The sequence below is a fragment of the Brassica napus genome, chromosome C6, assembly GCF_020379485.1.
Source record: "Brassica napus cultivar Da-Ae chromosome C6, Da-Ae, whole genome shotgun sequence".
Taxonomy (NCBI): domain Eukaryota; kingdom Viridiplantae; phylum Streptophyta; class Magnoliopsida; order Brassicales; family Brassicaceae; genus Brassica; species Brassica napus.
This window is the reverse complement of record NC_063449.1, coordinates 32829936-32899948: the sequence shown is the minus strand read 5'-3', so window position 1 is coordinate 32899948 and position 70013 is coordinate 32829936. Positions and strand designations below refer to the sequence as shown.

General features: G+C 36.6%; 9 protein-coding genes, 1 long non-coding RNA gene, 1 other non-coding gene and 1 pseudogene across 11 annotated transcripts; 5 read left to right on the top strand and 7 right to left on the bottom strand.

The window, feature by feature from the left end:
* Positions 1–706: 706 nt before the first annotated feature.
* LOC125589457 lies at positions 707–813 on the bottom strand. Its single transcript, XR_007325645.1, has one exon. It is a non-coding gene; the product is annotated as a small nucleolar RNA R71 (small nucleolar RNA).
* A 20776-nt stretch (positions 814–21589) lies between these two features.
* LOC106356957 (calcium-binding protein CML38) lies at positions 21590–22324 on the bottom strand. The gene has a single exon (XM_013796663.3). It carries the CDS (start codon positions 22240–22242, stop codon positions 21703–21705), a length of 540 nt encoding a protein of 179 aa, XP_013652117.1. The 5' UTR covers positions 22243–22324; the 3' UTR covers positions 21590–21702.
* Positions 22325–29036: 6712 nt separating this feature from the next.
* Positions 29037–31342, bottom strand: LOC106353513 (uncharacterized protein At1g76660-like). The gene is made up of 3 exons (XM_013793280.3): positions 31035–31342; positions 29630–30599; positions 29037–29540 (listed from the first exon to the last, which is right to left on the bottom strand). Exons 1-3 carry the CDS (start codon positions 31071–31073, stop codon positions 29368–29370), a joined length of 1182 nt encoding a protein of 393 aa, XP_013648734.2. The 5' UTR covers positions 31074–31342; the 3' UTR covers positions 29037–29367.
* Positions 31343–32306: 964 nt separating this feature from the next.
* LOC106355702 lies at positions 32307–34993 on the top strand (annotated as a pseudogene).
* A 1745-nt stretch (positions 34994–36738) lies between these two features.
* LOC106353514 (5-formyltetrahydrofolate cyclo-ligase-like protein COG0212) lies at positions 36739–38677 on the bottom strand. The gene is made up of 5 exons (XM_013793281.3): positions 38192–38677; positions 38022–38112; positions 37416–37642; positions 37265–37340; positions 36739–37174 (listed from the first exon to the last, which is right to left on the bottom strand). Exons 1-5 carry the CDS (start codon positions 38576–38578, stop codon positions 36897–36899), a joined length of 1059 nt encoding a protein of 352 aa, XP_013648735.1. The 5' UTR covers positions 38579–38677; the 3' UTR covers positions 36739–36896.
* A 3207-nt stretch (positions 38678–41884) lies between these two features.
* LOC106355703 (egg cell-secreted protein 1.1) lies at positions 41885–44657 on the top strand. The gene has a single exon (XM_048760904.1). The coding sequence runs from the start codon at positions 43858–43860 to the stop codon at positions 44269–44271; it is 414 nt and encodes a 137-aa protein (XP_048616861.1). The 5' UTR covers positions 41885–43857; the 3' UTR covers positions 44272–44657.
* Positions 44658–44926: 269 nt separating this feature from the next.
* LOC106353515 (indole glucosinolate O-methyltransferase 5) lies at positions 44927–46822 on the bottom strand. The gene is made up of 3 exons (XM_013793283.3): positions 46262–46822; positions 45396–45768; positions 44927–45309 (listed from the first exon to the last, which is right to left on the bottom strand). The coding sequence occupies exons 1-3, from the start codon at positions 46699–46701 to the stop codon at positions 45010–45012; spliced, it is 1113 nt and encodes a 370-aa protein (XP_013648737.1). The 5' UTR covers positions 46702–46822; the 3' UTR covers positions 44927–45009.
* A 1838-nt stretch (positions 46823–48660) lies between these two features.
* LOC125588932 lies at positions 48661–51920 on the bottom strand. Its single transcript, XR_007325120.1, has 2 exons — positions 51186–51920; positions 48661–51070 (listed from the first exon to the last, which is right to left on the bottom strand). It is a non-coding gene; the product is annotated as an uncharacterized LOC125588932 (long non-coding RNA).
* A 2226-nt stretch (positions 51921–54146) lies between these two features.
* Positions 54147–56228, top strand: LOC106356958. Its single transcript, XM_013796664.3, has 2 exons — positions 54147–55139; positions 55739–56228. The coding sequence occupies exons 1-2, from the start codon at positions 54711–54713 to the stop codon at positions 56027–56029; spliced, it is 720 nt and encodes a 239-aa protein (XP_013652118.1). The 5' UTR covers positions 54147–54710; the 3' UTR covers positions 56030–56228.
* A 1659-nt stretch (positions 56229–57887) lies between these two features.
* On the top strand, positions 57888–64272 carry LOC106353516 (exocyst complex component SEC5A). The gene is made up of 21 exons (XM_013793284.3): positions 57888–58411; positions 58600–58754; positions 58863–58948; positions 59063–59257; positions 59339–59466; positions 59546–59704; positions 59836–59940; positions 60260–60334; positions 60567–60704; positions 60797–60982; positions 61110–61238; positions 61380–61506; positions 61591–61801; positions 62142–62257; positions 62389–62617; positions 62804–62897; positions 62984–63061; positions 63139–63195; positions 63325–63474; positions 63559–63774; positions 63861–64272. Exons 1-21 carry the CDS (start codon positions 58010–58012, stop codon positions 64071–64073), a joined length of 3249 nt encoding a protein of 1082 aa, XP_013648738.1. The 5' UTR covers positions 57888–58009; the 3' UTR covers positions 64074–64272.
* LOC106353517 (sm-like protein LSM3B) lies at positions 64151–65397 on the bottom strand. The gene is made up of 3 exons (XM_013793285.3): positions 65150–65397; positions 64842–64937; positions 64151–64459 (listed from the first exon to the last, which is right to left on the bottom strand). Exons 1-3 carry the CDS (start codon positions 65264–65266, stop codon positions 64379–64381), a joined length of 294 nt encoding a protein of 97 aa, XP_013648739.1. The 5' UTR covers positions 65267–65397; the 3' UTR covers positions 64151–64378.
* A 1277-nt stretch (positions 65398–66674) lies between these two features.
* Positions 66675–68162, top strand: LOC106353518. Its single transcript, XM_013793286.3, has one exon. The coding sequence runs from the start codon at positions 66991–66993 to the stop codon at positions 67945–67947; it is 957 nt and encodes a 318-aa protein (XP_013648740.1). The 5' UTR covers positions 66675–66990; the 3' UTR covers positions 67948–68162.
* The last annotated feature ends 1851 nt before the right edge of the window (positions 68163–70013 follow it).

The following is a 70013-nucleotide window of genomic DNA, read 5'->3' as shown; positions in this document are numbered from 1 at the left end:
GCGACGGGGACCAGATTTTTTTACCTCTACTTTTCTGTTTCATTTTAAGTCTAAGATATCTAACTCGCATCTGTTTCTTTGTCACAGCTAATGATCCAGGTGCATGACCAGTAGACATACTCGGAGCAACGCACAAGAACCATTGCATCAGCTCACCAACGAAGAACTAGCGAGATTAGAACGTCAGAACCGTCAACTGCCTAGACCTACAAGCACCAACATGGGCGATCATCAGGATGATCTTACTGCTGCGTTTGCACTCATGCAACAACAGATGCAGCAGATGCAGCAAACTATCCAAGCGAACGCTGCAAACCAACGGAATGCACCGGAGGAAGCTGATCAGATTGGCCAAAGGAATCTCTTGCGTAATCTACCTGCTACGCGATCCGCCATCAACCCTCCACCTTGCACTAGACAAGACTTTGAGATCAAGCCCGCCTTGATAGGTCTGGTGCAGAGGAAGATTTTCAACGGACTTCCTGCAGAAATTCCGATGGACCACATTGAAAACTTTGAGAAGATGTGTGGGTTCACTAAGGCGAATGGAGTACCACCAGATTACATCAAGTGTACCCTGTTCCCTTTCTCTCTCGATGGGAAGGCTGCTCGCTGGCTAGATTCCCTACCCACTGGATAGCTCACCACATGGGAACAAGTCAGATCCGCTTTCTTGAGCCATTTCTACACGAAGTCAAAGACAGCAGCTCTGAGACAGAAGATCGCCACCTTTAAACAGCTGGTAGATGAGCCGTTCTGCGACGCTTGGGAGCGATTCAACGTCTACCGCAGGGAGTGCCCACATCACAGTTTTGAAGAAGATTATCTACTCGGAGTGTTCTACAATGGAGTAGGTTGGGAGTACATGAATGCGTTAAACTCAGCCAGTAATGGAGATTTCATGACCCAATCCACTCAAGGCGCTTTCGCGCTGATTGAGAACATGGCCTCAAGCTCAGCTGACAGCAACCGAGAGACTGACCGCACCAAAAAGGTGAACAGCATCGACAATAGCAAAATAGATGAGCTCTCTGCCAAGGTCGATCAACTGATAAAGATTAATCACAACCATGTCTTCATCATGGAAGAATCCCCTCAGGATAAAGGAACTACAGACACTACATCAGAAGCAGACCAGGCGACTGAGGACCATCATGAGGTTAGCTATGTGAATGGACAAGGATGGCAGTTCAAGAACTACCACCCGAACCCTAACGTGAGGAACAACCCACACCTGTTCAACAACCCTAAACCCGATGGTAACGCAGAAAATGCTCAAGGCAATCAGGTTCAGAATAGTGGCTACCAACGGGGGTATGGAAATCAAGGAAGAACCTTTGTCCTCAGCCCAGCTCAGAATACTCAGTTCCACAACCAGAAACAACCGACTAACCAGCAGCCTGCACAGCCTGCTCAAACTGCTCCACAGGACGAGATGAAGAGTCTTGCCAATATGATGAGCCAGCTGCTCCAAGGACAGCAGATCCAGGGAAAAGCACTGAATCAGGTCACAAACGACATCAATACCCGAATGAATCACATGTTCAATGACCTGAGTGCCAAATATGATAATGTCTCGAGCCATATGAGGCAGATGGATATTCAGATTGCTCAGACTGCTGAGAGTGTGAAGAGACAGCAATGCACTCTTCCTGGAAAAATAGATAAAAATCCCAAGGAGTGCAATGCAGTCGCGCTTAGGAGTGGGAAGCAATTAACTGATCTGGCACCCAAGAGATTCACAACAGCTGAAAAAGGGAAGCGAAAGAGTCAGAACAACCACCAATAATTGCACCAACAGACGAGGAAGAAGCAGGGCTTCCTGCTAAACATACTCCGACCACTACAGAGCAGCCTACTGTGGTTGTTCGCCCAGATGCAGAACCTGTACCCACCCGTGACTATGTGCCTAAGGTTCTGTACCCTGTTCCTGCTAAGGCCACACGCAAGGACAAGGAGGAGATGAAATGTAGGAAGATGCTGGAAGACTTAACAATCAGACTCCCTCTCATGAGTGCAATCCAGATGATGCCATCCATGAGTAGCTTTGTGAAAGGACTTATTTCTGGAAAGATAGCCGATGACAGTGAGTTCATTGTGGTCTCAAAAGAGTGCAGCACTGTTCTCCAGAACAAAAGGATCAAGAAACTGGGAGACCTTGGAAAATTTGTCCTATCCATCCAAATAGAGAGAACAGTCTTCTCATGTTCGCTAGTTGATCTGGGATCAAGCATCAACCTCATGCCATACTCTGTGGCTAAGCGCCTTGGATTCACGGATTTCAAACCTACCAGGATGTCCCTAGTGTTTGCTGATCGATCAGTGAAATCTCCGGTCGGAATTATCGAGGATATCCAAGTTCTTGTTGGGAACACGCTTGTCCCTGCCGATTTCGTTGTTCTGGAACTCGAGGAAGAGTCAAAGGATCCTCTGATCCTAGGCAGACCATTCCTATGCACTGTCGGAGCTATCATAGATGTGCGACAAGGAAAAATTGACCTCCACCTAGGAGACATTGTGATGAGGTTCGAGATGAATCAGATGCTCAAGAAACCTATGCTGGATGGACAAACCTTCACTGTCCAAGAGGAGGGTGATCCGCTGGAACCAAGTGATCAGATGATTGAGGAGATCCTTACAGATGACTCGCTGGAACTAGCCTTGACTAGAGCTGAAGCAGAACAGAATGTCCAGAACATCGACGCTGATGGGCACGCTATGATGTTGGACTCCGCCAGAACCATGGAAAGATTAGTGGCATATCTCAGTCTGGAGGAGAACAATGCCTCAGACTCGTCGAGCTCGCATGTTCCACAAAGTCGGAACAATGACCCGTGGAGTGAATCTGAAGCTCCAAAAGTCGAGCTCAAAACACTCCCTAAGGGGCTCAGGTACGCATTTCTTGGACCAAATTCTACATACCCAGTAATCGTGAATGCTGACCTAAACAATGCTGAAACTGCTCCTCTCCTATGCGAACCTAGGAAATATCGAAAGGCATTAGGATATTCTCTAGCTGATATACCTGGCATTTCACCTGATCTGTGCATTCATAGAATACACCTAGAAGTTGAATCAATGACTTCTGTAGAACATCAGAGGAGGTTAAACCCAAATCTGAAAGATGTTGTTAAGAAATAGATAATGAAACTTCTAGAAGCTGGTGTAATCTATGCGATCTCTGATAGTAAGTGGGTTAGTCCTGTTCATGTAGTGCCTAAGAAAGGAGGGATCACTGTTATAACAAATGAAAAGAATGAACTAATCCCTACTAGAACAGTAACTGGTCATCGCATGTGCATTGATTTCCGTAAATTGAATGCTGCGACCCGAAAGGATCACTTTCCACTCCCCTTCATTGATCAAATGCTTGAAAGATTGGCTAACCACCCTTACTATTGCTTTTTAGATGGTTATTCAGGTTTTTTTCAGATTCTCATCCACCCGGACGATCAGGAAAAGACGACATTCACGTGTCCTTACGGAACATACGCCTATAGGAGGATGCCTTTCGGGCTGTGCAATGCTCCAACGACCTTTCAACGCTGCATGATGTCAATTTTCACTGATCTAATTGAAGACATAATGGAGGTTTTCATGGACGATTTCAGCGTCTATTGAAGCTTCTTTAGTGTCTGTTTGTCAAACTTGTGCAGGGTTCTGAAGCGATGCGAGGAGAAGCATCTCGTGCTTAATTAGGAAAAATGCCATTTCATGGTCAGAGATGGGATTGTTCTAGGACATAAGATTTCAGAAAAGGGCATCGAAGTGGACAAGGCAAAGATCGATATCATAATGAGTCTGCAGCCACCAACTTCAGTGAGGGGAATAAAAAGCTTTTTGGGACATGCTGGTTTTTACAGAAGATTCATCCAGGACTTCTCGAGAATCGCAAGACCACTCACTAGACTGCTCTTCAAGGAAACAAAGTTCGATTTCAACAGCGAGTGTTTAGCTTCATTTCACACGATCAAGGGTGCTCTAGTCAGTGCACCGGTTGTCCAACCCCCAGACTGGGACCTCCCTTTCGAGATCATGACAAACACGAGTGACTTTGCGGTAGGAGCAGTGCTTGGCCAGCAGAAGGATAAGAAGCTCCATGTGATCTACTACGCGAGTAAGACACTGGATGAAGCTCAATGTAGGTATGCTACCACAGAGAAGGAACTCCTGGCCATCTTCTATGCTTTTGAGAAGTTCCGATCATATCTAGTTGGGTCTAAGGTGATAGTCCACACGGATCATGCAGCTCTCAAGTACCTGCTCACGAAAAAAGATGCCAAACCGCGGCTCCTGAGATGGATTTTCCTCCTTCAAGAATTTGGCCTGGAAATAAGAGACAAGAAGGGGGTAGAAAATGGAGTAGCGGACCACCTTTCCAGAATGAAAATAAACGATGATACTGTGATTGACGAAGAGCAACCAGTGGAACACGTAAGTGCGATTGGTCTTTGCTATTCGGAACAACCAATGCGCATGGAAACGGCTTGTTCTTCACAACCAGAGCAGTTTGTCGCAGCAATCCAAAAGCAACATCCTGATCTACCGTGGTTTGCTGAGATTGCAAATTTCTTAGCCGCTGAAAAGGAGCCTCAGAAGTTCACAGGGAACGAGAAGAGAAAATTCTTAAGAGAGGCAAGGCACTACTTTTGGGTTGAGCCTTACCTATACCGACAATGCAAGGATGGGATCTTCAGACGATGCGTTCCAGAGGCTGAAATTCCAGGGATCCTACACCACTGCCACGGATCTTCCTACGCTGGACACTTCGCCACATTCAAAACAGTCTCCAAAATTCTCCAAGCAGGATTCTGGTGGCCAACAATGTTCAGAGATGCTCACACCTTCATATCCAGATGCAATGCATGCCAGCGAATGGGCTGTATCAGCAAAAGGAATGAGATGCCTCAGAATTACATATTGGAAGTTGAGGTGTTCGACTGCTGGGGAATAGATTTTATGGGACCTTTCCCACCTTCTCACAAGAACGAGTACATCCTGGTTGCAGTCGACTATGTCTCCAAGTGGGTAGAAGCGATTGCTAGTCCAACCAACGACGCACGAGTTGTAACCAAGATGTTCACCTCCATCATCTTTCCAAGATTTGGAGTACCTAGAGTGGTTATCAGCGATGGTGGAACTCACTTCATCAACAGAGTGTTCCAAGGATTACTGAGCAAGAACGGCGTGAAACACAAGGTTGCAACCGCCTACCATCCCCAAACGAGTGGCCAAGTGGAAATTTCCAACAGAGAGATCAAGAACATTCTGCAGAAAACAGTCAATACCACGCGTAAGGATTGGTCCATCAAACTTGACGACGCTCTCTGGGCCTACAGAACAGCCTATAAAACCCCATTAAGGACCACTCCCTATCATCTGGTCTATGGCAAGGCATGTCACCTACCTGTGGAGCTAGAGTATAAGGCAGCTTGGGCTGTCAAGCTGCTTAACTTCGATATCAAACCTGCCAAAGAGAGGCGAACAATTCAAATCCATGAGTTGGAGGAGATTAGGCATCTGGCCTATGAGAGCTCCAAAATCTACAAAGAATCAACCAAAGCATTCCATGACAAACGGATCATCAGCAGAAGCTTTGCTCCGAATGATCAGGTCTTACTCTTCAACTCAAGGATAAAGCTGTTCCCTGGAAAGCTAAAATCCAGATGGTCAGGACCTTTCACCATCAAGGAGGTTCGCCCCTATGGAGCTGTCGTGTTGCTGGACACAAGAGGAGGGGAATTTGTTGTTAATGGTCAGCGCCTCAAGCCTTACCTTGCTGATACAACAATCGCTGAAGGTGTAGAAATACCCTTAAGCGATCCCCTTCAAGCCTAATCGGCTCACAAAAGTCAAGCTAGTGACTGAAAAGAAGCGTTTGGTGGGAGGCAACCCACTGGTGAGTGTAAATATTTCTTTTATTTTCTAAAAAAAAAAACAAAAAACTAAATTGCAGGAAGAAAAATCGAGCACTTCTCAGGAGAACACTCCAGCGCTTGTTCCACTGATTGTTCCCAGGTAAGTGCTCGAACAAAAAAAAAAGAGAAAAGCGGGAAATGGCCTATTTATGGCCCACTAACTTTACCCCCCCCCCCCCCATTATCTCTAACGCCGCAAACCAACCTCAAAGAACCCTAAATCGAAAATTTCATTTCCTATTCTTCTTCATCGATTTTGCTCTAATCTCTTGGATCCTCTAGAGATCGGTTGGGTTTTGCAGGAATCGTCAATCAACTCAAGGTAACCGCTCAGACACTCTTCCCCTTCGTGCATCCAATCCGCGAATTGAAAGTGTCCCATTGGATTCTCTCATCCCTTTTGTTTCAAGATTTGATCTTAGATTGTAGCTATCGATTTCACACTTGCTACTATGGTCGAAATTTTGTTTGATTATCAGGGATAAACAATTTCATTGTTAGAGTTTCTTGAGTAGTTGCGGTTGTGATAGGGCAAGGTGTTAATCCTAAGAACTTGAAGGTTGTTCGGAAATTGATGGCCTTGGGCAAAAAATTTCGAGATTGAAATGTCACATCGTTTCTAGAACAACCATTGAGCAGTGCTTGTCATGTCCCCGTTCCTGGAACTTGACATAGGGTCTATACGTTTCAACAGAAATGGAACTGCTTTGGTTCAGATCATGGGAATTGATCGTGAACAAGCTGTAATGAAGTAAATGATCAGGATGGATCATGAGAAACCTAAGTCTAGGTCTGGAAATAGACCAAGGGACTCAGTAAGATTGAATAAGATGAAGAGAAGAAGCTGTACTGAGTGTTCAAGTGTTAGACAGTGGCCGGGCCTTGTGGACGACCCATGGGTACCGATGGGCCGGTGGGCTCTTGTGGTTGAACCATGGGCGTGGGCAATCACTTTGGGCTTGTTTTAGACATGTCCAGGGGTGGTTTGGAAGGCCCAGGACGTGAATTTAAAAAAGAAGAATAACCGCCATGGGCAGTTACTTGGTGGCGGTTATGGGAAAAACTGCCCCTTTTGGTACCTTTTTGGTAACTGCTCGTCCAGGCAGTTAGGGGGGAGGTTATGACCGAATTCTTCTTCATTTTTCTGGTCTCTGGTCGAAAATATCATTACAGAAGAGATAGAAAACTCAGACAAACTTCCAGAGAGAAAAGAGAGGCAAACCGACGGTTGGACGATCTAATCTGTGGTGGTTCCTGGTTGTTTCCGGTGGAGTTTGTTTGTGAGATCAAGAGGATGGATACTAGGCACACCAGGGCTTCCTTCTATACCCTAAAACACAAAGAATCCAGAGAAAAATACAGAGAGTTTGGTCGGATTCCCAATCCAAGACCCATGGTGGTGTGAAGGCCATAAAGAGACAGTTTTGGGGCAAATCAAGGGGGAAGTTGAGAACGACCCTCTGAATGGTTTTGATCATTGTTGACAACACCCAAAGCCTTATCTGGAGCCTGTGAACACACGCAAATGGTGAGGAAAGGAGGGAGTTGGCCGGAATCCATTCCCAAGGGCCAATGCAGCCTTAAAGGGAGATTGGTGTGGAAAGCAGTTTCATGGGGAACAAAGAGGGAAGTGATGCACGACCTTTGGATGGTGATTGATCATGGATGATCATGTCTAAGGCTTCCTCTGTGTCTTGGGAACACACGCAATTGGTTAGGAGAGAAGAGGGAAGGCTTGACTCCACTCTCAAAGGCATGAACAGCCTTGAAGATGGATGCAGTATAGAAACTGGTTTCATGGAAGTTCCATGGAAGGAGTGATGGGCAAGAACCATGGTTAGATCTTATCAATACTGTAAGTATGTGATAAGGGTTTGATGAAGGCGTGCTAGGAGGAGCATGGACGCCCCTGATGAGGTAACAGGTGGGGACTGCAGACCATTGGACATAGTCTGGTACACTATGGGCTGATCTGGTCCTGCAGTTACCTCTTACTCTGTTTTATGATTATTAATCATATTATTTCTTCTTCTTATGATTGAGATTGATGATTAGACATAGTAGCACTGAACCATAGCTTGGCTGGTTCAGAAGAACCCTTCATGGCCTTGGTTTGGCAGCAAAGTCCGGATCTCCTACTTCCTGATGGATTTATGGCGATCTGACTTTGGAATCCTCTTAGTGGTGAATTATCATGAATTATCATGGTATTTGGGGATTTTTATCTGATTGATTTCGAGATGGTCAAGGTGGCCGGTGGGGCTGTTCTAGGTCGAGATCCATAGGATCGAGATCGGTTCTTGAAATTCTGACTTGACCATTCTCTTAGTTAAGATTTATCATGAATTATCATGAATCCTAATGTGTTTTTAGGGATTGATTTAGAGATGGTCCCTTGGGCCGGTTTGGCTGATCTTGGCCGAGATCTATGGGATGGAGGCCGGTTCTGGGAAATCTGATTGGACCATTCTCTTAGTTATGATTTATCATGAATTGTCATGAATTTTAATTGATTTTTGGAGCAGGTTTGCTTGCGGTCGAAATTGCACCTGAGGGCATATTGGGGTCAGATCCTTGTGTTAGGATATCTGATCATATGTTTGTGTGCCGGAACATATTGTCACTTATGATATTGATCATAAAGAATTGCTGGTTATCAACCTTGGTGTTGGTAAGGCAGGCCGTGTGTGACCTGGTCATGGGAAAGGATGGATGACCTGATCCTTGGATGATGGATCAAGGTGTCTGATCTGATGGATCAAAGGATGCACCGGTGGTAAGAGCAACACTAATCAGGTTCAGTGGGACATGGTTCCATGACTGATTAGGAAGTATGGAGACTCATCAGTTTTGAGTCATGCGGGGTGGTTGGTTGATTGACTCAGGATCTGATGGGCATTGTTAGTCCTTGAGCTGGACTTGGTATCATAAGTTGATAAGGCAAAAATGATGTGGGACAGTGCATGAGCCGGTAAGGGCCAGATGCATGTCCTTAGCTGTTTGAAGACTTTGCAAGGGTTACTTATGTCTGTGGGGATGGTTGGCTGAATGACTAAGTACCCAAGGGAGGAGTTTATGCAGGTATAAGGGAGTTGGACGAGTGGACGGGGAGCTGGGCAAAGCTACCTCGCAGCTCGATCAGCTGGAACGGAGCAGCAAACCTCAAGTGAAGTGCTTCAGCTCAACTAGCTGGGTGAGCTAGCTAAGACAGCTAAGTCAGCTGGGACAATGAGCTAACAAGCTCTGGGAATGTGGCAAGGGTATGATCTGTCAATGTTGCATAGATCTAGATAGAATGACTTAGGGGAACGGAACCTCTGATTGTATGACTTGGTCTAGGTTCAGGATCGACCTTGGAGCTAGCTGGCAGTTGCGTTTACTGACCAGTAGCTGAGGAGATCTGACCAGACAAGTGTTAGATTGGATTTAGTCCAATGGTTAAGTAGATACTATTCCGCTGTGTATGTGTTGTATTGATCTAAGCTGGGAAAGACTATGGTAGTCTTGAGCTAAGATATGAGTTAGCCCTCGCCTATGGGCGATGTTTTAAATAAAGGGCAAAAATTTTTAGAGGTTCGGTCCGGGTATGGACTGAGCGACGTGAGGCATCGACCGCGGCCTAGTAGGCCGGGATCGGGTCTTACAGTGCTAATTTGGAAATTGATTTCGTTTTGCAGATGGCTCCAAAAACAAGGATTCCGAAAGCACTCAAAGCCTCTCGCGGAGCAGCCACGCCTTCTCGTTCCGCGAATGTTCCATCCACCTATCCATGGCCGAACAAAGCTGAGGGTCAACCGATTAACATCAATGACCCACTACTCCTTGACTACAATTGTGAGGGGTGGGACAAGGAATCCGCAGCGCGGTACAACAGGCTTCTCGCAGCAGAAATCTTGCCCACACGATTTGCTCACGAGGAGACCTTAGCTGTTCTCGGCCTCGAGTCTGACGTCTTCGACACGCTCGACGTTATGGGCCTCGCTCCTCTCTGCTACCAAGCCCAAGTTCTCTATCCAGATTTGCTTAGGCAAGTGCTCGCAACAGCTCAGATCACTTACCAGAACCCAACCGCGCCAACGTACGAGAACTGCTCCTTCTCCTTCATGGCTGTCGGCAAGTTCTGCTCCATCTCTCTCCACGATCTAAACGAACTACTCGAGATCGCAGACACGCCAAGAGAGGTTGCAGTTGAGAAAAAGTTCGCGCCAGCAAACGCCTTTTGGGATCTCATTGCGACAGGGAAGTTCACTTCTCGCAAGGCTTATCAATCACAAATCCGAAACCCCACTCTGCGTATCATTGCCAAGATCGTCTCGAACATCCTCTTCGCAAAGGAACTCACCTCCAAGGTCACAAACGGCGAGCTGCAGGTTCTATACACAGGGCTCGAGGATGAAATCTGTAGAGACAGAGTCATACCGATTCAGGTTGTGAAGACTAACCCTGGATTCCTTCTCATCTCGATGCTCACTGAGCGCAAGGATTCCTTGCTCCGAACAGAAGACAAGAAAGACCGCTGCGGCAGTATTCTCACACCTTTGTTCAAACACTTCAACATCAACCTAGATTCCTACACGGTTGTTCCTGAGCTTGAGCACATCGACACCGCTTACTTGATCACATGCCACATCCTGCGCGACGAGAGCACATACAAGTTCGCCGACAAGGACGGGAACACTCTCTACTGCAAGCTCCCTCTTCCTGGGTTAACAGACTTCACAACCTTGGAAAACATAGTGTTCCTGCCCGACGCAGAACACTTGTGCGACGACCCACGTGCGCCAGTTCCAGATGCGAATGCGGCCAGGGATGATGTGGAGGATATGGCTCCACCTGCTGATGGTGCTTATGACCTGGAGGACCTCACGGATGTTACTGATGATCACGCCTACAGGCGTTGGATGGTGACTCTCAGAAGAAAAACAACAGCCTCATGAAGAGGATCCTCAGAGCACTCACTGGAGGCTGCATCGGAAGTCAGGATGAGCAGACGACGCAGAGAACAAGGCGCCCAGGCAAAGAACCAGCGGGCACTTCAACTGGAGAAGAGAGACTTCCGAGGAACAGGAGAACAAACGGCCACTCCAGCAGTGGTGATTCAGACTGAGTCCTAACGGACGATTCCGATTCCCTTGTTTTATCCATCAAAACTATTTATTTCCTTGCTATTTGTTTCTGTTTGGTGTGTTTTAGCCTCCTCCGATTTATTTTCACAGCCAGGAATGGTGTGAAGTAAGTCTGGGGGAGAAACTCTGTACGATTTCCATGTTTTTATTGAGTCAGTCCCTAGGATCGAGTCAGTCCAGTCAAACTTATTGTGGTAATCAGGACCTTATTTTGTGATGATTTCTTAACCACCTCGTGCTTTAACCTTCTTATTCAGTGACCTTAGCAGTGATGAAAGACCCACACATGGACCTGGAACACCCTGACTTATCTCATTTGACACTCCGGAAGTTCTCCACCGATCAGGTTACACTGGGTAGACTCAACTCCACTATATCTGAACCTAATCTGGACTTTAATTCTTCTTGTTATGGGCACTAGATCAGGGAAACGAGACCTATACTCAGGACTTCTTATCCTTTATATCCATCTTGCTGTTCCTGAGTAGCTAGCTCATCTTTACCTAGTTTCCACCTTGTACCTTAGCCTTCATTCCAACTTCAGGCAATTGTTTTTCAGTGTTATATGTGCAGATATGTGCAAAAAGGTTTGAGAGGAAAGGATCGACGCAGCTTTTACTCGTTACTGCTGCAGAAATTCAATTAGAAGGGAGAACAAGCAGATCAAGGGAGCAACTGCTCCATGACCAATCAATCATGCAAGCATATCAAGGGAGCAACTGCTCCATGACCAATCAATCATGCAAGCAGAGCAGAATGATGCGAATCAGACCCACCAGTGGCCTCCTTAACATCACATGTTACCTCATTCTTCGTCACCGCAACATCTATTTTCATGCTATGCATTCAAAAAAAAAAATATTATTTTACCATTCATTTTTAGCATTTTATGATGGAGAAGGAGATGAATTCAAGAGAACACGAGCCACTGGGAAAGTCAAGAAAGAGTTTAGGGTAATTTTCAGAGAACATAGAAGGGGGCGAACAGAGCAATCTGGTGACTGTTCCAGAACAAAGAGCAGCCGTTCGAGAGAGAACAAAAACGAGTAGAGGCTGTGGTCATCAATGGATCCGTTCTCTCTTGCCGTTTTGTGCGATATCCTGCATCCTCTAAGAAATCGGTAACCCCTAAACACTCTTAGCTCCACCATTAAAAAAGCATGTTCCATACCTAGACCGTCCACCCTGAGTAGCGCCTATGACAAGAAGCTCACGAAAATTCTAATTGAACAAATGGAGTTTGGTCTCGAAAGTGTCGCTTTTTCAGGTCAAGATGTAGAGCAAGGAGCCGATCTGTGAACAGCGATCAGGGGTTCCCAGAAAGTGTGTGTGGTCCTAATCTATTTCTTGTATGGTTCAGAGATTTTTGGTAAGAGTATGGTTGCTGAGAATAAGCGAGTTCCCACACTTTCAAACTTTTCTCCCTGTTCTTGATACTTGCCTTGTTCGAGGACAAACAAGGATCTAAGTCTGGGGGAATTGATATATGGTGTTTTTCACATCATTGTATAGGTGTTTTCGTATTGATTCGAGTCCTTAATCCGTGTCAGTCTAGTCCTTTTTGATCTTTTACAGGTCTGGAGTTGGTAGAAGAATGAAGAGAGGGTGCTTGAAGAGAAGCTGTCCTTTTGGAGCATTTTGCGGAGAACACTCAAGCAGAACAAACAGACAGAGTGATCCCGAGGTTGTTCCCGACAAATAAGGAAGCTTCTATTTTCGGGAATTAAGGCCCTGTTGCCCTAATATCTTTTCTACCTATTGGCGCCTCCATATAAAGACGCCACCTGTCCTATTTTAATTTTTTACGCTAGTTTTTACAAGAGAATTATTAGCTTTTTCGATCTGCAACTTGTAAGGGAGAAGAATCCATTCTCGCATAGAGAAGACCATCTGAACCCTTTGTTTACTACTCTTATTATTATGCAGTTTCATTCAGAATCTATGTCTTTGATTGCTTGCACCATGATTGAGTAGTGATCTAGCTCGCCTAGGGTTTTTAGGGTGTTGAAATATGAGCTAAACATAGATAAGCTATTCTTGATTATTCTTCATTCATACTATTCTTAAGGCTTCCATTAATCTGATCACTTGATTTTAGATCCTAAGTTTATCGCCTAGCTAACCGCTTAGGAGATAGCTTGACATGTATTGAATGAGCTTAGTATCCCTAATCAGCGAAAGTAGATATTAGGGTAGTAAGTGAACTGATCGGACCTGATCTCTAAGGCTTGCAGTCGTTCTCATCTCAACGACAGTTAGATGATGGGATCGACCAGCAAAGAGATCACCACCACGACAGTGGGGTGTTCCAGCTGAGTGATCCGAGTTCTAGAAAGCGCTGCATTGCGCTTGAATAATTGTTTGGCTCTCGCTCAACACCCAATGACATACCCTAGGCTAACTTCTTGTTAAATTAAATCAAACTCTAGTTTACTTGTTTTCCTCGTCACCAATTGAATTGAAAACCATTTTCTTCTTAGCTTGATATTGAAATTTATAAGAGTAAATTGTAGACTAGTCCTCTGGATTGAATCTAAAGTACTATAATCACAACTGTTAACTTGGCAGTAGCAAAGATTCATATTTAGTGTATCACCAATGCGCACACAACTCCTTCCAGACCGTGTCGTTCATCGATTTTGGGACCTTTTAATAAAAAAAAAAAAAAAAATAGTTTAATAAATTAAAAAATAGTTTAATAAATTAAAAAATTGTTTAATAAATTAAATCGAACCTTATTGATTTCCTACTTCTTCTTCCACTCGTGGATCTGCTTCCCATAGTTGTCCATAACTTTATGGACGAAGTGGTGATAGATAAAGAGCGTCTCATCGGAATTCCAGTTGAACTCTTGCTGAAAAAAAAAACACAATTAGCGAAAATTTATATTAAAGGTTAAAAATATAAGTAAAAAATTAGAATACTTACCGCAAACTGACGAAACCACAGATGCTGCTTGTCGGTAGGGAAGTGAGTGAAAGTCGGATGTCCCCTGTCGAGGGCCGAGTACATCATACGGTTGATCCACGCGCTGATCCCGTTCCCGGATCGGTTGAACCTAATAAAAAGAACAAGCTGTTAATAATGAATCCAAATTTAAAGAAAAAAAAATATGTTTAATTGCCATGTTTGACCCCGTCCATGTGGATACAGAGTGAGATAGGGAAGATGGTCACGACCGGGCTGTTGAACCAACTCCGCAACACTCATCACTCCCAGAGGACCCGGAGGAGCAGGAGCGGATGCAGCAGCGGGAGCGAGAGGAGCAGGAGCGGCTGCAGCAGAGGGAGATGTATGGTAAGAGCTGTGGGGCGAAGGGAAATCCTGAAAATGGCTGGAATCCCGAGACTGACTCCCCGTACCACCACGACCACGACGCTGTCGAGGCCGGGTCTGATCATCATGAGACCTGTAAATTAAAAAAAATATATTTAATAAATATAGAAATATATAAATTAATTTGTAAAAAAAAAAAAATCTCAAATAATAGTTTTTAATCACAAAAAAAGATTTATAGATATTAAAAATGTTTAATAAATATATAAAAATAGTTCTAATAAACAAAAAATAGTTTTAATAAATAAAAAATAGTTTAATAATTACAAAAAAAAGTTTTAATAATATTAAAATGTTTAATAAATATATAAATTTATATAACACATATATATTAATTTGTTTTTAAAAAAAAAATCCCAAATAATAGTTTTTAATCACAAAAAAAGATTTATAGATATTAAAAATGTTTAATAAATATATAAAAATAGTTCGAATAAACAAAAATAGTTTTAATATGTAAAAAATAGTTTAATAATAACAAAAAATAGTTTTAATAATATTAAAAATGTTTAATAAATATAGAAATTTATATAATATATATATATATATATATTTTTTTTTTAAAAAAAAAAAAATCCTAAATAATATTTTTTAATCATAAAAAAAGTTTTATAGATATTAAAAATGTTTAATAAATATTTAAAAATAGTTCTAATAAACAAAAAAATAGTTTTAATAAATAAAAAATAGTTTAATAATTACAAAAAATAGTTTTAATAATATATATATATATATATTTTTTAAAATCCAAAATAATAGTTTTTAATCACAAAAGAAGTTTTGTAGATATTAAAAATGTTTTGTAAAATCCAAAAAATTGAATTTATATACAAAAAACATTTTGTAAAATCCAAAAAATTGAATTTATATACAAAAATTGTTTTGTAAAATACAAAAATCGATTTTATATTGAAAAATTGATTTTCTAAATACAAAAAAAATAAAAAAAATTATTAAAAAATTCTAAATCAATTCAACAAAACAAATTATTCAACCAAATCACAATTCTAAACCTATTATACAACCAAATCACAACCCTAACCAATCACCCTAACAAAAATCTATCAAAACTACACAAATACCTAACAAATAGAACCTAAGAGAGTGAGATAGGGTCCTTACATGATTTGTGTAAGAGAAGGGGGAGATCGCCGGAGATATCGTCGGATTTCAGTGGGAAATCGCCGGGGGAGTCGCGCAGAGAAAGAAAAGAGAAATGGGGAAGAAGAAGCGGCTCGTGGTTATAAAACCTAGGGTCCGACGGATACTATCCGTCGGAATTCCGTCGGAATTTTAATTTCAATTTTTGCGAAATATTTTCCCGGTTAAATGAAAATATTCCGAGGAAATTCCGACGGATAGTAAAATATTCGTCGGAATTCCGTCGTAATTCCGTCGGAATATTCCGAGGAAATACCGAGAAACTAGTGTTTGGGGTTTCAAAACATCAATTTTTTTTTGCCGTATTTCATTTCTTATACAAGTGTAATGCATTCCATTGATGATTCTTTGTATAGATGAGCATAAACCATGAAATAACAAAATTTCAAAACAAATTGTAAGTATTCCCTTTACCGTTCATTAAAGTGTATAAGTGTTTCTCTTATGTTGTGGGGATTTCGTTCATACAATCGGAAAAGTGTTTATTATAGGGTAAGAAACAAATTTTTGACTACATAATAAGTCTAAGACACTTAATAAGGGTTATATAAGTGTTATTCAAACCGCAAAACGTTGTTTTCGATTTAAAACCCCTATTTCCTCGGAATTTCCTCGGAATATTCCTAGGGAATTCCGAGGAAACCCTTATCTTCCTCGGAATTCCGTCGGAATATTCCAAGGAAATACCGAGGAACTAGTGTTTGGAGTTTCAAAACATCAATTTTTTTTCCTGTATTTCATTTCTTATACAATTGTAATGCATACCATTGATGATTCTTTGTATAGATGAGCATAAACCATGAAATAACAAAATTTCAAAACGAATTGTAAGTATTCTCTTTACCGTTCATTAAAGTGTATAAGTGTTTCTCTTATGTTGTGGGGATTTCGTTCATACAATCGGAAAAGTGTTTATTATAGGGTAAGAAACAAATTTTTGACTACATAATAAGTCTAAGACACTTAATAAGGGTTATATAAGTGTTATTAAAACCGAAAAACGTTGTTTTCGATTTAAAAATCTTGTTTCCTCGGAAAAGCCTCGGAATATTCCGAGGAAATTCTGAGGAAAAACAAATTCCTCGGTATATCTTTAAAAAAAAAAATGTGATCGATCGATCGAGTATATCAAGTTTTCCTCAGAATTTCCTCGGTATTTCTTTAAAAAAAAAAAAAAATCAATGGTAGTCTGTTTCCGAGTCGTCATCACCAGATGAATCTGAATCTGGATCTTGGTGAAACTCTCCAATCACTGGTTCATCCTCTACGTGAACGACGGTTTCCTCTCCGAAGTCGGTTAAATCGACTACATTAAATCGACTACAAGGCCAACTCCAGCTAAATCTTCTGCTGCACTTAAGTTGCCGGATGTGCTTGGTTGTAGTGGGTCTTCCAGCTCAGAGCTTCCCTGAACTCGGCCTCTCGGGTTGAGTCTTGTAACAGTAACCCATGGATCATCTCTGTTCCTTACCCGGGGGTACTTGATATAACAAACCTATAACATTTAGAAAATTATTAGTAAAATTATAAATTAATACACATGATGATGAATCATTCTGAATAATTAACATTTAATTACCTGATCGGCCTGAGAAGCAAGAATGAAAGGATCATAATATTGCAGCTTTCGCCTCGAATTTACTGATGTAACACCAAATGCATCTGTTCTCACACCTCGATCTGGAGTGTTGTCGTGCCAATCACAATAGAAAACAATACATCGCAATCCAACCATGCCCAAATACTTGATTTCCAAAATATCATGTATGTGTCCGTAGTATACATCATCTCCTGATGCAGAACAAACGCCAGCATCATAAGTCGTACTCGAACGTCTCCTCTTCTGAGTTGTGAATGCATATCTTCGAGTACAAAATCTCGGATATAACTTCACAACAAAGTTTGGTCCAACGACCATCTCACGTATCCAATCGTCAGATGTTTCACCTCTGGCCAAACCAGCAGACACCTATTAATAGCACATATATATATGTTATATCAATAAATGTGAATTAGTATAAATATGTGATAAAATATATTTTAATTTGTTTAAAGCACTCACATAAGTAAACATCCATCCAGTAAATTCTCTCTGCTTCATTTCTTCTAGTTCGTCCTCTGTGGCGTATCTATACTCGAACCGCTTTTCTGCCATGAAAATCCTGTATATGATGACAATAATGTAATTAATTAAGATTTAAATTTCAACTTGTTAAAATAAAAATTTGTAAGCTAAATTATTTACCTCTCATATTGAAGAACATCTTCGCAGTTGGTGAGCAAATATGTTTGCAAATGACTGCGCTCCTGCTCAGTAAGTCGACGGTCCTTTGGTTTTCCGCTAAGTCGTCCAACGTCTGTGAAAATGTCTGAAACCGTAACATTATATGTTGCCCGTTCGCCTCTATCATCATGCCGAGCAGGTCTTCTATTTTTGGTCTGAACTTCTGTTGGAAAGTAGTACTCGGCAAAGTTTGAAGTTTCTTGATTGATCATCTGTGCGACTATAGAACCTTCCACCCTACTTAAATTTTTCACCATCTTCTTCAAATGGAACATATACCGCTCATACAGATACATCCATCTATACTGCACAGGACCACCAAGTTCCAATTCTCTTGCCAGGTGAATAACAAGATGCTCCATAACATTAAAAAATGAGGGAGGAAATATCTTCTCAAGGTTGCAATGAATCACGGCTATGTTAGTCTTCAAATTTTCAATACCTTCAAGAGTCACTGATCTCATGCATAAATCGCAGAAGAAACCACTTATCCCTGCAATTGCTTCATGAACATTTCGTGGTAATAGTTCCTTGAAGGCGAACGGAATGAGGCGCTGCATCATTACATGGCAATCGTGGCTTTTCAAGCCAGTAAACTTTCCTTCTTTCTGTCGATACAGTTACGCAAATTTGATGCGTAACCGTCTGGAAATTCCACATCGTTTGAAATCCAATCAAAGAACGCATCTTTTCCCTCTGCATCAAGTCGGTATATGGGAAAATGAGCCCTACCATTCTCATCAACATGAAGTTCTGAACGAGCACATATATCGACTAAATCCAGTCTTGACTTCAAATTATCCTTTGTTTTACCTTGAACATTAAGGATCGTGTTCATGAGATTGTCAAAAAAGTTCTTCTCAATATGCATGACATCTAAATTATGCCTTAGCAGATGATCCTCCCAGTATGGCAGATCCCAGAAAATACTTTTTTGTGCCAGTTATGTAGTTCTCCAACAGCATCTACCGGAAAACGCTCATGTCCACCGACGTCTGGCGTCCTTTCTGCACCAAAATCTCTTAGTTGTATCTTCAAATCTTTCCCACAAATTTCCGGAGGTGGACTGTCAAACACCCTCTTGTTCTTCGTAAACAAATTCCTACTCCTACGATATGGATGATCAGGTGGTAGGAATCTCCTGTGACAGTCAAACCAACACGTTTTCCTTCCGTGTTTTAGTTGAAAAGCATCAGCGTTATCTTGACAATATGGACATGATAGCCTTTCATGCGTTGTCCATCCAGACAACATACCATATGCTGGAAAATCACTTATTGTCCACATTAGTACTGCCCGCATTTGAAAGTTTTCTTTACATGAAACATCGTATGTTTCAGCACCTTGAGCCCATAGTTGTTGCAACTCATATATTAGTGGCTGAAGAAACACATCAAGTGATCTCTTAGGATGCTCTGGTCCGGGAACGAGAATCGAGAGAAACAAAAACTCTCGTCGCAAGCACAAGGTTGGGGGTAGGTTGTATGGTGTAAGAATGACGGGCCATAGAGAATACTGTTTTCCACTCTTGCCAAACGGACTGAAACCATCAGTACATAATCCAAGGTAGACATTTCTTCTCTCATACGCAAAGTCGGGATACTTTGATTGGAAATGCTTCCACGCTTTTGCATCTGAAGGATGTCTTATCTCACCATCTGTTGAGTGCTCCGCATGCTATCTCATTGGTTGCGCTGTGCATTCAGACAGATACAACCTCTGCAACCTTTCCGTCAAAGGCAAATACCACATCCTTTTATATGGCACTGGAACTCTTCCACTCGTATCTTTATAACGAGGCTTTCCACAAAATTTGCATGTAACCCGCTGTTCATCCGCCCTCCAATAAATCATGCAGTTGTCGCTACATACATCTATTACCTGATACGATAAACCAAGACCAGCTACGAGTTTCTGAACCTCGTAGTATGAACCAGGAGCTACATTATCCTCGGGTAGAATACCTTTTACAAAATCAGCAATCGCATCCACACAGTCTTCAGCCAAATTATAATCTGTTTTAATGCCCATCAATCTTGTAGCAGATGATAAAGCTGAATGACCATCTCTGCAACCTTCGTACAATGGTTGCTTTCCAGCATCCAACATATCATAAAATCTCCTAGCTTGTGCATTGGGTAAATCTTCCCCTCTAAAATGATCATTTACCATCTGCTCAGTACCTACACCATAATCTACATCCGTTCTAATTGGTTCTTCTAATCTAACCGCTGGCTGAGGTTCGCTAGTACTACCATGTTCATAATCAGTTTCCCCATGATGATACCAAATTTTGTAACTTCGTGTAAACCCACTCAAATATAGATGAGTCCAAACATCCCACTCTTTAATAACCTTTCTATTTTTACAATTAGAGCAAGGACATCTTAACGTACCTGTTTTTGCTTCCGGTTGTCGGTGAACTAACCCCATGAATTCGGTTATACCTCGTTGGTATTCTTCCGTAAGCAATCTCGTGTTCGGATCCAAATGAGGTCGATCGATCCAAGAACGAAAATAATTTGAAGAAGACATGTTTTTTATGAATCAAATTCGTGTGTAAAGAGAGTAAGAGGGAGGATGAAGATATGGAGTGAATGAAGAGGAAAAGGGGTGCTTGTATTTATAGTTGAAATCCTGCCGACAGACCGAGGAAATTCCGACGGAATTCCGACGGAAACGGCTAGTTCGTCGGAATTTCCTCGGAATTTTTAAAATCTCCCAACGGCTCTCTAACGGCTATAATATATCCTCGGAATTCATCGGTTTTTTTCGAGGAATACGTTTTTCCTCGGTATTCCATAAGAATATTCCGACGGATTAGTATTTCCTCGGAATTCCGTCAGTATATTCCAAGGAAATCAAATTTTGTGTTTCCTCGGAAATTCCTCGGGATATTCCGAGGATTTCATTTTCCGTCGGAATGTCCGTCAGAATACCGCTGTTTTCTTGTAGTGTTTAGATGAAAACCGCTCTACAGCCTCTACTAACTTCAAAACATGAGCGAAGAGACTGATGCAGCGCATCGTGTGGTTATGGACTTTTACGAATTACAACAAGGAAGCTTAACAGGCTTTACGCTGGTTTAAAATTAATTGTTACATTTACTTCCTTTAATTTTAAAGAAATACAAATCTTTATAGTTTAGGATCAGGAGAATAAATTGTTATCTCTTTCGTATAGTATAAAATATGTTGTTTTAGCGTTTTGTAAAGATAACTTTAATTTTGGATATCAAGATTTTGTAGTTTAAACGAGTTTTCATAGTACGGGAAGAGTATTCTCAACCTATAACGAGCTTTCTAAGTACGGGGAAATGTATTCCCAACTATCTACCGATCTAAACGTTGAGATTCCTCCTTTAGATCAAACTCGATTAGACACGAATCATTGGTATCTCGTGTGTTCTCTTTATCTTGCTTCCGCCTCTCTAATAGAAGAGGTGTTAAAGGGGAAAAAGTGTGTTATCGCGCGGTCTAGACACAAAAGATAGATTCGTTTTGAAATGGACTAGTAAAACCATTATTTAGTAGGAATATGATAGAAATTAAATAGAAATGGGATCTTATTATTAGATTCCTCCATTGTTACCGTTATGTGAGATCCGATTAAAACTCATCTTGAATCTAGTTGTCCTATTATTGATTGCCACATGCTCAGCTTCTGCCTTGGAATGTGTGCTTTACCAAAGAACATGACATGGTCACTCGAGATGTTCCTGCTAAATTTCCTCTCATTTTTGAATAATATAACCAAGTTTAACATTAGTCAAATAACAAATGATGTTTATTGCCTACCAAGGTATTAATTATATACACCAATCAAACATAATGATAAAAAACAGTATAAGCTACAAGAAGAATAAAGAAGACAACTCTTAGCGCATCATAAGAGCAAACTCATCGAAGCTTAAGACACCATCATCATTGAGATCAAAAGCACGAATCATAACTCTACAATCATCAGTCGTTCTTGATTCACCTAGCTTCTTTAGCATCATCTTCAAGCTTCTAGGAGTAATACACTCTTCACCTTCTGCTATATACATTTTGAAAGCTTCCTTAAGCTCCATCTTCTTCTCTTCCTCTGAACATTTATCATCTCCTTTGATTAACTGAGCAAACTCCTCAAAATCTAACATCCCATCTCCGTCTGTATCAGACAATCTAACCGCAGCTTCGGCTTCTTCGTCAGATAGTTGCTCTCCTAGTGTCATGAAACTCTTTTGAAGCTCGTCTGGAGAGATTCTACCGTCTTTGTTTGCGTCCATGTAAGCAAAGACAGCCTCTATGCCTCTGTTCTTGTCATGATCAACATTCTTGATATGTTGTCTATCTGCGGCTGAGTCTTTCCTCTTCGGTGAGAGTTTCCGGCAAAGTTTCATGAAAGATGATTGAGGTTGAGCAATATTCTCCATAATAGATTAGAATATTTTATATATTTTTGTCTGTTTAAATTGGAAATTGAATGCGAAATGAGGGAGAAAAAGGACGCTATATTTATATATATAGGCGTGTGTCAAGTTGTGGTAAATTTAAATAAATAAAGACGAAAGTGTAACAGACGTGGGAAAATATCGTGTTTTAATTGTATTTTTTATTAAGTATTTATTTGGTCAAAACGCACGATTTTCTTCCTTTAAAATCGGATTAGGATCAATTACGGACACCGGCCACTTGTTTTTGACACGCAGCAACACGAGATAAACCGGTGGGCGCTAGGAGCTTCATCACTTCTTTTGTCGGCTTATTATTATACTGTTAATCTGTTTTCACAATAATAACAAAGATAATAAGTACATGCTTGATCTGTTAATCTGTTTCCGGGAGAAGGTGACTCCCTTAGCATCTTTCTCGCCGGCTTTTCCCCGCGTCGTACGATCTCCGATTGATCTCTTATCTGGACGGATAATTTGGGATTGATTGGAAGATGATCCTGATGAAAGGCTTGATTTGTGGCAAAGGTTATGGGTTTGGATGAGATCTCGGCTTATGCGATTGATTCTCTCTAAACGGGGTTGGTGTGTTGCTGATAAAGCCCAAAACGTTCAATACAGTCGTTGGATGTGGGCTCTGTCGGTGTTTGTGGTTGAGTGCCCGGTGATTCTGGTGGCCGATTTGCTTTGCTTGGATCGATGGTGAAGTTTGGAATCGGAAACGTTGGTGAAGAATCGTGTTCCCGATTTGGCTTCGGTGATAACACGGTGGATTACGGTGAATTGTCGGGGAGTATCGCCGGCGTTGATTTCTGGGATCGATGAAAGCGGTGAAGGAATTGGCGACACGTGGTTCCTCGTAGCCGAGATGTAAACACGTGCCCTGTCATTCTGTTTGTTTTGCCGCTTGGCGTCTTACAAGATATTTTGATGGGCTTCTAGGACTGCTCTGGTTTGTTGGGCCTCTTTGTTAGGGGTTATGTGTTTGTTTTTGTTGTATGGGTTCTGCCCATTTAGGCTTCTGCTTTTTAATAAAAATATTCGGACGGAAAAAAAAAAAAAAAAAAGTACATGCTTGACTACGTGTATGGATATGATGATTGAAAATAAAATTTTCTATCGTGTAGACCGAGGCAGTCATATGCACATGGAAACAGGTGCAAATGGTCATCGTGTAGTTTCGGTTAACAAGTTTTTTTGTTAACGGTCAACGAAACGGTTGCCGACCAGAAACATTTAAGGCAATGTTTTGCTTAATTTAGTAACGACAAAAACGTAACGCAGGCGTCGACTTATAATGTCTTTAATTGGCCGAGTACTATTGACCCGGTCCAGCAACATTCCAGAAACAAGAAACTCATCGGAAATTCATTGATCTTCTGAATGTTATCATTAACCCCAGTCTCTTAATTGAAATTCTTAGCTTCGGATAAGAGACGGTTCTTAACTTTTTTTAGTTTAATTAAGAAAAGTTAAGAACCGTCTTTTAAATAAGAGAAATAAGAGCCGTCTCTTAGCTGAAAAATGTAAAAAAAAAAAAAAAGTGTCAAATCATAAGTTGAAAACCCCAACTAATAGACCGGGGTTAATCATGCATTTATTAGAAGTAAACGTACTTGGTTTTTTTGATTATTATTTATTATTCCAAATTGTTTAATGACTCGAACTTTTGTTTTTTTTGTCAACTGTTCTTATGATTAAACCAAATTTTAATCTAATAAAAAGATTATCATGAACAACTTTATCTTGTGTGTACATAGAAAATACAACGTTTTTGGTTCTAATTTTTTGCTAATAATCCTTGTTTCTGTAGATAAAGTTGACACCCTAAGAGCATATCCAAAAAGACTCTCTATTTTAGAGTTTGCAAAACTTTAAATTTGAAGTTTCAAAGTGTTCTTCTCCAAAAGCAAAACTTCAAGCTTAACTTCAAAATTATTTATATTTTACACTATGATTTTTATATTTGTTATAATTAATATAAATTCATAAAACTTTTATACATAACTAGCACATATATAAAAATATTACAGTAATATTAATTAATAAAATTTTATATTTAATATATAAAATTATAAATAAAAAAAACATAATTAAATATTAAGCTACAAGTAAAATACCACACTATTCCATAAAATTGTTTCTGTAATGCTCCATCTTCGGTTACACAAAATTTGTTCGTACAATATTTTAGAGATTTTGGAGGTTCCGGAGCAAATTTGCCAGACTATTAGTGTTGTTGTAATATTTAAATTTAGCTAATAATTATGTTTTCATGTATCCTATCAAAAACAAATTTTATTAAGTTTTTTTTGTAATATTCTTGTTGTCTAATTATAGTCTTAAATTATTATAAATCTTATTTATTTATTTTTAATTTTATGTGTAAAATTTGAATTTATATAAACAAATTTGAAATATTTATGATATAAAATATTTAAGGATTAAAACGATATATGAGAAAATACTTAAGAATCATAAATGTGATGTTTAATTAATTATAAGGATCAAAATGCAAAAAAAAAAAAAGATGAGACTTCAAATTTGAAGTTTGAGAAGTGAAACTTCAAATTTGAAGTTTTATTCCTTAAAACTATAAATTTGAAGTTCATTTTCGGAGAGCAAAAAACTCTACATTTGAGGTTATAGAGTTTCTTTTGGAGATGATCTATATTTGAAGCTTGCATCTCCAAAAAGACTCTTTATTTTAGAGTTTGCAAAACTCTATATTTGAAGTTTCAAGGTGTTATTCTACAAAAGTAAAACTTCAAATTCAACTTGAAAATTATTTGTAATTTATACTAAGATCCTTATATTTGTCATAATTAATATAAATCCATAAAACTTTTATAAATCACTAGCACATATACAATAATATTGTAGTGATATTAATTAATAAAATCTTACACTAAAATATAAAACTATAAATATAATACATAATTAGCTATTAAAGTACAATCAAAATATCACATTATTCTATTAAATTATTTCCGTAATGATCCACTTCTGATTACACAAAATTTGTTTGGACAATATCTTAGAGGTTCCAGAGCAAATTTACTAGACTATTAGTGTTGTTGTAATATTTAAATTTGTGCAATAATTATGTCTTCATGTATCTTATCAAAAAAAAAATTATTGTTTTCTTGTAATATTCTTGTTGTTTAATTCTAGTTTTACAATATTATAAATCTTTTTTAAAAAATTATTTAATTTTATATGTAAAATTTGAATTTATAAAAATAAATTTAAAATATTTATGATATACAAAAATTTTAAAGATTAAAATGGTAAATAAGAAAATACTAAAGAATCATAAATGTCATGTGTAATTAATTATAAGGATCGAAATGCAAATATAAAGATGAAACTTCAAATTTGGGGTTTTGAATAGTGATTCTAGTGAATAAAGTTTCACTTTTTAAAACTCTAAATTTAAAGTTTTGAAGGATCCATATAAAGTTTTGAAGTAAAAAAAACTATATATTTGAAGTTATATAGTTTTTTTTAGAGATGCTCTAATAGAATGATTTTTTATGTATAATTGTATTCGGTAGAAAAAACAAATTATATGATTGCTTTATTTTTTTAATTGCTTTGAAATATTTATGAACGAGATTATTGGCTCAATATGCATAAATAGATCAGAAATTAGGAATCTACCCGAAACCAAAAAGAAACCCCAGTCACTGTAGCCACTTGTCTACCCCTTTCCTATTTTACCCCCTAACTCCATGACACCGTAAGCTAGAGATGAGGAGATGTAGATTCAGTTTGATCTTTTATAGTACAATTTTAAGTTTTTATTGAGATATAGGCCTGCAAGTGTAAATATATATTTCCCCAACCACTCATTTTTCCTTCTTAACTTTCCTAACAACAAATTTTTTTTATCTATTTTAATTTCTGTGTGTTGACAATTACTCTCAGATAAATTTTTTTTTTCTTATTTTACTAAATATAGGCTGTTATCTTTAACTGTATTCATACTTATCATGTAAGTTGTTAACTGGATCATACGTGGTTACAGTTTTTACGTATTTGTGTTGATAACATGTAATGTTAGATGAAATGAACTTGCCACTGATATATATCAGCAATTTTTTTCAAGGGTATGACAAATATAACTTTAATTTTGTCATACTTATGATGTTAGCATCTGATATCGATTGTTAGATGTAACAGCTATGTGTTATCATGCTTCTAAAAGGTTAGGTAAATATATTGGATTCAATGGTAACTCTAGATTTATGGTAAGTTAGATTTGCGCCTTTTGTATAAGTACATGTTAGCATCTAACATCTTTTGTTAGATGTAAAAACTATGGGTTTCATGCAATACTTTGATGGAAATATATTGCGTTTTAGTATCATATATATATATATATTAGATGCTAATGATATTTTTTTTTGTTACAATATTTGTTAGAAGATATCTTTTATAGTATGGTTCGTAAACATTCACATCAAATTGTTCAGAACATACATCTTTTTTTTTTCTCATTAGCTTTCGTTTCCTTTCTTAGATGTTAGCATCTAATATCTTTTATTAGATTTAACAACTATGGGTTATGATGCAATATTGTGATGGAAATATATTGTGCTTTAGTATCATATATATTATATATGTTAGATGCTAATGACATTTTGTTTATGATACAATATTTGTTAGAGAGTATCATTTGAACTTCCATATCAAATGGTTCAGAGCATGCATCTCTTTCCTTTTTTTCCCTAGCTTCCTTCTCTTTATGTTTCTTCTTATTCCTAATTCTTGCGAGACCATTGGTGGTATGACAAGCTACAAACATCACCTTTTTGAAGACATGGCCATCACGTATAAGGCGAACCCTGTTGTTAACACGTTGGTCCTTGCTATCATCATCCCAACCCAAATCAGCTTCGTTTTAGGGAGTGTCACTTACATCATCTCGTATATACATTACATCCACCTGTGTGATGAAACAGTCCAAAAAGTAAATCTTCCAGAGATTGAAAAGATAACATCCAACAAAATTAATTTACCCTAAAAAAACTGTTAGACTTTACAAAATATTATGGATTCAAACAATATATGTCAGTGGATAAACAACCCACTTTAGAAAAAATCTACATTGTGCTAGCATCCCTTCCAACTATAAGCCAATCAACCGGAATGACCAACATCTTATCAAATCTATATCAGTCGAGTTATTGATGACTGCATCAAAAAAGAACCATCTAAAAGAACATTTCACCGATAATACAACTCGTTATACTTTACACAAAGGAGATATATGTATTTGTTTTGTTAACAAGATATATTAGATACAATCACTATATATTACGGGTAAGAATAAACTTATCGGCAACTTTGTCGTCTCGTTAACAACTATAATCGCATTTGGTTCCAACAGATTCTCAGCTGTTGATATAATCATCCCAAATGGAAAGTTACGAAAAGACTCAATCACTTCAAGTTCCATAGCATCTAGATAAGATCTGATTCACAATCTAATAAACAGTAGAAGCTTTGGTTAATGTATATGATACAAACACTTAAGCTTTATTCCAAAAATTTCATGTTGATATAGTAATACAATCAGTAGCAACCTATACTGTCAGGCAGATGAGTGATCTACCCTAACATGAGGTGTGGTCACTAATTGTTTTACATGTTCATACGTGACATCTACTAAAAATCTTAGACGTTATATCTAAGAAAACATCCACATAGAACATAATTTTCTACTATAGACGCTTGAAGATATTTGAAGATTATAACTGAAATGATTAAGACTAAAAGATTATTAGATAGCATCTACTTCATATCTTAATTGTAAATTGAAGAAATAATTTGCACTTTAAGAACTATTACTTTAACATAGTCACTTTAATGCTACTACTACTTTGATACGGGCAAAATTGTTATTAACACACATAGATTCTCGAGAGGTTTATGTTTGTGATTACTCACCTTTGCTTCTTCATCTGGCTCTTCAGAATGTGTTTGATTCACACAATACTGAATAAATAATACGAGCGGAGGCGGTATGACTTCTCGCTCTTGTTTTTCTACTGCTTGGGAGTCATAGCACCCAGAATCCGACTCGCTATCTGAATCAATCAACACCAATGGATCCGCATGTGGAAATGATATTCCCAAACGTCGTGCGGAAGTCAATATCTTCTGGATCTAGAGCGTAGATTATAGACCCAATCCTCTCCGGCTTGTGGTTTTGTTAAATCTTTCGCCAATCAATTCTTCTCTGGCTACAAACATGCATTCTGGAAGTGGAATTTGCTCCAAACCGTCTACTGTAAATTTTCTAGTTTTGGTGGTCTTTGGAGAAAATTATGATTTTCGTATGAAATAAAGAAGAAGGATTTGGGGAATATGACTATTTAGAAATGGTTTAAAAAATCGAAACCGTAAATGATGGCTTTTTAGTTTCTCTATTTTTAATGGAAAAATATTTAAATTTATATGAACCTTCCATACATGGCCTGTAATAGGCATGTCTAGTGATTGCTTCTGACACTCTATGTAGAATAGACTAGAGTAAATTTGTTTGCTTGTAGGGGTGAAATGATATTAATTTAGTTGGAACAGTTGCATGGTAGTTGCCTAATTTCTGTAAAATCCGTGTATATAAGTCCTAATTTCTCTAAATACTAATTTGATAATTTTATCTAGATACAGTTTCACACGTCAATGACTCAATGTAGATGTGAAAACTAATGGAGAACAGAGAACATATATATAAGCTTATATTATAGTACAGTGTTTCTCTAATATATAGTACAGAAATGATAAGATAATATTAACATTAACAAGTTCCAATTTAACATCTTAACAAAATGCTTCAAAAGGAGAACATGACACTAGAAAAACCTTAAATAGATTGCTGCAATTAGAAGAAACATGGGGGCCTTACAAAAAACCCATGACAAACTAAAACAACCATTCACTTTTCTCACACTTGCTTGCTAATATATCACATCATTCAACTACAAACCATCTGTATTTATATATATCTATATACTTAAAAACTAGATTCTATCTCAAGAGTTAACATCACTAGAACAGACAAGCTGGCTTTGTTGCCTGTTGTTGTTCTTGGTCAGGCTATCTCCTGCGTCTGTTCTCCCTGCCTTCTCTTAAGCTTCTTCCTCTCCTGTATTCAATCTCTGCATCAGAGCTTGAGAAACCAGTGGGATAGCTTCTGCTTCCTTTCACAGACCCCACTCTCGATAACAAAGCCTCTTCATCCGCATGAATACCATTTCTTGGTTTGTGATCTAAAAGCCACACAACATGAAACAATAAGACACACAATGCAACAACTAATGATAAAAGGAACGGCTCAACAATGTGTTCACTCACACACCTTTGTAACCATTTGAAGATGACTTTGGTGGATCAACACCAGCTTCTGATTTGGGACTTGTCTGACTAAGCAAGTTCGCTTCTCTTCTAAGTAGCTTCTGTCCATCTCTTGGAGAGAGCAAAGAATGATCCATCACATCAGTGATCTCAACGTACTGACTAGTTGTAATAACTTCATCGGCACTAAACCCAAAGGAAGCTCTATAAGCTTCCAGCTCCTCCATATCTCGCTTGGGACTTCTCGTCTGCCTATTCTGACTAGTATCTGAATCCTTGGACACGCTTAACCTCCCACCGTTCTGAGGATCATGATCCAAGTAAAACTTAGCAAACGTTTCAGGACAGAAGAAGTTAGACTCCTGCAAAGGCGTGGAGACACCGGTCTGAGGGGACAGTAGCCCGTCTCCGGAAGCTCGAGAGATCGGTGATCTGAGAGAGCTGGCTGGACTACCAGGGTAAAGAGAGTAGGTAGAGTGAAGATCATTGTAATGACCTTTGCCAGAGTTCTTGGAAGTCAAGAAGCGAGCGTAAGGGACATCAGGCGAAGAAGGTGTAGTGAGATGAGCAAGCTCCGGAGGAGGGGTGAAAGGAGCGGTGGAAGGCTCAGTGGTGAACGTGGAGAAGACAGGAGGCGGTGAGACTAATTGGGTTTCGTGAGCGTAAGGTCCTGTGGCGTACATGCTCGAAGAAGGACCTCCTGGTGAGTTTGCAGCGAGGGATAAGTAGCAGTTGTTTGGTGACTGAGCTGTTGAAGGAAGAGCAGAGTTGGTGAAGGAAGCGGGGGAGGAAGGTGGAGCTAGAAGTGATAAGTTGACTCCTCCTGTAGCTTGGTCAGCTTGGTGAGTTCCATTGGGTTGTGAGGATGAGGCATTGCCGCCTTCGGGAATGCGAGAGGCGGGTACTATTCTTTTTCCTCCTTTTTGTGACTTGAAACAAGACAACACTTCAAAACAGCCTTCCCACCTTTTCCTCTGCACAAGAACACACACTCTTTCTTAAGGAACAAACCCATTAGAGATCTCTGATAGTGAATCAGCTGTTTCTACAATGCTATGTACTGCTTACGGATCCAAAAGGGTAATGGTTTTTTCAAGAAAAGGGGTAATCTTTATAAGCTTACACGCATCGAATCTAAGATCATAAACTGTTAAAGTTTTGATTTTTTTTTTTCTCAATTTCGAAGGAAAGATGTAAACTTTTTGTTCAATTCTCAATCATGAAAAGTGATAACAGTAACCCTTTAGCTTTACAACAACAGAATGGATCAAAAGGGGAAGACTTTAACATAAACCCTAAAAGAACATTGCTTCATCAAGTAGATTAGTGTGAAGTAGTCAGATCTAATAAGCAAGCAAACAGGAACTTAAAAGCTCAGAACTGAGAGACAGAGAGAAATGAAGAGACACCTGTTCGTGCTGAGGAAACCTATGTTGCTCTGAGCCCATTAGGTATGTCTGTTCGTCAGAAACCACTGCTTTTATCAGATCAGAGACGTACTCTCATCTGGGTTTAATCCATTATTTTCACAGTTTCTTTCACCTTACTGATACGATCCAGAGGAAACACACAAAAAGAAAAAAAGGGGGTAAAAAGATTATTAAAGGTTTGGGAAAGACAAAGTTGAAAGCTTTATTTTTCACTGATTAAGAACGAAAAAATGAAGGAGGATGAGGTAAGAAAGAGGGGAGGTTTTTTGGAAGAGAATAGTAGAAAAGAAAAGCATTACTATTTTAATCAGAAATGTGACCATAAAGACAAAACACACACACAAAAGAGAAAAGAAGAAAAGTGAAAATGAAAAAGGAAATATCTATGTTAATGTTACCTCTCTCACTTGTCTTTAGTCTTTGAAGAAAATAGTAGGGCTGTTCAATATGGCAAAACCGAACCGTACCCAACCGAACCGAACCGAAATAGATAATATGGTTTGGATTTGGTATATACCATACAAACCGAATGGATATGATTTTTAAAAAACCGTAGGATTTGGATATGGTTCGGTATATAACCGATAAAACCGAATAAACCGAATAAACCGATAAAAAAATAGAAACATGTAAATATGTATATATTTTATAACGACGTATGAAAATCATAAGTTTTTTTTTTTTGCTAATAACTATTACCATATTTTTTACAGTAATAAAAAAGTCCTGATTTGTAAAACACTTGAACTATAATTAAATAACAATTCATCGCAAAGATGCTTTTTATTTTCTTAGTCTTCTTTTGATCTTTTTGTTTTAATTTAGCATTGACTAAATTGAAATAAAGATTATAAATTTGATGATAACAATTAGTGGAAATTCTTCACAATTTTTTTTATCTATAAACGAATAGAGTTTCATGTTTAATAGAAGAAACATGACTTTGATGAATGCTAAATATGAAAGAATAGAAAAACTTTTCTTTTGTGCTTCGTGCTTCTGTTTTATTTTTTGTTTTTTATTTTTATTATCAAAATTTTGAGCTTTGATTTTAATTATAGATTTGATTATTTTATTAGATGATAGAAACATTTTTTATTTTTGTTCTTTTATTTAAACATATAATGTTTTTTAATAAATGAATGTGTTGATAACGTGACTTTAAAATTCATATAATATGATTCCAAAATAAATAACTATGTTTTTTGGTATAAAACAGAATAAACCGAAAACCGACGGTATATAAACCGAACCGAACCGAAGTAAATATGGATTTAGAATGGTAGTTGTATTTTACTAACCGAAAAACCGAAAAAACCGAACCGAAACCGAACCGATATCCGGATTGAACACCCCTAGAAAATAGCAAAAACATGGAAAACTGTAAGAGTTCTCGATATTTAGTTCTTCTCCTTATTTTTAGAAAAATAAAACTAAAGTTTTAAGGTTTAGTCAATGTATTTAAGTAGGTTATTATGTGGTTTAATGAGACTTCTGAAACCCCTGTAAAAGTTGATTCCATGAGCACGTGAAGGACTTTACTAATGACAGGGTTAAGGAGAACATGTAAAAGTCAACAAACTATTGTCTTCTCTCTTTTTTTTTCTAGGAACACGTCTAGAATCAGTGTACTTGCTAAGTGAGTAAGGTGTGGTTATTTTGGCTTTGATAGTTTGAAAACAAAGCTTGGATTTAGAAAGTTTGGGTAACAAAAGGAAATATTCTTTGGATTATAAGAAAAAGAAATTAGCAGGATTAGGCACAAAACAAGTATATGCATTAAAATATGTGTAAATACATCTTGTTCTACTTTTTTTTTTTTGGATCAAATTACATGTTGTTCTACTTATATATTGCAAGTTCTATGGATCATATATTGTCAACCGAATGGATTAAAAAGTGATTATTTTCTCTATAAATTTTTGATTTGATCTCTATGAATTGTCTCAAGGTTTTGAGGGTACCAATAAAGCAGAGGAAAAAGAGGAGGGCCTACTAATAGCATTGTACCCAGTTGTTGGATTTGCATCTTTTTTGGGTTCTGGAGTGGGACCTATCCACATCTCGTAGATTAAAACTTATAAGAAATCCAGTAAATAGCTCTTTTTGAAAAAAAATATTAACCCATAACAAAAACTATTTACAACTCAAGTGAATACAAGTTATCATTTAGTTTTTTTTTTTGTAAACTAGTTATCATTTAGTTGAAAAATTGTAATCATTACTCATAAGCTTTATACCACATCACATGTACTTTCTTGTTTTCTAATAAACACACATCACATGTCTTGAGTTATGGTAGTTTTTACGAAAATGCAGCATTTGGAAAAACTGGTCGTTGTTAGAGTGTTTTGCTGATGCCATCTAATCTATTAAAACATAATTCTATATGAAATTACTGTGGCGTGTTTTAAATTTGGACTTATTAAATATGTTATGACTAAGTATACAAACACGCTATATGATATGTATTTATCGTAAGTTATGATTTTTTTCTTAACTATCTTATTAAATTAAACAAATTCTACAAACAAATTATCTAGAAATCATGTCGTTGTTGTTCAACGTCTGAACCTAACTGATAATTCAGCCTTCGAGACTTTCATCTGATTCAGGTTATTTTGGTTTAAACTAGAGTTAGGGTTTTGAATCCGGAAACGGGTAGATTGACTGATTAACGTTTTCATGAATGGTGCATCATAAGTTTTGGTTTTGGTCAAGTTTATATATGTTATGTTTGTGGCCAGACTCGATTTCATTAATGGTGGATCATACATTCATTCTTTCATCATCAAATATAGTTTGGTGATAGATCTTTCAGTTTGCAACTCTTACTTACAATGTACAGCTACTTCTTTGATTTGTACTGTTGTTTAAGGATGTTTGAAGATTTTAGAAACAAAGCAGATTTTGTTTCTTGGAATGCTATTCAGACGGCATGTTTGCGACATGAACAATCAGCAGAGGTGAATTGTTAAGATGATGAAATCCAAATCACATAACCAGGTGTAATCTTCTGTTACGTGCCTGTGTGAAAATTTTATCTTTGAAACTAGAAAATCAAGTCCATTGCTATAATCTAAAAATTGGCTTGGTTCTTAAAAGAATTATGACAAAAAGACTCATTGATATGTATGTAAAGTTTGGGTCATTGGAGAAAACGAAAAGGATATTTTATTCAATGTACAACAAAAATATAGTTTTGTGGAGCACTTTGTTAGTTGGATATGCACAGTTTGGATTTGGAGAAGAAGCTCTCACATTATCAAGGAAATGAAAAGTTCAGGCTGGAGCCAAAACCATGTAACCTTTGTCGGTGTTCTTACTGCCTGTAGTCATGTTGGGTAGGTGGAAGATGGCTTGATCATTCATGCAAAGTGAACATGAGATTGCACTGGAAAAAAAACATTGCTCTTGTGTAGTCGACTTGCTAGCTCGTGCTGGACATTTAGATGAAGCTGTTAAACTCATCAATGAAATGAAGTTGGAACCTGATGTAGTCGTGTGGAAGACCCTACTCTATGTATGTAAAACTCAAGGAAATATTGATCTCACTCAAAAATCTGTGCATATCATTCTAAAGATCAATCCTTTTAACGCTACAGTTCATGTTCTGCTTTGTAGCCTACATACTTCTTCTGGAAATTGTGAAGATACTATAATGTTGAAGAGCTAGATGAAAAGAATGATGTTAAAAAGTTTCAAAAACAGAGCTGGATTGAAGTTAAGGATACCCTTTCTCCTTAATAAAGTTTAGTTCATATGTTTATTTGTATTCAACTGTGTAACATTTTAAGATTTGTAATAGATTAAATGCATCATGCATATATTCTTCATCTGGAGAAGGATGACATATATACAGTCATGCACAACTTTGGTTGGAGATGCTTCATGGGTGTAAGCTGCAACACAAGAGAAGACGGCAGTTAATCCATTAGAGCGGATAAACGAACTTTCTTCTCTTATGGTAACATTAGAGGCTTTTTGTGAAATGCTCTGATTATTATATTTTTTTGTTACCTTTGTAGCTGAAGCTGAAGTTTGATGCATGTCCATTTAACCTTCCAAGAACAATACTTTTTGTAATAACATTCAAAACTAAGAGAAGACAACTTCTTCTCCAGCTTAGCTTATGACACAAAGAAAAAAGTTATGAAAACAAACCAAAAAACTGCAAGGACTCAGGGACTCCTTTGTCCAGCTTTAAACAAGGCAAGGAGTGAATGTAATCTGGATTTTGTTCTCCAGGAGCAGGGACTCCTTGCTTGAGCTTCTCCCGCTTGCGCTTTTTCTTAGAAACAGACTTTTTCTTTTGAAATCTTTTTTTGACGCAAGGAAGACAACAAACTGACCATTCTTGAACTGCTGCAAACCAACCATAAAAAATATTTTAAATAAAAAATATCTGATAATAATACATTCTGATAATAAAAATGTTTAAAAGTTTAATAAAACTCGAAATTAAAAAATAATATTAAAAAATCGGTTAACATTATTAACCATTTTAATTATTTTAAAATAAATATTTTAATTATTTTAAAATAAATATTTTTAAACTGTAATTTAAAAACATATAAGCTTAAAACAAAATTACCTCCTTAATTTATAGAAAATAATATTATAAACTAACATATCATGTACAAAACATATTATAATACAAATAAATTTTATAGATGTTAAGAAAATATCTTATATAGATGTATTAATTAACATTATTATATATATATATATCCACATATTACATAGCACAAATTTAAACTATAAATTTAAAAATTGTATAAAATAATCTGAATAGACATGAGCACATTTATCTTGGGCCGAAGAGCAGAACCAAAAAATATGTTGAGTTTGGATTCTACCAAGCAAATCATATATCTCCAAAAACCAAAACTCCGAAACATAATCGGAACCCCAAATGGGTATATAAATTATTATAATAGAACTTACATACTTAAAAATATTAACTATATTTAGTTTTAAAATAATAAAAAAATTGAAATAATATTTATAAACCGAAATAAAACTGAATTACCAGAACCTTTTTATCCAAAAATATAAAATCTGAATTATTAAATTTTGATTCGAAAACAAAAAACAATTATGATATTTAATAAAAAGATACCCAAATTTTATAATTCTAAACCAAAATTAATCAAAACCCTGGAACCGAACCAGAGCCAAATGTGATCTTAATTATCTCGGATATTAGCAAATTCCTATCTTTGTTAACCAAACCAAAAACCAAAAACTAAACTGGAGCCGAACCAAATTTTCTAAATACCCGAACAGATCCTACACCTGTAGAAACAAACCGAAACTAAAACCAAGATCCAAATGTTCAGGGCTAATCCGAATAATTTTAATGAAGATTTGACAAAACAATATCCCCGCACAACGCAGATTTGTATCTAGTTAAACTTAAACAAAAATATCTGCGCACAACACGGGTTTGTATCTAGTTAAACTTAAACAAAATATCTGTTTTGACATACTATCATCTTAGAAAATAATTAAAATCACATGCTTTCTTCAGGTGACATCCCTGCATTGCTTACTACATGGTGGGGGTGGGCTTTACAAAGGCCTAAAGTGGTCCAAAATGGTGGAAAGAAGACGAGTAGCATAACGTGGCAAAAAGGCTATTTTGTTTTTAAAAATTCAGTTTTCAACGTGTAATTTGGAATTGATAAAGCACACACAATTTATACTTTAGTCTCACCGCTCAGCTCAACGTCTTTCAAGTCAATATGCTATATTCCTTCTTGTAGTTTATATTACATTTTTACCACTCAAATCACTGGATAAAGTATACAACAGTTACCAAAAGCAACCAGTCGTTAGTTATCGGCTTTTGCGGTCAGCCGTGGGAGGTAACTTCTCTGATGGTCCGGTCGGAAGTTTACAGCCAGTCTCCTTTTCCAACCGCCTCTTTAGCTCTCTCAGAATCCTAATCTGTTGCAGCTTCTCCGGCGACAGTTTGTCCCAATAGATTCCTTGTGGTTTGGGGATAGAAGTATTTGTGAAAATGACTCGAGTAGGAGTGCATATGATATCCACAGGAACGTCGTGAATCGCCAGTTTCTCTAGTGGTATATCATCCACGAGCTGACAGTCATGTACTGCAAAGAGAAAGGAAAAAAGCTTCATGTGCCACCACCGAGATAAAAACAAGAGAAAGTTTTACAAAGTTAATTCTAAATTTTACATACCGGTTGTAACAACGGGTGTGGAATCATCAATAGCTCCCATGTAACGCAACATTCCATATTCAAGTTCCGCAAAACCCTGAACACATTATCATATGTTTGGTTAAACTGAACTTTCAATAGAATTTGAGAGTTGTAAGATAGTAAGAGTCACCTCTCCCTTCCCTAACCGAGCACCCGTTTGAGGGTTAACAGCAACAGAGCCGATGACAATGAGATCCACTTTGATTTTCTCATCGAGACCAATCGCTCTTCCGTACTTGGCCACTCCTACAGAGGTGCAAGCTTCTCTGATCGTGTCAGGCTTCAAAAAAACAGATTCTAGTACAGAGAAGAACCCTGTTCTTAGCCTAGGCTGAGGAGTCAACAGCTTCTTCTCACCTACACATTACATAACACAATGTCTAAAAGGAGTTAACTTTTCACAAATCTCCGACAATGAAACATTTAGATACAGAACACAATCTCTAAAAGGAGTTATAACATTCATAAATCTCCGACAGTGTAACACTTAGATACAGAACACAACGTCTAAAAGGAGTTAGCTTTCATAAATCTCCAACAATTAAACACTTAGATACATCACACAATGTCTAAAACGAGTTAACTTTCATGAATCCCCGACAGTGAAACACTTAGATACATAACACATTCTCTAAAAGGAGTTAACTTTCATAAATCTCCGACAATGAAACACTTAGATACATAACACAATCTCCAAAAGGAGTTAACTTTCTGACAATGAAACATTAAGACTAACCAGAGAGTGTAAGAAACCTGATTTGCTTCTGCGGCGAATCAGGATTAACCTTGACGACATTAGCCGTACGAAAGGCGTCAAGCTCAGCTAACTGCAACAAAATAACGTAAAGTTTGAAACTTTAACATATTCCAAACAAAACCCAGAAGGTGAGAACTGAAGTCGCGTACTTTCGCGGCTGCAGCCGGAGCGCCGACGAAGTTAGGGATACGATGATGAACTGGTCTAGGGTTCATAGCGTAGTTCCGAGCTTCCATCAGATCCCACATCTTCTTTCGGATTATCCATTTCCACGCTTTCGGGTCGGTTTCTTGATCAGATTCGATCTCCTTTCTCGCCGTCTCGGCCATGTTTTCCATCGCGGCCGCGTCGAGACTCAGACGCTCTGACTCGTAAGCTACAGCATCGAAAGCGTCGCCGTCGCCGATTTTGGAGAAGTTCTTCCTCCTCAGTGGTACGATTTGGGCGTGGAGAGAAGTGGGTTTCTGGGGATTGAAGAAGGGGTTGAGTTGAAAACGAGGATTAGCTGCGATTCCGGATGATAATCGTATCACCATTTTTCGAAAGGTCTCAGCTTTGTCAGTGTTTTTGTTAAAGATAAGGAAGAAGCGGCTTAAAGGTTGGGGTTGTTTGTTTCAGTTCCCGCTCAAAATTACTCCATAAAACCTTCTTTCTTCTCTAGAGGTTTACCTATTTAATACACCTTTTATTAATCTTATACAGTAATGTTTAAAAAATATATAATCGGCATAGAGTGTTTAATTTGTCTTCAAAAGTTTACTGAAAAACACTTAGTTTGTTATCGTATCACCCTTAGTTTTTGTTATTCTAGTTTTGTATTTTTTTTTTGTAATGAAGACTATTTTAAAAAAGAGGTTAATCTGCAAATTAATTACTGTTGAACAATTAATTTTTAAATTTCAAAAATATTATTTAAACTTATTGAATAATGTAGAGAATAAAATAATTTCTTCGAAAATTTAATGAGAAAATTCTCTCAACTTTGACCATATCCAATTTAAACCCTTCATTTTGTTTTCTACTTTCCTTCCGTTCCCGAAAAAAAAAATTATAGAGTATCCACGCTTATTAAAAATATAATAAATGTTTACAATTTAATTTATTTTTATTTCACTATAAATTTTTTAATAACTATCAACCAATAATATTTAATCAATTCAAATATATTCAATTAACGTTTCTTAAAAATATACAATTTATCAACATTAACCATTAAAAATGCTTGAAAATCTATTACTTTAGAACAAAAAATAACTCTAGAAAAATCTTACTTTTGGGAACAGGAGGAATAGTTTTTTTATGAAAATATGTATTGATTTTTGTTTTGGTTTTCGATGTAGTTTAATTAATTTTTTTTTTGTACCTGATGTAGTTTAATTAATTACTGCTGAACATTGTAAATTTCAAAAATACTTATTGTGAAATTTGAAATGAATGAATGCCTATTGGTTTATAGTTATGGAACAAATATTTAAGATAAATATGTGATGTAGGAGTAGTTTTTACAACTACTATCTAAAAATTAATTATATTTAAAATTTCTGTAAAAGTATTAAATTAACTTCCGCGAGTCTTTTCCCATGAAAGTCAAACGTACACGTTCTCTCCATCGTACAAAAATGACAGCAAACTGAGCTTGAACGATCACATTACCAAAATTTCTACATTAAATCATTTGCCAGCTTTTCTAATAATTACTATTATTGTTTTTCTTTAGGTTTCCAAAGCAGTTTTAATTAATTAGAGTTGATAAATTATAGTACTAAATTTCAAAAATACTTGAATGTATTGAATAACTATTGGTTTATAGAAAAAATTTATTATAGAGGTAGTCTAAATGTATATATCGTCAACGCACTTAAATATAGTTATGGGAAAGTGTTTAGTTGAATTAAGTGACGTGTTTATAATAACTAAATATTAATTATTTTTTATATTTAAAAATTCTACGTTAAGCGAGTCTTTTCGTTACCCATCTTATAAAATAGGACAGCAAAATTGGCGAGACACTCACATAACAAAATTATATCTGAAAAACATTGAAGATGATGGATTTTCATGGAATGAAGAGGAGGAAACTACAAGGCCTATGCAAGAAGCCTGGCATCCCTGCTAATCTGAAGAACATCGAGATGGCTAACAGACTCACTTCTCTTTTCACGGATCAGACAACTCCGGTAAGGACTCAAACAATGAGTAATATACTGAGTAGATGTTCAGTTATTGAAAATCAACGAGATGGAGCCTCTGCTGATGATGAAGCTCTTGTCACCTCTGAATACAACACTGAGAATAGCACTGTAGAAGAAGAAATGGAGATTAGTAAGGAGGGTTGTATGAGTGTTGGTCATTGTGTGAGCAACCCTGAGTCCGAGCTAGGCATGCCTAATGAGATGGAGCTATCAGCAAACCGACATGGAGACTTGTCTGAAGAACAAGCGGACATCTGTAAGGTTGGTCGTCTCAGTGTTGGTCATTGTGTAAACCGAGAGACGCTGGATGAGGTCAGCGCTTTATCACAACATGTACCAGTTAACAACGCTGCTAGTAGTGTCCTCGAAGATGAAGATGTGTTCACTACCCCAGAGAGGAAGTTAATGAAGATGGGACAACTCAGCCAAAATGGTAAGACGATTGCATCTAAGTCAGTGAATCACCACAGTGAAGAGGTAGGAGACTCTCACGGTGTTGTTTTCACGACCCCTGAACAAGTTCTATTGATGGGTGATTCTGGGAGAGAAGAGGTGGGAAAGCAAGAGGAACATACAGCCACAGAATCTCCCGTTGAATCTGATGTTCTCAATAACAGCCAAAATGAAGGAGTAAGTGTAAAAAAGCCGGCACAGTTCTATGAGGAACTTGGATTATCCACTGAGATGCACAAGGCGCCTGTCGAGTTTCCTGATGAGTCTGATGTTCCCAACATTCCAGAAAGACATCCATTTTCTGAGCTGGAAGAAGCTGCAAGAAGTGAAGAAAAGAAGGCTTTGGAGTTGCAAGTTCACTGTGACAATTTCGTTGGTGCCAATAAAAATGCTAAATGTCATGATATGTCTGATGTTGTCACTGTTTCTGAGAGCCAGTCTATTATGGGGGAATTTGAGCCACACACTGCTGAGAAGCAAGAACGAAAAGAAGTGGATTTCAGTGACGAGTCTGCCTTCTTCACTAGGTTTGAGACTTGTTTGCTTCTGGGAGAGTCTACACAGGAGAGACCTGGTAATAGTAAGTCTGGCTCAAGCCAGTATCAAAGCCATCATGATTCTTCTCTGGATTTAGGTGAAAACACCATTGCTGATTCAAATGAAACTGAAGGTGCAGAGAATGTTGCAGGTCTAGATGCCACACAAGGGACATCAAAGAAAAGCAAACGGGACTCTCCACATGTTGACTCAGTAACTGACATTGAGGGTGCAGACACAATCATGGAGTGCAACCCTGAATCTGAGCTATTTGTGGAAACTACTCCATCTCCTTCGTTGGTACAGTTAGCAGCGAGCTTGCCTACTGGACCTATCCTTGTTAATGAGACTATTTCAACACTTGCTACCGAAGAAGATGCTGAAAACAGTGAGGAATCTGTGCTGAAGGAGCATAGCTTTGTAGCTAAGTTAGCAGAAGCAACAGAAGGTATGTACTCTTATTCATTTGTTTTGAGTTTTTTTTTTTTTTTGGTTTTATGGTTAACTTAGTTTTTCTCTAATCCAATGTCTTTATAACGTTTAATTAATCACAGCGGTTCTGGAGAATTCAGATGTATTCACTACTCCAGAGAGGAACTTCATGATGATGGAACAAGTCAGCCAAAATGAAAAGACGCTTGCAGCTGATTCAGTGAACCATCACAGTGATGAAGCAGTAGTGTCTCATGGTGTTGTTTTCACAACTCCTGAACAAGGTCTATTGCTGGGTGATTATTGGATAGATGAGGTGGGAAAGAAAGTTGACTGTGACAATATCACTGGTGCCTATATAGCTGCTAAGTCTCATGATATCTCTGATGTTGTCACGGCTTCTGAGAGCCAGTTTATTATGGGAGACTTTGAGCCTGAAGAAGCTGAAAACAAACAGAGAGAAAACAAGGATGTGGAACTGCTGGGTGAATCTAAAATTATCACTAAACTGGAAGGACATACACTGTCTGAAGACTCTGGACTAGGCAAAACAAGAATGATAAAGTATAGTACAGCAGCCACTGGAAAAGAGTCTTTTGTTTTCAGTTCCCCGGAGAAACTACTTCACTTAGAAAAATCTGAACCACATGCTGCTGGAAATCAAGAACGAGAGGAAGTGGAGTCTGCCTTCTTCACTAGGTTTGAGACTTGTTTACTTCTGGGAGAGTCTGCACATGACATACTAGGTGAGCAATTTTTTCTTAAATTCTCGTCAATTTCATATGGCGTAATCTTTAAGTTTATGTTTTGTCTGAAGTTATTATGATCATATCTCTTTCTTCATCCCTGAAATGCAGAAGAATCTAGCCCTTTCACAACCATTCATGAACAAATAAACGATGCATTGGAGGAATTGGCAATAACAGGTGATTAGCACACATTAATACTTATTTTCACCAGCCAACACTTTGTTCTAACTAGATGCTTACGCAATTGTTAGATAGTTATTTTATTGCTAATCATTTGTATACATTATTGAAGCAGATGAGCTCATAGAAACAAAGGTAACAACTCAAAGAGATGACAAGGGAAGTCCCATGCTGGACTCTTCGGTGGCTCACGGAGGTTGAGCACTTAAGTTTATGATTTGCATATCTCATGAACGTTTATTATTTGTCTCAAATCTCCCTTCTTTGCTTCTATGCTTTGTTTTCTAGACTTCTAAGCTTAATAAGCTTTTTAAACTTATGTTATTGCCTGTGAGTTTTCAAATAGTTAAAATTTTGGCTTTTGATTTCTTGTGCGTCAAACTTTATCATTAGACATACGTGTTATGTTCACACATGCATACTTGGATGTGGAGAAACAAAATTAATTCATTATCTAAAGATTGTAAACCATAACCTAAATTTATTATTAGCATAGATTTTAAGGGTCACCTTACCAATTAGGAGAACTGTTGTAGTTAAATTGAATAAAACGAGGTTTTTAAATTGAGATTAAAGATTTTATACCTGAAGATTTGAGATTTGATTCTAGAGTCTAGAGATACAAATTATGCAGATTTACTGAAAAAATAATTTAAGAATTGTAACATGATTTACATAGAGAAGCCTTTTAAAAATGTTCTAAATAGAATTGTCATGCATGAATTTCAATAGAAAGGTTAGTGCAGTACACATATAATATTAGACGTTAATTTTAATTATCAGTTTTATATAATAATTATTCTAATCTATGATAAATTAATTAATGTGAAAACTAATGTTTAAATTTCACCAAATATTAATTAATGTGAAAAACTAATGTTTAAATTTCACCAAATGCAATCATTCTGTACTGTACTAAACCAAATTGAATGGTCCTGATCCGGCCCATTAGACCCTAAACCAACACATCTAAGTACCTAATGAGAATTTGTTGCTAAACTGTTGTAATATATATATCATCACATTTGTAACGCAGATTTAATTACAATAATTATACCCACTACGCCACTAAGCACTGATTATCCCACAGAGGTGATTAATGAGTTTCCATCGTTACTTACTTTAGCCCTTTCACTCTACCATTTACTTGTAACAGTCAAGGCCACAAGTGTCTCTATATAAACTCTCTAAGGTTAACACTCACTTCTCATCACATTTACAAACAAATCAAACCATACTCACTAGCTAATCCTTCTTCTCTCGAACCTATCAATGGCTACTAAACCAACTTTTGCGGTTAGCTTCACTGTGATGCTCGTGCTCATGGTAACTTCTTCCACGGTGACAGCACGACCTCTCATGAAACCAACCGTAGGCGCACCTTCTCCTTCCACAAGCCTTGTGTACCGTCTTAGGCTTGATGAAGAAACAGGTTACTGCTGGGATTCATTGATGCAGCTCCAACACTGTTCTGGAGAGCTGATCTTGTTCTTTCTCAACGGTGAGACTTACATTGGCCCAGGGTGTTGCAGTGCTATAAGAACCGTGGGAAGCAAGTGTTGGCCTACTATGATTGGTGTTCTTGGTTTCACTGCTCAAGAAGGTGACATGCTCCAAGGTTATTGTGATGATGAACACGATGAACATGCTCTTGCCTTCTCACCACTGCCTACTACGGTTGCTTGATCTTCTAACCCTTCATATTACTGGATTTAGAGCCTATGCTTTTCTTTTTCTAAGGGAAATGATTATCTTATATAATTGGAGAAGGCTATTGATAAATAGCTTCTCTGTTTTTATTCGTTAATAAAAGAGAGTTTACGTACAACCAAGGTTTTGCAAATCTTGTAAACATAATCTTCTTTTCTTCTCAAATCCATACATAAAATTCCATGTTTAATAAATCAGTGAACAGTCACCAAAAAACGTAGCTACCCCTATGTCCTGATCAGACCAGGGACAGTAGAAAAACATACCAACAAGTAAAAGAGTTCATAATTCATAACTATTGCCTATTTTTTTTGGGTCAAATTGATAACTATTGCTTCTCTTCCAAGAAACAACCATTTGTGGAAAAGGAGAGAAGTGGTAGAGCAAAAGAGAATAAGTATCAAGATACAATGACTAGAGATGATAGCTCAAGAAAGATTTAAGATACCACCTTGAGCTGAGGATGATAGCTCAAGAAAGACTTAAGAGACAACCTTGAGTTGAGGATGAAGAAACGCCAAAGACAGAAACAAAAGGCAAGGATAATGAATCAAGAAAGATTCATCAGATCAAAGAACAAGAGAAACTTATTGGTATCATCTTTTATTTATTCGAGTTTTGAATTGAAATGTGAACCCAAGAACCATACAACTTTTATTACCAGAGACGGTTCAGCCTCATTTTAGAACATAAGAGAAGCTTACAACTTCAAGTCTATTTAGTGAACTCAATGACCCACAAATGATAAGCTTGGCATACAAACTTGCAATTGGCAAAACCCGAATCTGCAGCCATAGCTTCATACTCAGCCCTTGATCTCTCTTTTCCTCCAGAGCATTGTGTGAGCATCAACAAATCCATGTCAAATGCAATGTTGGACTGCACATCTGCACTCTCTGCCTCATCTGGAATTACTAGTTCCATGATAATCACTTTCCCATTCTCCGGTAACGCTTTCCAGCAATTCTTGAGAATCTTTGCACAGTCTTCATCACTCCAATCATGAAGCATACGCTATAAAACATATCAAGTAAGTAAAACACATAGATGAGAAGTATTAACATATTAAAGACGAGTAGGAGTTTATTGTTTAGTCTTACTTTCAAGATGATAGCATCTCCTCTTGGGACTTCTACAAACATATCTCCAGCCACATGCTCCACATTAGGATAAGAAGGTGCTTGTGTCAAAGCACAAGTTAGATCAAAATTAATACCCTTAATGTTTGGATACTTTGAAGTAACAAAGCCTAGTGTGTTTCCAACTCCTCCTCCTACATCAACCAACACATTAACTCCTTCGAAACCTTTGTAAACTTCTAGAAACTTCTGCAAAACCCCAACGCTGAATCCAGTCCGGTTAAAGAGTTTGCTTAGTCTCTCATCCGTTCCCATGTAATCAAAGAGCTTCAACCCACCGTTGGCACGAGCAAATGCATCTCCTCCTTCTAGCACCACATCTTTCAGTTGTGCCCTGAAAGTTTTCACTACTAAGCAAAGAAACTCTTCTTTGGTATCTTCCAATATTATATAAATTGGTTTGAGCAAGTCGGTAAAATCATCATAAATAAAATTTAATCGGTCTAAATTATTTTAAATGGGTCTAGATAGGTTAAATCAAGTAATATCAAAATAGATTATGTTAATTTAATTATATAATTTTTAAAAATTTAGTGATGATTTTTTTTCTTTCCAACTTTGTTTCTTATTGAAAGATCACAAGTTTGTTTGATTTTTTAGTATATTCATTTTTATATTTCATCAAAGTAACTTTAATTAAACACAAAATTACAAAGATCTAATATAAATATAAAATATATAGTAAATAGATATATAATTCGTTAACGTCTGCACTTCCAACTAGGCCCCAAATAATTTGTCTTGGCGTTAGTCGTCTATAAAGTTACCGTCAAACAATTTTTTGAACATTTTGTATCGAGTTGTAAAGAGATCAAGAAAGTAATTACCATGTATTGAGGAAGACACTGTCGAGTTCAAGAATGAATTGAGAAGCAAGTGTTCCTATTTCTTCAATATTGTATCTCAAGAAATACTTGCAAATGGGTTCAGCTTTGTAAACCCTCTCACCATCTAGGATTTGGCATTTGACCATTGAGTAACTAGCGAGTAAACGAAGCATACGGTCCAACAAAGCAGGTGCTTCAGGATTACTAGGCGTTGTAGGAAGCCGAGTAGCTATCTCAGACGGTTTGAGGAATGAACTGGATCCATTCATATCAGCACGAGCAGCTGAGTAGAGAGTATCGATGACACCAAGTTCGATGGCGGCTTTGAAAACCATTGGGAAGGTTATGTAATTGGCTAGCCTCACCGCCCTCAAACCAAGCTCGGTCTCATCATCTCCATTAATCTCATTCATGGATTTAGGGTCTGAAACGTATCCCATTTTTTGTTGCTTTCTTCTACGTCAAAGTAATGTTTTTAGATCAAAAGAAAGAGAAGAGGGAGATTTTTTATTGCATATGTTTTTTTCTTCTATTTTTGTGGTTCCTTTTGTAGGCGTCGAATTGCTAAGTATATGCAATAATAATAATAATAATAATATTAATTGTGCCGGCGATCACGTGATTTTTGAGGGAGTTCCTTCTGAAGCGTCTAGCACTGACGCTATTAGGCCTGGGCATTTCGGGTATCGGTTCGGTTCGGTTCGGTTCGGGTATTTCGGGTAGTTCGGATAGGGGCTAGAGGATCCATTTAGTACTTGACCTATTTTCAGTTCGGTTCGGTTCGGATAGTTTCAGGTTCGGTTCGGTTCGGATAGTAAATGTAGGAACCGGAAAATATCCGGAAAAGGTTCGGTTCTCATTTGGATCTGGTTCGGGTTCGGATAGTTCGGGTAGTTCGGATAATTTGGATAAAATATCGGTTATTTAGGGTAAAATATCAAATAATTAAGATGATTTACGTAAAAAAATTGGATATTTTGGATTATATTGGATATTTCGGATAAAACTATCTGGATACTTTCGGATACTTTCGGGTAGTTTGGATACTTTATAATAATTTAGTTATCATAAACTATTTTAAGATGCTTTTAATAGAATTTTAAATTTAAAATATATATTTAATGATGTTATATGTATATATAATTAATATTTTTATATATTCGGGTACCTGTTCGGTTCTCGGTTCGGTTCCGGTTCGGTTTGGTTATTTCGGATATAAAAATATAGGAACCGTTCGGGTATTTGAGGGTATTGGTCCGGTTCCGGTTTCGGGTATTTCGGTTCGGTTCCGGTTCGGTTCTTCGGTTCCGGTTATTTTGCCCAGGCCTAGACGCTATCTACTAGATGTTTTCAAAATATATTCCTTTAAAACAATCAGCCACGTGAAACACGCAAACACATTAGGGTGTATAGCTGAACATAGGCCTGGGCGTTCGGGTATCCGTTGGCATTCGGATCGAGTTTTTCGGGTTTTTGGATTTTCGGGTTTACGCTTCTAAGTCTCATACTAAAATTTTATTAGTACGGGTCGGGTTCGGATAATAACACTTCGGGTTCGGTTCAAAATTGTATTGCATCATAAAATCCATAAAGTAAACAAATTTTTTGAAGTAAAACATAAAGAAAAATATCTAAATTAAATAAAAATTAATCTATCACATATAAAATTGATAAAATAACAATAAAATGTTAAATCAAGCATGAAAACAAACATCATTTGTAAACAATATGTATTGCCTTATAGAGAGTAGATTTTTTATTTCAATGAGCAAATTATAAAATACTTGTTTATAACTAATTGTGTGCTTAAAGCATTTATTAGAATTTTAATATTTATTATTATATATAATATTACCACAAATATTGAATTTAATAATTGGAATACTTATATATATTTCAAAATATTTATATTGACTATTAATTTCGGATTTTTTGGGTTATCCGTTCGGGTTCGGTTAATAACACTTCGGGTTCGGATATTTTTTGTACCACCCTACAAGATTCCGTTCGGATATTTTTACGTTTCGGGTCGGATAACAGGTCGGGTTTTTCGGTTCGAGTTCGGTTCGGATTTCGGGTTCCGGATTTTATGCCCAGGCCTAGCTGAACATTTTGGCATTCAACTTGTACTCGAACTTTTTAACATGCAAGAATGAGGGTGGATATCTTAAAATTTATATAATACTAAATAAGTATAAAATATAAAATGAGTATTTTAAAACTAGAAAGTGTATAGATTTTTAGATACATACTTTATATACCCAATTTTATTATTTTATCATATAATTTTTAGATACTTTTTCATTTTAGTAATGGACATGACCTAACATCATTTTGTTGGAACTGGAGAATTTCTTATTAAATTGGTTGGAAAAAAGGTTCATAACACATCATTGGGCATAATTAATAAAAAAAAAAATTAGGTGGAATTGGTTTTATAAAAAAAATAATTAAAATGGAAATTAGTGAAAAAAATGTGAGGAATTAAAAAAAGACTATGGAGAATGGTAGGTGGAGAATGGATCCAAATATACTGTCAACGTACCTGTCCACCACTAGTGTCAATATAGTTTCTCACTCTAACTTGATGCAAATGATCCCTCAACAAGATCAAGATCATGACGAGGATTTGGACACGTTAATTCATATGGCTCTGAATGGAATAGTTGCAATGCGCTTTGAATAGTAACAAAAACATATAAATTTATATGTAGAGATTTTTTTTACTGCTAACGACGGTGCGGTGCGGTCCGTTATCATTCAGAAGCATAGTTAATCAAACGATGTTAAAATCAAAGTAATAGCTCGTTGGAAGCCAGTGTCCACCACTAGTGTCAATATAGCTTTTCACTGCAGTAAATCCCTCGACAAATTCATTCCTTTTCTTTCTACAATTTTTTCATTCTCTCTCTACTTTTTTTTTATTTTTTAATGTTTAGAAACTTTGTTTGAGACTACCAATAAAATTGCTCTAAAATATGTATATTGGCTAAATATTATATTCAGTTATATGTAGAGTAGAAGGCATACGGGATCTAATTAAATAAAACAATTTCATTCTGTATATTATTCTTGTAATGTTCAATCAATTCATATACTCACTTTATTCTAATTTATATTCACTTAAATGTTTGGATTAACTAAATTTTAGTTTTTTTTGTCATCCAACTAAATTTTAGTTTAAGATCTCGAACCAAGTACCTATATATTTGTGGGACCTTTCGTGCTGACAGTTTTTGAATTGTTCATTGTATATTGTCGTGCTGACCACTTACTGAGTTAGAGTGGCAATTCAAAATAGTTAAGATTTTCTGAACAAGCTAAAAATTCCGAGCACATGCTTATGCCTAAAGATTCTAAACAAGTAAAAGTTTAAGATAATTTTTTTTTGTTTTTTTTTGAAAATAAAAAGTTTAAGATGTTTTTTAAACATTAAAAGTTTAAATCTTATACTCTACATTTTATTCAATAAACCACTCGAAGTATGGTTCCACTGATTTTTATTTAATCATCGTACCTAGTTGCTAATGTTATAGCAAAAAAAAATACTTTAAAAATAGAAATGACAAAATTTTGCAAATTCTGAAAAATTAATTACTCTTGAACTACAGAATAAAGTAATATCTACGTTAAATGATAAAACATATGAAAAATAAATAAAAACAAATATCATAAAAACATAATTATGAAAACAAGTAAAATAACAGGACACATGGAAAAGACGGCTTCATCGGCTGATTCCTTCTTTTTCTCCTCTTTGGTACCAAGAACCAAAGTTAACCAACTGTTTAGGATGGATGTCTGTTGTCTGGAAATTGAAAATAATAAACAGATAGCCCTTTTTCAAAAAAAAAAAATAATAATAATAATAAACAGAAATTCATACGTAATAGCACTAGTAGGAATAATACTGAAAGTTTCTCCCATTTCTTTATTCTTGAAGTAAAGCTCAGCGCTAAGACCTTGCTCCTTTTTTTTTTTTTAAAAGACCTTGCTCCTAGAAATGGATTATAATCTGTAATACCAACGAAACACCATAATTCGAATTTTGAATAATACATACACAAAGTGATAGATCAAGGAGTGCATTACCCAATGGGACATATTTTTGTCTAGGACACTTTGTGCTGGAGATGCACTTTCTCCTTACAGCTGGTAACTGCTGGACATATATACCATTCATTGGCTTAACTAAAACAAGGAAAAAAGTTTTAACGTTTTGTGTCTAGTTAGTGGAGACCAAAATAAGTTTGATTTTGTTTCTATCTAATGCCCTCTGCCTAGTAAAATGAGTCTCACGTGGTGATTGTGTATTTCGTTAAGTCTAGTTTAGTTAGTGATTTTTTAGTTAGAACTTGGTTTTTTTATAGTAGTTATTCTGGTAGTTTATTTATAAAAATAATTTTTACAATAAATTACAATTTTTTTTCTCTACGTTTTAACATCTATTTTCACATATATATTTTTATATTTAAAATTTATACAAAAAATGTAGACATGGGCGGAAAACGTGTGGACGGTAAATAGAGACACGTATGTGTGGACAGAAGGGAATGTACATATATGTACACAAAACTAGTTAGAATTAAAGGAAGACGATACAACAATTAAAATGGTATCCAGGAACTAAAGATGTTACAAAGAACTTAGATGAAAGAGGCTTACACAAAATGAAGATATATATATATGTGGATATAAACAAAAGTGTTGTGGACAGACGAAGTGTGGACGCTTGTCCAGATGCTTGTTGGGGTACCTGTCAGTTGCAAATAATCTCGTGGGGGAGACGGGGATCATGTTGAAGGGTTCCTATATTTGAAAGAGGAACCTGAGTTATTTTTCAATTTAAAGCAAAATCTGAGATTTGAAAAAAAACAATTTTTTTTGTCAATGAAACAATAGTACAAAAGGACAAAATACTAACCTCTGATTTCGTTTTGTTGTGCGGCTGGATGCGAAGGAAGCTTCCCTTTCTTCTTTGACTTTGATTTCGTCATGATTCGAGACAGATGAGCGAAATAACTAACTGAAAGACGAAAATCGAGGAATTAGAACAAAACAAGTAAAGATGGAGTGCTAAATGCAGAATCAAGCGGCGAATATTAAGAATCCATGTGGTATGCGATATTAAGGAAGAAGAAAGAAAGGATTTCAAAAATTAGGGTTATTGAATTGGGGAAAGTGAATCTGTAAATCGAAAGTGGTCCTGAAGAGAGAATAAATGTTTCTTTTTTTAATTGTTTATTTAATTTTTGTTTGGTTGCATGGAAAGTGGTTTTGGTTTGTTTAGTTAGAAATATGTAGTTATTCTTTAGTTGAGGGTATGGAAAACATTACCCATAGAGAAAGTGTGTGACATGTGATAAGTGTCTTTGTATGTAATTAGAAACTGAGAATGTGTTCTAGAGAGTAAAAATTTCTAGATCAAGCCATGCATAAGAAACTTTAGACGTATAGAGTAACCTCATTGCTAAAAATCCCATTGAGTAGGTTGCAATAAATCTATATTTAAAGATAATTTGTTAGACAATTATTATTTTTATTTTTTTTTTATAATCGTAACGTGATTTCAAAGACTTTCTAGGCCCAAAGAATAATCACCACGAGTCCACTTAAGCCGTCTACGGATAGTCAAAAGAAATCGAACCCGAAACAGAAGTTCCAGCTGAAACTCTTTTACCAATAAACCAAAACCACCTGATTATTTAATTTGAAAAGAAGAAAAAAAACAATAAAACAAAGGACAAGTAGCGTTGGAGGTTCTCATGAATTTTTTAAATTCATCTGAAAATTTCTTTTCATTCTCTTACTTCATCTTCTATTATTTTTGTTATGAGAATCCCTCTCTGGATATTGCCATGCCAATGAACATGTTCTAGTTCAGCGAGCCTCATGTTAAATTCATTTATAATTTATTTTAGTTTGCGGCTTCATTACCTCACGATAGGAGCATTCTTGCATGTCTTCCATCCATATAGCCGCCTATCCACCTTCAGTCAAAAAAATAATATAGCCTATCCACCTAGAAGAATTAATTTTCAACACGGTACCTAACAACAGAGAACAAAACACTAATCCAGCAGAATGACAAACAGTCTCACCTTATCCAATGCAACAATGAACTATGCATCTCTCATTCTTAATAGATTTAGACAATGTTTTAAAAACAGAACCGGATACTAACTCGGTATAGCTACTAGTTAATTAGTTGGATCGGTTCAATCGGTCGAACCAGATTTTCTATTTTCTAAAAATTTAATGTATATATAGTCATATATATAAACTATACAAATCTAAAAAAATATTTCTACCTATGATATGTTCTTTATTCTCTTTTTATTAACTACAAAAATAAACAATAATCATAAATCTAAAAATATACAGTAAATAAGTGAATACTATGTAAATTAAAATTGATAAAAAAAACAAATGATTAATCTTTCAAATTACCATATTTATTTATTCTTACAACTAAAGTCTCAAACTTTATTAATATGGAAAAAATGAAAATAGTATATGAAAGCCAAAAAGAGATTATTGTTTACATTCTTTTTTAAGAAAATAGAATGAAATAGAAAACTAATTAAATAGTGATAGTCAAACATTAAATATGTATAGTGATAGTCAAACATTAAGAATAATCACCACGAGTCCACTTAAGCCGTCTACGGATAGTCAAAAGAAATCGAACCCAAAACGGAAGTTCCAGCTGAAACTCTTTTATCAATAAGCCAAAACCACCTGATTATTTAATCTGAAAAGAAGAAAAGAACAATAAAACAAAGGACAAGTAGTGTTGGAGGTTCTCATGAATTTTTTAAATTCATCTGAGAATTTCTTTTCATTCTCTTACTTCATCTTCTATTATTTTTGTTATGAGAATCCCTCTCTGGATATTGCCATGCCAATGAACATGTTCTAGCTCAGCGAGCCTCATGTTAAATTCATTTATAATTTATTTTAGTTTGCGGCTTCATTACCTCATGATAGGAGCATTCTTGCATGTCTTCCATCCATATAGCCGCCTATCCACCTTCAGTCAAAAAAATAATATAGCCTATCCACCTAGAAGAATTAATTTTCAACACGGTACCTAACAACAGAGAACAAAACATTAATCCAGCAGAATGACAAACAGTCTCACCTTATCCAATGCAACAATGAACTATGCATCTCTCATTCTTAATAGATTTAGACAATGTTTTAAAAACAGAACCGGATACTAATTCGGTATAGCTACTAGTTAATTAGTTGGATCGGTTCAAATCTAAAAAAATATTTCTACCTATGATATGTTCTTTATTCTCTTTTTATTAACTACAAAAATAAACAATAATCATAAATCTAAAAATATACAGTAAATAAGTAAATACTATGTAAATTAAAATTGATAAAAAACAAATGATTAATCTTTCAAATTACCATATTTATTTATTCTTACAACTAAAGTCTCAAACTTTATTAATAAGGAAAAAATGAAAATAGTATATGAAAGCCAAAAAAAGATTATTGTTTACATTCTTTCTTAAGAAAATAGAATTAAATAGAAAACTAATTAAATAGTGATAGTCAAACATTAAATATGAAATATTAAATTTTAATAATAATTGAAAGCACATTTATTATAGAGAATTTAGGCTATGTGCACACAAAAAATTGAAAAATTAAGAGATTACCCACTGCACTGTTACACTTTTTTTAATATCGAAACACCCCTACACACTCGCACCATCCATATCTTAGATTTTTTGTCAGAACCTACAACCTAAGACGCTAACCTACATCACATGCATTGGACTTCACCGAGACTCAAAATTACAAACGGGGTAAAGGAAAAGGCAAGAATTACGTTTATCAATACTTGGCTGTTTAAAGTCACTATCAAACCTGTCCTTTTCCCCAAAATCTCTTCATTTTCCAGCCATTAATCTACAATTCTCTCTCAACATACAGAGAAAAGTCTTAAAAATTCCCAAAAATGGAAAATCTAAGACTTCCAGAGGTGAAGAACCCAACGGCGAGAGGGTGAACACATACCACAAACCCAAGAGAATCAAAACCATACTCGATGCTTTAGATCCAGAAGAGGTCGAATTTTTTCGTAATAGGACGTTTGGGAAGATTATATCTCAAGCAGAGAATCGTTCCTTTTCCGGTAGTTTTGGCCAGTTCGTCATCGTTTGTATCCTCCGTGTGAAGAAAAAATACGAGATTTGGTTCCTCTTCGACGGAAAGCTTGTAAGGATGTCACTTCATGAGTTTTCTCGTGTTACCGGGCTCAACTGCAAAAAGATTCCTCCTAAAAACAACAAGAGGAAAAAGAAGAATCCAACAAAGGAGAAACTTGAATGGGGAGAATTGTTTGGATCACTCAAGTTCTGCCTCGTAGATCTAGCAATAGAGATGCTAAAAAAAAGGGCAGTGAAGAACCGCAAGACCCGATTGAAATATGCATGCCTTGCGTGTGCTTCTCCCGACGTCTCATTTCCCCCGAATCATTCCAGAGCTTGTTGAAATGATACGAGACTTGGAAGAATTTCTGGCATTCCCATGGGGTAGGGTCGCGTTCGAGATGCTAGTCACTGGGATCAAGAAGAAAGATGAGATCCTACTATCTCAAACAAGCGTTGCATTACCCGGGTTTTTGGATGCTATTCAACTTGTGTTCATGGAGGCAGTGCCGCAGATAAAAGAGGTGGTTCCGCAGCCGGAACCTGTGGTGGTGATAGAGTCAGACTCTGAATCAGAAACTGGATGCGGCGACTCGCAAGCCGATGAGGAAGAAGACGAAGCTGTCATAAAACCAGCCACACCTGCAGCAGCAGTTCGCTATTGCGTGAATCCAGCACATGTAAAAGCGTTGGACGAAGATGAAAAGGTCAGTTTCTGGCTAATTAACAACTATTAGTTTTATTAGCATGCACTAATAAGTAGTATCCTCTCAACTTTGGAAGGTAGATGAGAATTTCTTATTGGAATTTAGGCTCAGCTTGGCCGCTAATTTTTCATCTTGCTCCTACTAGTATGGTGCTATCATTAGGTGTCGTTTTCTGAGGTGTGGTGTAAAGAGGAATAAAACGAAACTGTCGCTATGTTGTTTGTTAGTGGTTAGGTCAGGTAATCAAGATGCTACGACCATGGTATAGTCGCTATGTTGTTTGTTAGCTGGTAGCTCAGTTCACTACAATGCTTGTTAGCTGATACTTATAGATATAGCAGTTACCAATAGGATTAGACAGCAAGCACATACAAGGTTAATTTTGCAGATAGTATCTTCTGTAGCCAACACTGCTAATTTGGTAACGATAATGATCGTTAACTTGTAATGATAGTAATAGCGGTTACCTCTATGATTAGAGAGTACTTGTGCACTGAAAATGGATGTTAGCTTGCCGTAAAAAATCATTGTGACCACCACTACTGATTGGTAACTATTATGAATTGTAACCCATAATATTTGGTTGTTTATGTTAGCAGACAGAGGTGATATCATTCTTTGAGGATACATCACACTCCTCGGATGACCTTACTTGGGATGACGAGGTTGTTGACGTCGTGGTGGATGAACTTGTCCGTCTAATTAAAGAAGACTACACATTTAAGAACACAATGTTTGTTGGAGGCCTAACTGCAGCTGACCTGGTCCGTATGAGAGCAGAGAGAAAACAAAAATATAAAGAGACAAAAGAGAGAAAGGAACGAGAGAACCAGCCGGATTCTCCAGATACTGACGCCAGTGACGCTGGTGAACCAGCCGGATTCTCCTGATACCAGCCGCATATTTACGTTCAGTTGGATCCTCTAAGAACAACCATCCACCACTACCAACTTGCTCCCACACGCCAACGACCAGATTAACAAGCTGCCCCATGATAATCTAGTTATCTGAAAAATTACAACAGTTAATTTATACACCTGAGATCAATATATAAACTAAGACATAAATATAAATGATTGAACCCAAGCACCATAAATGGCAAAAGAATAAAGTAGAAGTACAAACCTTAAACGAAGGGATAACGACTATTGTAAAAGGAGTTCTCCAACTTATTGTGTCTCTCTTTAACAGTCTTCGTTTTCTCTCTACCCAATCATGTTGACATTTATGACATCGCATGCATCCTTTAAATAGAAAATCGAAAACCCTAAACATTCGGGGATAACCTTTACGAACCCCCATTCTCTGCTACAACTAGATCTTTTCACCGATTTTCCGAAGATATCGATTTGTACTCTACACGCCTCTCTAACACAACGAGTGGATGGGGGTGAGATAGCTGGAGACCTACCCCTTCAACAGGAACCTAAGCTTGTACTTGGAGATTTCACGCCGATTCAATCTGTACTTCGGAGATATCGTAAAATCCAACTGTTTCACCTTCTCTCCCGTACGTGTAATCTACGCAGGGGTAAAAATGTCAGATGGCACACAAATATAAACAGTGTTGGTGGGTTCTTTTCTGAATTGGGTACTTTGCAAATTTTCGACCCATCTTGGTATATTGGGTCAATACTCTCTTTATTATATGTTGATTTTTTGAAAAAAGATTTTGAATTTGACCCGGATCATTAGTTTTACCCGTTTTTAGCTGGTTTTACCTGTTTTTCTTAAATCCGGGTTTTAAATTGGATCGGATTCGGCTTCTTCAACGAGTTACAATCGGACCGGTTCTACCCACAAAAAAATAAATATAAATACAGACCACTAAATAAGTGACAAATGTTTAAAAACTAACTTGAATCTTTCAAACGAAAACGTTTCTCTCTTCTCTTCTCCCAAATTTTCTTATTTTTTTTATTTTTTTGTATTATTTTTTAATAAGACAGATTCAGTAAAAAAAAACTACCAATACTCATGTCCTTAACTCATGCATAATGTCAACCACCAAAATCGCAGGGTCATGGTTTATTTCATTTTAAATAAATCGCAAAGTCATATAATACTAATATTTTAAAAATAAAAGTAATCACTAGAAATGAATTCAATATTTTTTAAAATACAGTACTACATATAGATATATAAGTTATATATATTATATATGTTTATATAAATTATAGATAATATTAAATTTTGATTTTAAAGAAAATTTACCTTTCAATTTTCTAATATAAATAATATATTCTCTCATTTTGAATAGAGTAACTTTATTATCTCACAATATAAAATGTTTTTACATATCAACGTAATTTTATAAAAATCATGTAATCAATTATATTTTTATCGTCTTAGTTATAATTAAATAAATAAAGTTTAAATTATATTTTGAATGATATGTTTTAGAAAATTAAAATTTTTAATACATATGCACAGGAACAAAACATCATTAACTAAAGAAGTATAATTTTACTTATTTTATTTTGTTATCGAGTGTAAATTTTGAATGTATATCTTTGGGTTTCTGTCGCTGACACTTAACAAAATATTTTATAACATCTGTGTTTAATAATTACATAAGCAAAACTTAATAAATGGACAGTAAAAGAAAAATATTTTATTTTATTTAAATACAAAATTAAAGTAATAATTTGGTTTATTTATGAACCATCAAGTTCACAAGTTCGAACAAGAGCTTTGCAACTTTATTTCTAGTTTTTGCAAATATATATCCGGAAACAAAAAAAAAAAAAAAAAAAAAAAAAAGTCGCACAAAATCACAAAACTGGAGTCTCCGAAACTAATCGAAACCTCTCGTCAGATCTCAACGATTAGAAGAGCTCAAGCGATCATCATCATCTGAACAGCGAATCATGTCCAGCGACGACGAAGACGAGCTTCTTCAAATGGCGTTGAAGGAGCAATCTCAGAGAGATCTCACCTACCAGAAGCCTCCTTCCTCTTCTTCCCGCAAGCCCGTCGCCAATCTAGTGCAGCAGCCGCGTCAGCAGAAGCCCGCTCCTCCGAAGAAATCCGCGGCGGCCGCGGCTGTTCGGAAGCCTTCGATGGACGACGACGATGAGTCGGAGGTGGAATTGCTCAGCATTTCGAGCGGGGACGATGACTTGGAGAGGGATCGGGAGACGGGTGGTGGTGGCGCGGGGAAAGGGAGAGGCAGCGATGTGAGGGAGAGAGGAGGGAGAGCGAAGAAGGAGGATGATGGGGCTTGGGATGGTGAGGAGCCTGATTGCTGGAAACGCGTCAATGAAGCTGAGGTACGTTTTCTGTTTGATTCAAGTTGGTATGTGAATGTTTATCCTTAGTTTATTGAGTGGATTTGATGTTAGAGAGCCTAAACTCAAGGTCATTAGTCATGGTAGAAGTTAGAAGGATGACGTTATGTGGAATTCAGTTAGAGAGATGTGCATTTCGTGTTAATTTCGATGACATTCTTTTATGGCAGCTTGCACGTAGGGTTCGTGATATGCGGGAATCAAGAACTGCACCTGTGGTTCAGAAACTAGAGGATAAGTCACCTGCACCTGGCAAGAAAGTGGTTCTCACTAGTTTGCAGTCACTCCCTCGTGGGATGGAATGTATTGACCCGCTTAAATTAGGGTAATTGCTCTTATTTGTTTTGCTTACCTTGAAAACAAGTCAGGGTTTTTATTCTCTGACATTAGATATGGGAGGACTTATCTGACGATGAGTTTGTGTACTATATAGGATAATAGACAACAAGACATTGAGATTAATCACTGAGAGGTCAGGCAGCCCATCAAAATCTGAGAAAGTGGATAACACACTTCGGGGTATGTCTTGTTGAATAGTAGCTGTTACAAGTAACTTCGGTATTTTGGAGGGCTTATCGAATGGAACTATTTCTAGTTTTCTAAATGTTATTAATCTCTTTGGATTATTTGCAGAGAAATTGATTTACTTCTCTGATAATTTCGATCCGAAGCTGTTTCTTTCTCGCATCCACCAACACACCAGTGCAGCAGATTTGGAGGCTGGTGCCCTTGGCCTGAAAAGTGACTTAAAGGGTCGAAATTTGCAAAAGAAACAATTGGTGAAAGACAATTTTGATTGCTTCGTCTCGTGTAAAACAACAATTGATGGTATGTATATATTATTTCACTAACTGGATGATTTGTCTTTTTCTATCATTCTGATATCTAGACTATTGATTTTCTTAATAGATATTGAGGCAAAACTGAAGCGGATTGAATCAGATCCAGAAGGGTCAGGAACTACTCATCTGTTCAATTGTATGAAAAGTGTGACATCAAGGGCCACTCGTGCATTTGAACCTCTTTTTGAGAGACAGGTTGGTGTGGTCTGATTCTGGATTTTTGCTGCCACGCTCATTCAACTTGTTTTGAAGCCTTTTTCACAATTATTTATAGGCTCAAGCTGAGAAAATCAGGTCTGTACAAGGAATGCTTCAGAGATTCCGGACACTCTTCAACTTACCCAGTATCATTCGTAACAGTATTAGCAAGGGTGAATATGATTTGGCTGTTCGAGAATACAAGAAAGCGAAATCTATTGCTCTCCCTTCTCACGTATGCCTAAATTTTCTCTCGAGACAAATGCTATTCATTTTCTTATAAGCACTGAATCTTTTTCCTTTACTACGATTTTGTTTACTTCATAACAAAGCTCTTGACAACATAGAAAAACAAGCTGTTTTCAGGTAAATATACTCAAGCGTGTACTCGAGGAGGTTGAGAAAATTATGCTGGAATTTAAAGGCACTCTTTACAAGTCAATGGAAGATCCAAAGATAGACTTTACAAGTGTATGTCAGTTATTATTCATTTAATTCTAGTGCCAATTAGTAATTGCGCTGAACAATTCTTCATTCAAATATTCACCAAATGCACAATACTGCTATCAAGTCAATATTTCAGTCTCGTGTTCATCTTATCTGCTGTCATCAGTTTTAACTTGCATTAAAATATTTCCTTTTTAATTTTTTTCCAGGTTTGTACATCAAAATGACTAATTTTTTTCCTTAGTTATAGATCCATTTACTTGATTTCTGCATACTTCCTCTTGATAACTTCGAGAAACCAGGCTTGACACATTCAAGTTAACTGTATTTTGCTTCATTTTAGCTGGAAAACACTGTGAGGCTTTTGCTGGAGCTGGAACCCGAATCAGATCCTGTGTGGCATTATCTGAATGTTGAGGTTGGTATATTCGAAGATTACTTCTACTTCATCTTACTATGTTTTGCGCAGTATCCAGTTTCCTAATAGATCTACTTTGAGTATTGACTTGGCGCTTAGCTTGTAAAAAACATTTATTTGTTTCCTTTATGATTGTTTTCTTCACTATTAGCATGTGTGGCTCCCACACTTTTGGTTACAATCATTTTGTTATCTCCATAACGCCATCTTGCTGGGCTCTTTAATTTACCAGAATCATAGAATACACGGGTTGCTTGAGAAGTGTACATATGACCATGAAGCAAGGGTGGAAATTTTGCGGAATGAGACTCATGAGAGAGCCATCTCGGATGCGAAGTGGCAACAGATTCAACAAAATGTCGTTCCATATGTGAGTCCAACAACGAGAATAGCTAAATATCATTTGAAGACCATTTGAGATTCACTTCTATAGGTGATAATATGTGTTTTTAAATCGTTTAGTCAGATGCTGCCTCTTCTAATGAAAATAATGAAGTTCAAGTTGACCCACAATCAGTGGAGTTTCCCAGCGAAGAGATTGATGCGTTGAAGGGGAGATACATCAAAAGGTTGACTGCTGTGCTTGTGCATCATATCCCTTTGTTTTGGAAAACAGCTATATCAGTTTTCAGTGGAAAATTTGCCAAGGTATCAGCTGTCCTTTCTGCTTACATACCTATGCTGCCCCAAGAGTAGATTAATTCTGTAGTTATTATCCCATATGCTGAGGGTGATACCTTCATTTGAATTTAAATTTAAATTCTTATATGTCCAGTCCTCCCAAGTTACTGATAGTTCAGCCAATAAAGCTGAGGAGAAAGTCACAGAGGCAAGGTATTCAACTCATTCTTTGGAAGAAGTTGCTGCCATGATACGCAAGACTATATCTGTCTATGAAGCTAAGGTGGTTGTTTTTTATTTTTATTTTTTCTATTCATTGACCTTTCCAGTGAAGCTTCTCTTCATATTGGAACGGGAAACCCCGCCGTATATGTACCATAACTTGGTTCTAAATATTCTCTTTTCATGATTACGGCTGTTGTAGGTTCACAGCACATTTTGTGATTTTGATGAATCATGCATTCTCCGCCCATTTATGAGTGATGCCATTCACGAAGTATCAAAAGCATGTCAATCTTTTGAAACCAAAGATTCAGCTCCCCACAGTGCTGGTATTTGAAATTCTCCTGAAGCTTGAGCTTGATGTTTAAATTAAAGTATACTGAGTTGCTGTGTATGCGTTTTGGTTATGGCAGTTGTCGCACTAAGAAAAGTCCAGGCGGAAATCACTAAGATTTATATCCAAAGGCTTTGCTCTTGGATGAGGGCATCCACGGAAGGAATATCAAAGGAGGAGACGTGGGTCCCTGTTTCTATTCTCGAAAGGAATAGATCTCCATATGCCATCTCATACTTGCCTCTTGCATTCCGTTCAGTTATTGTCTCCGGGATGGAACAAATCAATCTGTAAGTTTCAAGTGTATTTTGTTAAACGTATATAAAACAGTTGCACTGTCTGGTGTACTACAAATAGAGAGGGCACCATTGCTGTTTATTTATTTTCATGGAAGTTGATATGTGCAAACCCAGTCTTTGCTATTTATTGTGTTAGTTCTTCAAGAAATCTATATTTCCAGTAGAATACCTTAGGGCTTTTAGTCTTATCCCTATACACTCGATAAAACAGAACTATATCAGTCAGTAGTTGTTGCTCTAGGGGCTGCCTCAAGCTTGTTCATAATTACCAATGACTTGTGTGCGATGTGATACTTCATTTGGATGTTGATTTGTGTGTATCTTTTTTCAGGATGATTTTGTCTGTCAAAGGTGAAGCTGCCAAATCAGAAGATATGTTTGCGCAGATTGAAGAAATCCTGATATCTGTTAGAATGGCTTTTCTTAACTGCTTTCTCGATTTTGCTGGTACGACTTTTCAACATCCTTCATAATATCCATGTGCAAATGCCCTCATGGATAGACGCATGGATGCAGGAAAATGCACACACTATGCAGCTATTAACTTGATGTGCTAATTTGTGTTCCCCATATATCAGCTCACCTGGAGCAAATTGCTGCTGATCTTTCCCAAAGCACTTCAACACGAGAGGATTGGAAAAACGGATATTCTGATGATCAACAGGAAGTACCATCAGCTAACACCTACGGAAGTGTTGTCGATCCTCACAGGAGGTTGTTGATGGTCTTAAGTAATATAGGTTACTGCAAAGATGAACTTGCTTCAGAGCTTTACAACAAGTTCAAATACACCTGGTTGCAGTCTAGGTTGGTCTTTTCTTACTTGACCTCATTAGTGCTTTTCATAGTTATCTACCTCTTCTCTAAGTGGTACTCGTTTGTGATTAAATGACTTAACCTGTTTATAATAAGAAACTTGCCTCTCCTGGATGAATTGATGTATGGTGTTAACGTTTACTAGAGTAAGGCTTCTTTTATTTTCATTTTTTTCAGGGACAATGATGAAGACAGCAGCGATCTTCAAGATCTAATTATGTCTTTCTCTGGTCTCGGAGAGAAGGTTCTCGAGCATTACACTTTTGCTAAGGTATTTTGTCTGGGTTTGCCTAAGAATGCTTTCGCAACTTGTTACAGATGGAACTGAAAATTTCCGAGAATTTTACATGTATTTAGGCAAATTTGATAAGAACAGCTGCCACCAATTACTTGCTGGACTCTGGTATTCAGTGGGGATCAGCACCTCAAGTCAAAGTAAGAAATGTCCAGTCACCTCTTTATGTCTATAAAGAAAAATATAATCACTTAATATATGTGCTTCATTCTGTCAGGGAATACGAGATGCGGCTGTTGAGCTCTTGCACACTCTTGTAGCTGTCCATGCAGAGGTATTGCTTCTTATATTCAGAAATGATTTGTGCTTCTCTAAACTTTTAATATTTTATTGTGTTTCCTCTTGTGTGACATTGACACGACAATGTTTGTAGTGTGAGCCCTACTAATTTTGTAAACTGCAGGTCTTTGCGGGTGCAAAACCACTGCTGGACAAGATTCTTGGCGTCCTGATCGAAGGTCTAGTCGACACTTTTCTCAGTCTTGTAGAAGAAAACAGAACAAATGATCTGAGTTCAATTGATGCAAACGGTTTCTGCCAACTCATGTTTGAGGTAACTTCTTGTTCTTTTCACCATAAGAGAAACTTTGTAGAATCATGATTGTTAATTCTGATATTTGCACAACAACTGCTGCAGCTTGAATATTTTGAGACGGTACTGAATCTGTATTTTACAAGCGATGCAACCGCGTCTCTTAAAACTCTACAAGGAACCGTGTTGGAGATTGCTATAGAGAGCATCAGTGAAGCAGTTGAGACAACTCCAGGGCATAACCGCAGACCAACTCGTGGCAGCGAAGACACAGTTTCGGATGACAGACAAGGATCTTCTGTTTCAGCAGATGACCTCCTCGTAAACATCTTTTATTTCCTTTAAAAATCTTTCCAACAATGTTTTAATCAAAGTTTCTCTAAATATGAACTCGTGTTTGTGAACAGGCTCTAACGAAACAGTACTCAAGCGAATTGCTACAAGCAGAAATGGAGAGAACTCGTCTGAACACGGCATGCTTTGCAGAGTCGGTCCCGGTAGAGCCAACGCCTACACTACCCAAAACTGCGTACAGAGTCTCGATGGATTCTCCAAGCAGAAACTACAGAGGCTCACAGTCCTCAGGTTCTCCGGTTAATGCCCGACCGAGACGTAGATAAAAAGACGCCACCAATTCTTTGGTTTTTCTTTTTAAATAACGCCTTTTTTGCATCAATAATTCTTTGTTTGTTTGGTATGTTTGTTAACAACTTGTCTTTACTTATAAAACTCAGATGGTTTGGGTTGTAATCAAGAATGGTCCCACGATGAAAAGTAGCTAAACCAAAGGAGTTGAGAAGGAGAAGTATTCGAAAGCAACATAGCTTCTTTAAGCCTTTTGTGTTTTGAACGACACGTAGTCACTAAAGACATCTTCGTTAAAAGCAGTAGTTGATTAACTTAGGCTTCAGATTTGATGTTCAACTCAAGTTGTCCTCAGTGGTGGAGACACCAATATCACTCCATCTCCTCTAACAAATAGAAACTGAATATTGCGCTTTGTCGTCTGCAACCAGATATAGCAACAAAACCAAATCATATATACAGCAGAAGACTAAACCCACCACTTATACCTAGTCAGATCAGAAACTAGCACAACTAAAGGAGCTTGGCTTCATAACAGAGAAACAGTTAATCAGTACTCTCCATTTTTGTTAAGCGTCTAAACTAGGGCAGCTACGTAAATGTAGTACACAGACTCATTGGTGGTGAAAATTGTTATATTGGCGATAAGAATGTGAATGCTAAAAGACATTTCTACATTTGTTCTCTACTAATAATATCATCATCCTTAACTTGAGATATTTACTCCCCCAATATCCCATCAAAAACTATACTAAAATAACATAAAACATATTGAGTTTTAAGGAAAAAAAAAAGCAAAGTACCCGGACAATCTCTTCGTATGTCTCGTCATCGATTTCTACTGTTGTGATAACTTCTTCTACATCACCCAAAATCATATTCAAATGCTGATCAAACGCCTGCCCAGGATAAACAAAACAAAATCAAACCTAACTTAAAAAGAGTGTCGGAATCTTCCAAAAGTTAACAGCTTTGCCCGAAATTGAGGTTTCCATCCATCAAAACATTACAACCGACTTACAGCTAATCGCCATAGGACGAGAGCCCTTAACTAAAGTTCGAAACTTTCTAAAGAAAAACCCTAGACTTTCAGGGCAAAGAGAAAACGTACGTGAAGCTTGCCGCGAAGTTCGCGGTCTGAGCGGAGCTTGACATAGATTCTCTCGTCTAGACTCAGACGAATCAGATCTAGTGGCTCCCTTACAGTGGCATCTTCCTCGCCGGACATTGTTAAGAAGTTCACAGCTGAATAAAACCTTCTCCGAGGGTTTCGATTATTGACCGGGATACAACAAACTCTGATCTCACGGCGGCTATTTACAGACACTTTTTAAAAAAAAATATTCTGGGTAAGGCCCATGTAGTTAAATAAAGCCTTATACTAGTGTTTTTAAACCTCAACCGGACCGACGGTCGAACCGGTTTAAACCATCAACCGGAGACTAGTCCGGGTTGAGTTAATAGTAAAACCCAACTAAAATTGAACCGGTTATCCGTATCAGACCGTTAAAAACCGGAAAACAGCAATCCAAGGAATTAGCCAAATAGGGTTCGCGTGTAAACCAAAGTTTTGTAAATAAAATAATTAAATTTTCTTTTTAAAAAATATAAATAAAGATTGTAAAAAATTAATAAAGCAACGTTGTAACTCATTTTTTTCTTTTCCTGTCTATGCAACTCGCACAAGGTTCACAACCATAAATCTTGACATTAAGGTATTGTTTATGTCTACTTCTCATTTTATTTAAAAATTATTACATGTCCATGAAGATTTTAATAATTCAAACATTAACATTCACGAAATTCCAAATTTATATAAAAGAAGAAAGCATTGTATTTTTTTTTTTTGTAAGAAGAAAGCATTGTATTTATTCTTGCTTTTCATTACACGAACAAATAAGAACTTAGTTTACATGATTTGTTTTAAAGGTGAAGAAGGTTTGGAGTGATGATGACATCGAGAATTAAGTTCAAATGTGTTTTTTCGTATTGATTTTAGATTTAAACAATTAAATTATTTTATAATTTGTCTTACATTTTCAGATTGTTATTTTAAGTTTTTAAAACATTTTGGTTAGTGAAATATTTTATTTGATATGCATATTATTGACAAAATATCATTAAATTGAATTTGGTTGAACCCAATTAAACCTGATCAAATCATATTGATACATGACCCAAAACATTCCAATTTTAAAAACATTGGTCTATACCCAACGAAATGGGAACTAAATAACACTAAATTTTTCATAATTCATTATTGAAAGATTGTATGTGTATACTCACAATTGTATGAAAAGATAAGAGAGAAAAGTTACATGTCTACTTCTGTATATTCAAAACTAGTAAATATATATTTTTATACAAATTAATAATATTAAAATTTGAATTTGGAGAGAAATTTATCTAATATAGAAACAAATTTCATAGTTGTCATTGTTACTATAGTTAAAATTTTAAAATAAACATTAATTTTATTTCTATTTTATTAAAAACGTACACCTTTCAGATTTGTACTACATGCATTAAAAAGTATGGAAATAAATTAAAAGGTTTGAAAATAAACAAAAGCAATTTGATAGATGGGTCCCAGATATCTTCTGATACATTGGATATGAATAACATTTGTCATTTGTCACAAATATAAATTTCTTTCTTGATCCTCAAAGATTTGTGCTGGCCACACGCATTGTCTCTCTTGTTTCATCTCAAAATCCCTAGATTCTCGGCTTGGAATGCTATTTCTCTAAAGATGAGTATTGGTTACCAGTTTTTTGTGCTTGACAATCTTTTATGTTTAACAATTAGAATCATCTGTTATGCTCTTGAGTTTAATATTCGTTTAATCTGAGAGTCTTCATTCCAAGTTTGTATAGTTTAGGCTTGATAGAGTTTTCTCGGATTATTCTCTTGTTCTTGATTAAACCTAATCAAGATTTTCAAGGCTCTTACATGAGAGATCTTGGTCCAAATGTTATGGATAACTTGCCAGTGACCGAGTACAACAATGGCCATAGATGGACGAGCCAAGAAGAAGATGGTGATGGTCATAACAAGTCCAAGAATAGCTCTCCTTGGGGGCGTGTGAAATGGATGGATACGATGGTGAAGCTGATGATAACTACTCTTTCTTACCTCGATGAGGACGATCATAAACATGCAAGGAAAGGTAAATGGAGAACAGTTTCTGAAGTCATGGACGAAAGGGGTTACCATGTGTCGCCGCAGCAATGTGAGGATAAGTTCAATGATCTTAATAAACGTTACAAGAAGCTTAATGAGATGCTTGGTAGAGGAACTTGTTGCGATGTCGTTGAGAATCCTGCGCTCTTGGATAAGATTGGTTACTTGGATGAGAAAGAGAAAGATGAAGTTAGGAAGATCATGAGCTCAAAACATCTTTTCTACGAAGAGATGTGCTCGTACCATAATGGGAACAGGTTGAATTTGCCTCATGACCCTGCGTTACAGCGATCCCTGAGGATCAGATGCAGTCATGATGATGGACATGGGAAACACCAAAATGAAGATCTTGTCGACTGTGAGGAACACAACATGTCTCAAAAGGATTGTGGGGATCGTGGAGTCTCCTTAGGTGGTGCATTGAAGAGATTAAGACGAAGCCAGAACCATGAAGATCTTGGTCATCCTAATCATGTTAACGAGGGTTATGTTCCTCACTTACATAAGCAGTGGACCGAGTCTAAGTCTTTGGAGTTAGAAGAACGCAAGCTCCAGATTCAAGCTGAGTTGATGGAGCTCGAGAGACAAAGAATCAAGTGGGAGAGGTTTAGTCAGAAAAGAGACCAAAAGCTCCAAATAATGAGGATGGAAAATGAAAATATGAAACTTGAGAATGAAAAGATGAAACTGGAATTGAGAGGAGTTGAATTGGGTGCTAGATTCTGAAGAACCCTGGAGATTAGACCTTCTTGATCTAATTATGTACGTAGCTTCAGCTTTGATTAAAGAAACTAATTATGACCAATGTGGTTACATCAAGAAGTGGTAACAATTATATGTCAGTATCTAAATGTTTGCTTAAGTTCACCATTAGACATTATTTATTGTAATAAAGCTAAAAGTTGAAAATTTTGAGGCAAATATATGTTTTCACAATTATATATCAGTATCGTAATTGTTTGCTTAAGTTACCATTAGGCATTTTTTATTGTAATAAAGATAAAAGTTGGAGGTAAAGATATGTTTTCATATATGCTCATGTAACATTCTTGGTTTATCTTTTTCCATATATAGGAAGTGGTTCTGTGTGCTTTTAATTATGTCATGTAAGTATCAGTGAGTCAGTGAAAGGGACCAGAAGAGAGAGTAACTATGTGAAAGGGACAAGAACATAGAGTAACTTCTCAAATGACTGCTCTAACTTAGCTTTCTTCCTTTGAGGAATTGATTCTCTCTAATGAGCTTTTTAGGTGATTGATGATTTTTATTTCTTTTTTGAATCTTCCTCACAGTTTTACTGAAAGAAAACAAATCAAAGGAAATGTAGTTGGCTTTGTAAAATTTCAATTTATAAATGTTCCAAAAAATCTCAATTTTGCAGACTCTCATTTTTTTATAGATGAATAAAAGAGAAAATACAAATAGAAAACTAGAAGCTCGGCCCAAACATTATTCTTACTGATTTTTAGACCCACGTAAATGATAAAAGCAAAATCGAACCTTTTCTTAATATGTACAAAATTGAAGGGAAAAGTAAAAAAAAATATGTTACAAAAAAAAAGTAAAAAAGGTAAAAAAAAAGTAAAATATGAAATGTGTGATCGAAATTCACAAAAAAAAAAGGCAAAAGAAGAATGTGAAGGTGGCCTTTGTTTGTTTTTCTCTCTTTCACCTCTTTTAACCTTTCCTTATTCACAAGAGCCTCTCCTCTCTTTTTCACTTTTCATTTCCTTTGCCCATAATCTTTTTGTTACAAAAGGAGTTCTTAGTTAACAAACAAGATGATAGAAATGGTTTTAGTGAGAATTAAGTATATCATTATGAACATCTTTTACTTGGCGCTAAACCCATTTAATGCCATGTTCACCTGATTAAGTTTTTTTTTGTCATCCACCTGATTAAGTTTTTAAAAAGATAAGCTTCCATAAAATAAATGAATCAGTATCTTTCTTTTTTTTGTTGCCATAGATAATAGGAAAAAAACAAATATGAAGTTAATTAGAGAAAGCCACAAGGGTGAGCTGGAGACAGATAAACTGAGAGGTAAAACCACATGGGAATATCAAAGTGGCGTAGATAAACTCATCCCTCACATGGCATGCGATTTTCCATATTTCCTTTATACCCTTTTACTTTCCATTATTTCCTTTTTACCCCTTATTCTTTTTACACCTCTCTACTCGCCTTTTTTATTCACCAATTCATGTCAATTTGAATTTCACTTTATAATATACATGCCTCTTACTTTATATATGGATCTACCAACTTTTTTAAAAATAATCCCAAGATTTACACTTTTCAAGTTCTTAATGAATGAGCCCTATATGTGGACCACCCACGCTTATATTAATCCTTTTTATTTGTTGAAATTTTTAATATTTAGCCAAACTATGTTCTACTTAATTAATTGCTAGCCTTACTCGTTTTATTTTTAATCTTCTTCGCAGCAGAATCTATTTATTTTATTCTTTAAACTATACAAATATATTTTGTTCTCCGGGTGGTTTATGGATCCTTAAGTAATGCCTCCATTTTTAAATTAGCTTTGTCTTTGATGTACAGATTATTATATACATTTTTGTCCATGGTATTTAGGTAGAACATATAATAATTATATAGACTGATGCAGACATTTTAATCATCTCCATGAGTCTTCAAGCAATCCATTGCACATTCACATTGTATCTCGGTTTAGTCGTAATTATTCGCTATGCAAGTCGAACCATATAAGTTCCGGCTCTAATTCAACTTAGATATGCGTCGGTTATATATCGAAAAGAACCACACCTAAA

Bases quoted from the DNA above. Each gene is read 5' to 3' on its own strand.
- LOC106353517 (XM_013793285.3), bottom strand. From the start codon at position 65,266: ATGTCCGGCGAGGAAGATGCCACTGTAAGGGAGCCACTAGATCTGATT. The intron at 64,938-65,149 runs GTACGTTTTCTC...TATCCTGGGCAG, and splicing joins AACTTCGCGGCAAGCTTCAC to GCGTTTGATCAGCATTTGAA. The intron at 64,460-64,841 runs GTACTTTGCTTT...ATCTGGTTGCAG, and splicing joins CATACGAAGAGATTGTCCGG to ACGACAAAGCGCAATATTCA.
- LOC106353518 (XM_013793286.3), top strand. From the start codon at position 66,991: ATGAGAGATCTTGGTCCAAATGTTATGGATAACTTGCCAGTGACCGAG.
- LOC106356958 (XM_013796664.3), top strand. From the start codon at position 54,711: ATGCATGCCTTGCGTGTGCTTCTCCCGACGTCTCATTTCCCCCGAATC. The intron at 55,140-55,738 runs GTCAGTTTCTGG...TTATGTTAGCAG, and splicing joins CGTTGGACGAAGATGAAAAG to ACAGAGGTGATATCATTCTT.
- LOC106355703 (XM_048760904.1), top strand. From the start codon at position 43,858: ATGGCTACTAAACCAACTTTTGCGGTTAGCTTCACTGTGATGCTCGTG.
- LOC106353516 (XM_013793284.3), top strand. From the start codon at position 58,010: ATGTCCAGCGACGACGAAGACGAGCTTCTTCAAATGGCGTTGAAGGAG. The intron at 61,239-61,379 runs GTGGTTGTTTTT...CGGCTGTTGTAG, and splicing joins TATCTGTCTATGAAGCTAAG to GTTCACAGCACATTTTGTGA. The intron at 63,475-63,558 runs GTAACTTCTTGT...CAACTGCTGCAG, and splicing joins TCTGCCAACTCATGTTTGAG to CTTGAATATTTTGAGACGGT.
- LOC106353513 (XM_013793280.3), bottom strand. From the start codon at position 31,073: ATGGGCTCAGAGCAACATAGGTTTCCTCAGCACGAACAG. The intron at 30,600-31,034 runs GTGTCTCTTCAT...GTTCTTGTGCAG, and splicing joins GGTTTCCTCAGCACGAACAG to AGGAAAAGGTGGGAAGGCTG. The intron at 29,541-29,629 runs GTGTGTGAGTGA...TGTGGCTTTTAG, and splicing joins ATCTTCAAATGGTTACAAAG to ATCACAAACCAAGAAATGGT.
- LOC106356957 (XM_013796663.3), bottom strand. From the start codon at position 22,242: ATGGAGAATATTGCTCAACCTCAATCATCTTTCATGAAACTTTGCCGG.
- LOC106353515 (XM_013793283.3), bottom strand. From the start codon at position 46,701: ATGGGATACGTTTCAGACCCTAAATCCATGAATGAGATTAATGGAGAT. The intron at 45,769-46,261 runs GTAATTACTTTC...GAAAACTTTCAG, and splicing joins AGTGTCTTCCTCAATACATG to GGCACAACTGAAAGATGTGG. The intron at 45,310-45,395 runs GTAAGACTAAAC...TATGTTTTATAG, and splicing joins GAGATGCTATCATCTTGAAA to CGTATGCTTCATGATTGGAG.
- LOC106353514 (XM_013793281.3), bottom strand. From the start codon at position 38,578: ATGGTGATACGATTATCATCCGGAATCGCAGCTAATCCTCGTTTTCAA. The intron at 38,113-38,191 runs GTACGCGACTTC...ATTTTGTTGCAG, and splicing joins CTCCGGCTGCAGCCGCGAAA to TTAGCTGAGCTTGACGCCTT. The intron at 37,643-38,021 runs GTTAGTCTTAAT...TGTAATGTGTAG, and splicing joins CAGGTTTCTTACACTCTCTG to GTGAGAAGAAGCTGTTGACT.